The sequence below is a fragment of the Onychomys torridus genome, chromosome 4, assembly GCF_903995425.1.
Source record: "Onychomys torridus chromosome 4, mOncTor1.1, whole genome shotgun sequence".
Lineage (NCBI taxonomy): Eukaryota > Metazoa > Chordata > Mammalia > Rodentia > Cricetidae > Onychomys > Onychomys torridus.
Window position 1 is genome coordinate 64976524 of NC_050446.1, and position 60948 is coordinate 65037471.

A 60948-nucleotide genomic window follows, 5' to 3' on the forward strand; every position below is an offset into this window, starting at 1 on the left:
AGGCTCTCAGGAATCCACAAGGTTGACCCCTCCTTGGTCTCCTGGCAGTGGTCCAGAGGTTGCCTGGACTGGTCTACTCTTGTGACCAGCCTGGCAAATAACTTAGCTGTCATCATAGAGCCTTTATCCAGTGACTGATGGAGGCAGATACAGAGATCCATGACCAGGCACCAGGCTGAGCTTCGGGAATTCAATTGATGAGAGAGAGGAGAGATACTGCAGGCGAGGGACGTCGAGATCATGATGGGAGGACGTGCAGAGATGACTGGCCACACTAGTGGAAGCCCATGAACTGTGGACCTGTGGCTGTGGAGCCCCCATGGGACTGGACTAGGCCCTTTGGACACAGAAAACAGTTGTTTGGCTTGAACTGATTGGGGGGAGCCCAGGCAGGGGGAACGGGATCTGTCCCTGGTCTATGCGCAGGCTTATGGAATCTGGTGCCTGTGGTGTGACACCTTGCACAGCCTCGGTGCAGTGGGAAGGGGCTTGGACCTGCCTAGGCTCAGTGTGCTGGGCTCTGCTGACTCCCCATTGGAGAACTCAATTTGGGAGAAGTAGGGATGCACAGTGGCTTCGGAAAGAGAGCTGGAAGGTGGGAGGAGGAAATTAGGGGTATCTGTGGATTGTATGTGGAGTGAGTAGAAAATTTCTTAATAAAGTAAAATGAAAAAAAAAAGAATAAAACCAAAAACTAAAAATAACTAAATAAAAACACAAGAAGACCTTAAAAGGAAAATGAAACAGAGCTAAGAAATAAGTTGAAACTTTTTCATCATTGTTAGCTATTTGGGAAATGCAAAGCAAAACAACTTTATTGATATGAAATTATTTGATTTATAATGGCAAAGGTCAACAAAGGAAATGAAAACAAATGGTGGGGATAGGTTAAAATCACATTGTTGGTGATATTGCAGACTGGTACAGCCAGTATACAAATCAGTGTCGAGAATCCTCTAAACTCTAAAATTAAATCTATCCTATGATCAGCTCTTCCAGACCTTGTTATATGCCCCAAAGCTTCAACATCGTATCCTCATGTACTTGCTCAGCCTTGTTCATTGCTGCTCAATACACAATAGCTAAGAAACAGAAAACAACTAAACAGCCAAAATAGATAATGAAAATGTGGTACATATACACTATGGAATACTATTCAGCTAAAAAGAAAAACAATACCATGGATCCTGCACATAATGAGATAGAACTACAGAAGACCATCCTGAATGAAGTAGGCCAGACCCAGAAAGAAAAATATCATTGGAAGCTTCTAGCTTAAAATCATTAGATTAGAATACATATCCCAGAATACATGCAGAAAGGAGGAAAGCAAAATGGACCACTGGTGTTGTGGTGGTGGGACTATAGTGAGGAGAATAATAGGATACAAATAAACTGATGGAGAGATGAGGAAAGGGGGCTCAAATTAAGGCTGACAGAAGGATATAAATATAGGAGAAGGATCAAGAGGGATAAATAACAAGAAAGATGTCTGAAAAAATAACAAATGATCATAATATAAACTATTTATGTAGAAGATATAATACACGTAAGTTTGTATAGAAAAACACATACAAAGTTTAAATGAAACCTGAGCTGACAATGCTCTTTCCAAGAGCAAAAGAATAAAGAAAAACAAACAAAAAACAAACAAACAAACAAACAAACAAAAAACCCAGCAGGTATGAGAAGTCCTCCTTTGTTATGTTGGTTAGAATTGTCCAAAAAGCTCCCCAAACATGCAGTATGTTCTTTATGCCCTTGTTTGCAACTCATAGGTAGAAGATGAGTCCCTATTGCTGAAACAAGGATCAAGGACCCCTAAATGAAACTGACATAAATACCTCACCCCTGAGGACTAGTTTTAATGGTATCATACAGCGTCCAAAAGAGGGAAGCAACCAACAGTCCAACTTAGCTACAAAGCCTATGAACCATAATGGCCAGCATGACACCATAACTCTTAGGATGCAGTAGTGGAATTTTTGTAGTAACCTACTAATTACTAATTGCACTTAATACCTCTTCAACAAGTGATATATAATGTCTGGTATCAGAAATCTAGCCAAATACCCAGGGATACTGAGGTCATTTACCTAAGAGGAGAACTTCAAACACTATTTTACAAAAATCAGAATAACACCTAACTATATTTTAATATTGTTCACTATACCTACAGATAAGAGGATTCATGACTCCCCACAGGTGAAGTATCTCTGCAACATATAGAGATCACTACAGAAAACCAAAGCCAATCATAGCAAAGAGTTTTGAAGCCCAGTCCCAATGGATACATCTGTGAAAAAATTCCCCACACCTAGGGTTCAGAGAACAATGTAATAAAGGGGCTAGAAAGATTTTAAGAGCCAGAGGATCTGGTAATTTGCTGTGAGACTGTGAATCCTAGTAATGTCAGAACTTACACCCATAAAATTACACAAACCTCATCACCAAAATATGAGCTAAAGAAGGACTAAACAATACATATGCCAAATTAGTAGGAGGAAAGACCATGAGGCATCAACGCAACATGATGAACTACAAGAAGTAAGAAATTCTGAAAGTAGGAGATGTAGCCTTTCCCAGGGACAATCTTACCACCTGGTTATCTAATAAAAAATATTGAGACCTAAAAACATATATACAAGTAACATTATCCAAACTAAGCATGCTATATTTAGGAATATTTATGTATAGACATATGTTTATATATTTGTAACAATAATTAATTTTAAAAGAGATACCATGAATTTGAAAGAGAACAAGAGGGGGTATATTGGGGTTTGGTGGGGTAGAAAAGTAAGCAGAAATGATATAATTGTAATCTTAAAAATAAAAAAAAATACCTGGAAAACACAGAAAATACCAAAACAAAACATAACACAAATCTTAAATGAATCCCCAGGGGTGTCTTGGTCCTGGAGGACATGGAATGGAGGGGAGGGGCTGGGGGAAAGGTGGAGGTGGGGCGGGAGGGGGGAAGACAGGGGAACCCATGGCTGATGTATAAAATTAAAACACATAATAAAAAAAATTTAAAAAAAAACAAAACAACAAAAAAATAAAAAATAAAAAATAAAAAACAAAGACAGCAATTGGGGTGAAAGCTGAGAAATCAGAGGAATAGAGTAAACCAGCCACAAGTTCTTACTGGGAGGAAATCCTCAGCCCAAGAGAGATCTCCTTCCTGTATACCCATGCCTGTATATCTTTCTGTGCCCTGCTATCCTACTTCCTCTCTCTGCCCAGCTCTATCACTTCCTATCTGTTTGTACAGACCTCCAGACCTCCATGGTTAACTACTGCTGTGATTAAAGGCATGTGCCACCATGCCTAGCTCTGTTCCCATTGTGGCCTTGAGCTCACAAAGATCTGGATGAATCTCTGCCTCCTAAATTATAGGATTAAAGACATATGCTACACTGCCTGATATCTATGTTTAATATAGTGGCTGGCTTTGTCCTCTGATCATCAAGCAAGCTTTATTTATTAGAGCACAAATAAAATATCACCACAACAAAATCCCCCAAAACAGTTGGGTTCCATTTTGTATTGACAAATTACAAGGTTCATAGGTGTCCTACCTTGGGATGTGGTTGAAATACCTAGTGGCACTCAATTGAAGAAAACTGGTTTTCTGTTTCCAGTAGGAATCAATTGGAAGTAGTTTTTTGGTTAGGAGCGGGACTTTGTGTCCATTTTCCATTTTTAGTGCAGGATTTCTCTCTGCTTTGAACCTGTGTGTGTCACAGCCTCTATGAGTACTTGTATATCAGTAAAGTATAAGAGAAACTCATCAGGTTCTGACCTCTAAATGAGTATGAATAAAAATGGGTAAATGGCATCCAGTTTTTATTTTACACCTGAAAACTGTAACTTCTTTTCTTTCAGCAGAGCAACTTGAGTTAAGGAAATAAAAAATAATACTTGAATGTATTGTATTATGAAACAAGTATAATGAGTGTGTTTTAGTTAATATGTTCAGTATTTTATTTCACAGCTTTATTTCAATCTTTGTATTCACAACTTCCAAAAGCAATTATTAATACACTGATATAGAATTTTTATCTCTTAAGCTAATTCATAGTTCATGGGGACATATAAATTACTTAACCAAGAATAATACCTATGGGTAGGGCAAGAACCTTAGAAAGATGCACCTGCTATAAGAACAACATGAAAATCATAGGAATTGACTGAGAGAGTATCCTAGTACATCCAAACTTGTGTTACACATTGGTTTTGACGAGATCCATATACATTGTTTTATAATGTTTTTAAAAAACTTTTAATTTTTCATACATACACTTTTCAATGGAAATTAATTTAATCTCATACACATTTTTATATCTCGGCTCTGGCATATAAAACTAAGGACAAACCATCACAGTATTAGCATTTAGTATTGAATACATTTTAAGATGAGTTCATTCATGTATGGTAGAAAATTTTAGTTAGTTCTTGAATTTCTTGACAAATAAGATGGCTAGGCCAGCTGGAATTTCCCTTGGGTTACTAAATTCCCTTGGAATGTTAGAACTTTCAGTGAAAGAGAGAAAGTATGTCACATTCAATTAATTTTCTCAAGATTCTGCATGAAACCTGAGTGTATGAAGTGCTGAGCATGGTGGTGCAATCCTTTATCCTAGTACTTGGGAGGCAGAGAGGGTTGGATCTCTGTGAGTTCATGGTCAGCCTTGACTAAGCAGTGAGTTTCAGGACTTCCAAGTCTATGTAGAAAGATCCTGTCTCAAGAAAACAAAACAAAAATAAAAGAAGAAAATATAAAGTGACATAAAACTATGTAAATTGCATTGATATATATTGACCATATGAAATGTAATTTTCACCTGAATAGACAGAGTTACAAATATCAAAATCAGAAAGAGGAAAAGTCTTCTTCAAGGATAAGTCTATAATATGTTACCAAAGTCTAAGAACTAAGCCCCAAATACACACACACACACACACACACACACACACACACACACACACACACACACACAGAGAGAGAGAGAGAGCTATTTAACACTAAATAAACTCAAATTTTTGTATTTATAAATATATGTGTTATATGTATATGTGTTTATAAGTGTGTGTGTGTGTGTGTGTAAAAAACAATAATTAGAGAACAAAAGAACATGCATTTGAGAAACACAGAAGGAGTTCAAAGGAGCAGAGAATCAATGAAATGATATAAATTCATATGCATTAATGAAACCCCCCAAAATCACCCAAACAAATTATACCAGAAAAAAGTGAATAATGACATCATAAATTAGATTGAAATAGAGATCAGTATTGTGAAAACAAATTTCAAATCTGCTTCTTCTAGATTCTCTTCTTTGTTTTGGTAGTTTTTATGTCCCTTAAGTTCATAGACAGTGGCACTATTAGGAGGTGTGGCATTATTGAAGTAAGTGAAGCTTTGTTGGAGGAAGCTTGCCACTGTGGGGGTGGGCTTTGAGTTATCCTATGCACAAAATAATGCCCAGCATCTCAATTCACTTCCTGTAGCCTTCAGGACTTAGATTCTTCAGTCTCAGGTCCTTCATCAACACCATGTCTGCCTACATGCAGCCATGTCCTGTCATGATAATAATGGACTAAACCTCTAAAACTGTCAGCCACTCTAAAAAAATGTTTCCCTTTATAAGAGTTACCATGGTCTTGGTATGTCTAAAAAGCAATAGAAACCATAAATAAGACATCTGTAAATCACAGGATATATGTGCTCAGTACATGAACATCTTAGGTAATAATCAGTATTTGTCTTTGGTTTATGTGAAAACATGGGGTTTTCCAAGGGAATTAGGTCACAGAGCTCATACAAGAGGGGTAGTCACTTCAGTCCTTAGAAATTCTGTCTAGTCCTTTTAGAAATTCAAGACATAACTCAATACTTTCTCCATGCATGAATAAACACAATTTTAAAATGTGCTCAAATAATCCAATAATACTTAGACTTCAGGCTTTACCTATGCTCCTTTACATTTCTAGGTTCTGAGGTCTCACAATGGCATAAGACTCATTTTCTCTTGGAGCATTTACATGTGTTTCTTCTCCTTACTTCAAATACACATTTATTTAGTAAGACAATTTTACCTCTGCTTATAAAAGTCACTGATTTTTGAGAGTATAAAATTAAACTGGTTTTAATTTTCACATGTTAATGCTAATTAATCAATTCATAGTGATAGTGTGAACTCAAAAGAGTTTCCTCATTACATTGCTAATGCATCCTATAAAATAATGATGCCATCTTTTACAAAATAATGACTAATGAATAAAATAATTTTCTTAGTAATTAGTGACTTCTTGAATTAATTAACAGATTAATTTTGTAAGTGTAATTATTGATTCTTGTGTGTGTGTGCCTCTGTACCTATATGAATAGGGTATATATGTATATACAAATGAGCGATAGATGGTGCAGATGGTGCATATACCTGTCCACATGCATGCTGAGGCAGAGGAAGGCACTGGCTCTATCCATTTATTGTTCTCTGCCTTATTTCCTTAAGACAAGCTCTCCAATGAGCCTTGACCTCATTCAAGAACCTTTGAGCTCTACAATACCTCCCTTCATCAGTATTTTGTTAAAAGTGTGCTATCATGCCTGATGTTTGACATGGATGCTGAGAATCAGTAATAATATATTAGTTTACACAACAAATGCTATTACCCACTGGTTTCCCACCCAGCATTGCAAGTATAATATTTTAGTGATCATAAGAAACCATTTTCAATCTCTTCCACATTCTCCTGATGGCATTTTTTATTTCCTTATTCCTGAAAGTGTAAACCATAGGGTTCAGAAGTGGGGTCATGATGGTGGCAAACACCAGTGCATTTTTTTCAGAAGAGAAAGCAGATGTAGGTCTTGCATATATTAATATGCATGACACAAAGAACAAAAGCACAACAGTAATATGGGATCCACAGGTGGAGAGAGCTTTAAGTCGCCCTTCAGAACTGTGGGATCTCAGAGAGAACAAGATGACACCATAGGAGATAAGCAATATAGAGAAGATTATGATGCAGATAGACCCACTGTTAGCGAATACCATAATGACAAATATATGTGTGTCAGTACAGGCAAGCTTCAGTAATGGGAACAAGTCACACATGTAATGATCAATGACATTAGGTCCACAGAAGGGTAGCTGCAAAGTGAAGGTAATTTGTATGATAGAATGCAAGAAACCTCCAGCCCAGGATACTGTCACCAAAATGCCGCAGAGCCTCCGGGTCATAATGGAAGAGTAATGTAAGGGCTTGCAAATGGCCACATAGCGGTCATAGGCCATGGCTGACAGGACAATCACCTCTATCCCAGTGAAGAAGTGGACAGCAAACAGTTGCATCATGCAACATTCAAAGGAAATGGTCTTCCTCTCATAGAAGAAGTCCACAATCATCTTAGGTGTGACAGTAGAAGAAGTACATGCATCCAGTAAGGACAGGAATATCAAGAAGTAGTACATGGGGGAGGCAAGCAGTGTGGGACTATAGATGATTGTCACCACAATCATCATGTTGCCCCAAATAGTTGCAAGGTAGATCAATAAAAATACAACAAACAGTATTTTCTCAACTTTTGAGTTCTGTGAAAGCCCAAGAAGTATGAACTCAGTGACAAAACTCTGGTTTTGCATTATTCTCAAGAAGATACTGAAGTAAAATCTGTTCACTTAAATCTGAAATTATGAGAAAGAATACATCAGTCAAGTTTATATAATCAACATGTACAAGTTGCTGCTTCTTTGATTGTTTTGCTACTAAATAAAAGGATGTCATAACTTTTTAAATGTATAGTTGCATAACATAAAGCATTGAAATTGAGATAAATTGTTAAATACTTTGAATAACACATTAAAATACTAGAGATTAAAGCATCTACTTGGGTGAAATGAGAGCAATAGCCTACCTTTGAAGGGTCAGTTTTCATGAGCCCTTGTGGGATTCTTGAAGTGAAGCATTGAAATGCATTATGAACTATTCTAGATATAAATGAAGCCCAGAATGTTAGTCACGATTGACTGATCAAAGCACTCACTGCCTCATCTACTAACAGAAGAGGCAAGATATATTTTAGGGCACATCTCAAAATCAATGTTTCAGCTTAAATGTGTGTAAAAGTGTGAAATTATTGGAACTTCCAATTACTTAATCCATTCTTTTGAAAAAAGAAAATTCTTTGGCAAAGTATGCAGCAATCCTTTTTTGTGCATTTGTTGAAAGGTTGGAAATTTCACCAAATTCATCATTTTAAAACCTAACCAGAACTTTACAAAAGTTAACCTGTTGTCATAACAGCTAAGTGAAATACTACAAAAAAGCAGTTGCTCCAGACTTAAAGATCTAGTCCTAGTCAACAGTATGTTACAGTGGTTTGTGCACTTTAATTTTGCAAACATTATCGTTAAATATTTTATGATCAAACAAAGAAAAGATGCTCAACCTGGGACTTAGGAGACATAAGCTTTAACAGACTTGATGTCTCCACAGAATCAAGAGAGTGAAGATTGAGATTTTTCTCCTTTGTAAGAACTTCAGAAAAGGGATGTTCTTTCTAATCTCTTTCACTCTATAAGGGTTAAAGCATAGTCTTCCTTTGTCCTTATGCAAATAGGACATCTTGACAATGGCAACCTAGTAAATAGTGAAGAATCAGAAGGCCAAGTACCAATCACCTATAAATGAAAACTGGTGACAACACAGAGCTAAAAAACAGCATCTCACCCTCAAATGTAATTTATAGTCTTCCATCTTAATGATTTGCCAAGATACATGCTTTGATATTCATAAGAATTTAGTATCAAACATGTTATAACATCTTACCTGCTCATTTCAAGGTATTAAATGGTCAAATTTGAAAAATATCAAAGTGTTACTCATTGTCGCATTACTTTAGAATGCTAGGTATAACTAATTTACAGGAAAACTCAACTTTGTCACCCATAGAAAGTAATTCTAAACCCAAAAGTTGTCTATCTTTCCTGTAATATATTCTCATGGGTGAATATACACATGCATATTCATATTCCTGTGTATGCTTTTGTATGCATGCATGTCACCACACCAAACTAAACCCATAGTTTCTATCAACACATCCTTCAAACTATGCATCAAAAAAAAAAAGATTTGAATAGAGAATGTTGAATATTTAAACATTGTCTGCATACATATTTTGATGAAAATTGAATCATAAAAAAAAATGTCAGATTAAAATCACATTTTAGAAGCTGGAGAGATGAATGGTTAAGAGCACTTATTGTTGTTCCAGGGGACTTGAATTCAGTTCCCAGAAGCTAAATCAAGACTTATAACCCTCTGTAACTTCAATCATAGACTCAATTAATTCTTCTACCTGTTGTGGACTTCTACAGAAAAGTGGCATATATCAAACAGACCAACCTGAATATCCATATATAAAAATAAAATAAAATCATGTTTTAAAGATTATACTATTTTTTATAAAATTGATCCACTCAAATAATAATTTGGAAAAATAAATCAGCAAAAACTTTAGAGGCACACATAAGTTTATATTGTTTTTCTTAAAATTCTCATCTTTGAATTATATTCTAAAATAAAGTCAAATGAAAAAATTTACATTAGAGTATAATACAGTTTCAAAAATATTGAAAACAGAAAAATATCTAAATCAAAACAAGGTACCTACATATTTAAGAATGTTACAAACTGAAATAACACTATAATAGTATAGACAATAATTTAATAAAGCACTAGTGATATGAAAACCTCAACCTTTTTAAGAGTAAAGTAAGTGACAAAATTGACAAAATGTAAGTGTTTAATCTTGAATATTTAAATGTATTTAATATTAAAGAAGGAAACATAAAATATATTTTATTTATATTATGAATATTGTTTTTATGAATCAAATATTTAAGTTAAACATCAAAATTCAAATCCACATAATCTATTTTCCTTTAAATTTCTGTGAAGTTTTCTGAGTTTTACAAAGCTTTCACTAGTGAAAATTAAATCAATAGGTTAACCACACATATGTGGCAGTAATATTTTTTCTTTTTAAAATTAATTATTCTATTTTGAGATTTTATTATAATTATGTCATTTCTCCCTCACTTTCTTCCCTCATAGTATCCCATATACCAATCCTTTCTCAACTTTAAATTAGTGACCTTTCTTTTACTATTTGTTGTTCCATGTATATATGTGTATACATATAAAAATATAGTCCTTAATACAAACTTCTTGATACATGTAATATTATTTGTGCTTTTAAAATAGTATAAACTTTTCACAAACATTAATACCATAAATTCAACCATTTACCACTTTCATTTGCTTTTTGACTTCTTTTTTTAAATAGGTGAGGGTTTTATAGAGTGTGTTATGAGGTGAGATATCCTTAAATCCATGCTATAAATACAGAATATCATCCACTGAAAATTATACTCTAATCTAATAAATCACTCTGCAGCAAAGTTGTTGAAGAATTCAGAGATGAAACTCCTTAGGAAACCTCATTTCTGTTCTCAGTTCCCTGAGGTCCCAGCCTATGCCAGCCTTCCCTTGCTGACATCAGAGGAACAAGTTCTCTCCCCTTGTTGAGACTCTTTTCAGCTTTCTTTATTCAAACATAACTTGTAATTTGGACACAGACCACACCAAAAGGTCTGTTTTTCTAAACTACCCCTTTTCCTCCCTCCCTTCCCTCCCTCCCTCCCTCCCTCCCTCCCTCCCTCCCTCCCTTCCTTCCTTCCTTCTTTCTTTCCTTCCTTCCTTTCTGGCTGCTAGCTAGCCTTCTTTACTTCTTTGCTTCCTCTCATTCAGAGTCTGACCTCAGGAGATTGAAAATATTATCTGTGACTTCTTAGGTCTTATGGAGAGACCTTAATTTTAACAGAACCAAAATTAGCTTCATCATCATATGGCCTTTGTAACTAATTAACTTTTCCCCCTCTAACATGTTATCTTTGGTTAATATTACAGACTTTTAAGAAAAGTTCATAAAATAGGTTGTTTTTGTTCAATAGATGAGAAGCAAATATTATTCAATTTCTTTTACATAAGTTTGTGTTAATAAGCAGCAATGCTTTGCTTTTTGACTTCTAATTCCATATCTCACATAGGAAAAAAAAAACATTTTCTATGCATTTCTTCCTAGGCATTTCACTGTTTTCTTTTCTCTAACAACCATGCACTGTAAGAATCTGGTCATTGTTTCTGGTCTTGCTCAGAGTCTTGCATTGCATAACTCTGGTCACTGAGTCATGTTCTGGAGTAGTGAACTTGAGAAGTGTGACTCCCTGTGTCCTGCTTTCCACATTGCCCATGATTACCTTCCCATTTAGCAACAGAGATTTTGATAGCTTTAATCTATCTGAAGATAATAGAAAGTCTTTGATAACTGTATAGTGTAAAACAACATTCAGAACAATAAGATGATTTAGAAAAATTATCATTCTATGTAGATGCTTTTAAGAAGCTTACAAATGAAAAACTTAATATTGTGGTCACAAAGAATAATCATGAATTTAAAAGTTACTTAAAATTATCCTTTATGATAAAATTCTACAAGTCTAAAATATTATTACATAAGAATATTATCTAGCAGAAAGAGCTTATTAATACGTAGCTAAGCAAACTCCTTTCTGCCACTCTCTGGGAAACACATTCTCCTGAGATTACTAACCATTTTCTAGTACTGCTTTCCAAAACACCTCAGCTTTGCTTGTCTTACTGTTCCTGGTTACAGGAAACTACATTACGGTTCCCTGTGACTCCATGCTGAGTGATTTCTGAAATGGCTCTCTTTCAGCCTAGGTGATTCTATTCATTTTAAAAGAGACCAAGTCACAATCATGAGCACTGATAGATTCAGATCTTCAACTAATTAAATTTTCTGAAAAGTTTGGAAGCACTCTCTACTGCCAACAGAAAGTTAAGGGAACATTCTACTTCTCTATCAATATTTATGTAGTATAGACATCACTCCAACAACTCCTGTGCCATCATTCTTTACAAAACTTCAAACATACTATTTTCTAATCAATGATATCAGAACAGTAAGAACACTTGTCTTACTGAAAATGTTTTAACAAAAACAAACAAACAAACAAACAAACAAAAACCACTTGCTGGTGGACAGATAATTGAAGAACAGTACTTTGACATTTCTCTGTTACTTGCTTTCAACTTCAAGATGACAAGCTGAAAATGTATTTTATCTCATTGGACTTAAAGAAGCAGATATTCGAGGGGAGGGAAGGAAAGAAAGAATGAGAAGGAAAGAAGAAAGGAAGGAAGGAAGAAGTTCTCACTCTGACAACTGAGTTTTGGACTCCTGAGCAATTATTAGTTCATAAGTACTGGCCTCTCAGTTCTGAATATATCATTTTAATCACTGACATATTGATTACCCATAATCATAATATCAACACTAATGATGAGGAGCCTATACAATATGAAACCCCATACATAGCTATGCACTGAGTGTTCCCTGTTTGCTTTAAACATAGTATCCTGACACACAGCATCCACACTTAAAATAATCCATCATAATTTAAAGTCAACTGTGAAAATTCTGTAATGTACCTAAATAGATCACCATGCATCACATCTGTAAAAAATCTGAAGTTAGGTATCACCTATTCTTTATGGAGAAGTCTGCTCAGTGGTGAACAAAATTCTTTTGTATCCAATTACTCCCCACTCCTGAGAAAGAAAACAGTGATTCTGGAAGTTGAGGCAAAGCATGTGAACATTGTTTCTCAGGTCCTGCCATCAGCATAGTCTCATGATGCAAGAAAAACAAAGAAGCCAAAGCTTCTCCTGTGTCATCACAGAATTTATGGAGGTTTCCCTGAGATATCACCAGACTGGGAGGCTGATTTTTATCCCCCTGAGTTTTTAAGATTTCTCTTTGCATTAGTTTGTGATACAACTTTTGTGCTTGAACACTTGCTTGAGTGTTTAAAATATTTTTATTAATTGGGTTAGAAAGAGCTTAATTTTTCCAAAAGGAGTTTCTTTTAAATTTTCCCTAAATGTTAAATTCTGCCACTAGAGAGATTTTCATGTTTTGTTCTTCATATTCAATATTTTTTTAAATAATAATTTTATATGTGTATGGGTGTTATTTTTCTTTTGAGTAATCAGGTTCCGGTTTGATAATGATTTCATGTAACACTGTATTTAGAAGGAGAACAGTGATGTAAAATGAATGGTATAAAATATTTCCTTCATTAATTTAAGCAAAATGCATGGGTACTCACCAAACATAATACCTTTGGGTTCTCTCATAAAGAATCTTTACACTAATCCTTATGAGAAATGTGTATTGTTTTAGAAATAAAGTAGCAAAGATTATTCCTCAAAAAAACACCCACGTTTTTTGAAATACTATGTTTAAGTATATATGCTAATTTTAATGTTATTCACTTAAAGATTCTTGAGATTGTGTGTCTATAGCATTTGTGGCTTGGAGGGCAGTTGTCTGTTTTATTCCATAGCCCAGGGTAAATTTGGATTCACAGTAATATTTCACTCTTAGTTTCCAAAATGCTGTAGTTATAGGCTTAGACCAAATCTATGGCTTATATCATAAGTTAAAAACCAAAAGTAGAGTTTTTAGAGGTAGAAGGACATCATGTATTTTCATAATATGTAATAAGATCTTGACGATCACTTTAACCCAGGAATACAGCCTTGACATTCCTGCTTAGAGAAAAGTTAAAAGTTGTCTCATAGATTATTTTAGATGTAGAACAAGCCAAATTGTCTGTCAAATTGTACAACTCTTAAGCATTGATTCCTACCCCGTTTACCTGTTTAGACAACTTTAAAGAGTTGCTTAATTCTTTACTATCTATTTCTGTATGAAAAACAGTATAAAAAGTGCAAAAAAAATATTTTTAGATTTCATTAGGGAATATAATAGAAGAAATACATATTTACTTAATTATAGCATTTATCCATATCATTAAAATCCTGTAACTTTTTCAGTTCAAAAAATAAAACTAAAAAGAGAGATAGGTGTTAGGGACCAAGATTTCAGGAACCAAACATGAACCATGGAAAGTACTAGCTAAGCCAGATAACAAGTCATAAGCACTCTGCCCTTCCCCAGAGTAGTAACACCAGTTTACCTACAGGAGGCTCCCAAAGATAATAACATTACACAGTCAGGTCCCATGGCAACCAGATGTAAAGAGCATTCCATGGTAAGGTAGTCTAGCAACAGAACAAATGGCCCCTGACCAGAGCAATATCTTGCAGTTGCACACAAGTCTCCCATGTCTTGCACGCCTTCCACATCTGTTCCCCTTCCCTCCTTCCTGCTCCCTCCCCTTCTGTGCTATATAAGCCTTGCAGAGAGAAATAAAAATTGCAACTTGATCAGAATCTTGTCTTTCTGTCAGTCTCTCTTGTCCCCTGTCTCTCATTCACTCCCACAGGTGGGTCGTCCCCATTGAAAACCCGCTGGCTGGGGCAGATAGGGGCCTAGAGAAATGGCTCAGCACTTAAGAGCACTGTGGTTCTTGCAGAGAAACTGTGTTTAATTCACAGCACTCCTATGTTGGCTCAAAACTATGTCTATTCTAGTTCCAGGGGAAGCAATGTCTTCTTCTGACCTGAATGGGCACCAGGCCCACACATGAAGCACATATACATATGTAGGCAAAACATTCATACATATGGAATTTTAAAATTTCTAAACAATAAATATAAATGTTTATCAAGAGAAAGAAAGAAAAAAAGAAAGAAAGAAAGAAAGAAAGAAAAAAAAAGAAAAAAAGAAAGAAGGGAGGAAGGGAGGGAGGGAGGGAGAGAGGGAGGGAGGGAGGGAGGGAGGAAGGAAGGAAGGAAGGAAGGAAGGAAGGAAGGAAGGAAGGAAGGAAGGAAGGAAGGAAGGAATATGGAGCCCAAAACAAGAAGATATAAATAACTGGGCTTGAAATGTCTGTCAACTCTGTGGAAGTTATCTTATATCCCAAAAATTTCTACTAATTTATAATCATGTCTTCCTGTATTAAATTTGTAATAACCAATGAACAGTTTTTTCAAAAGATGAACAGTTGAATTTTTGACAATTCTGAAAATTATATTGCAAAACAACATAGGTCAAAATGTGGAAGCAGGAGCAGGACAATATAGAAAAAAATACTCAGAGATATCATGAGTCAGTAAATATACTTACTTGGGTATTTTTTTCATAAAATATATACATTCTGACCATGGTTTCCATACTTCATTACCTCCCTGGCCCTCATTCCTCCACGCCCATCAAACTCCACACATAACAATATTAAGTAGTCAATTCATAGTTGTAGCTAGAGTTTTCCTGGTCCTGCCTGGCCAACAGTCAAGAAAAATCTCTTTCACCTGCCAGTCCCACAGCCACTCAGACCCAACCAAGTAAACACATAGAGACTTATATTTCTTTTTTAAATTTTTTTTTCTTTATTATTATGTTTTTAATTTTATACATCAGCCATGGGTTCCCCTGTCCTCACTACTCCCGCCCCCACACAAACCTACCCCTAAGCCCCTCCCCTCAATTCCCATGTCCTCCAGGATCAAGGCACCACTGGGGATTCATTTAAACTTGGTGGAGTCAGTACAAGCAGGTCCTGTCACCTCCTTCCAGACTGAGCAAAGTGTCCCTGTGTAAGCCCAAGGTTTCAAACAGCCAGCTCATGCACTAAGGACAGGTCCTGGTCCCACAGATTGGGTGCCTCCCAAACAAATCAAGCTATTCAATTGTCTCACTCATCCAGAGGGCCTTATCCAGCTGAGAGCTCCACAGCCTTTGGTTCATAATTCATGAGCTTCCGTTTGTTTGGCTATTTGTACCTGTGCTTTTTGCAATCTTGGATTCAAAAATTCACGCTCTTGCAGACCCTCCTCTTTCTCGACAGTTGGACACCTGGAGCTCCACCTGGGGCCTGGCTGAGGATCTCTGCATCCACTTCCATCAGTTATTGGATGAGAGTTCCAAGACGACTGTTAGGGTGTTTCGGCATCTGATCACCAGACTAGGTCATATCAGGCTTTCTCTCGACCATTGCCAGCAGACTACAGAAGATATATCATTATGGATTTCTGGGGACCTCTCGAGCACTCTGCCTATTCCTGTTCTCATGTGGTCTTCACTTATCATGATCTGTTATTCCTCATTCTCCCTTTCTGTTCTTGATCCAGCTGGGATCTCCTGCTCCCCTAAGCTTTCTTTTCCTCAAATCTTGCCCTTTGTTACTTCCACTGTCATCCAGGTTGTTCATGTAGATCTCATCCATTTCTCTGTCATTGGGTGATCCTTGGGTCTTTCCTAGGGTCCCGTTTTCTAGGTAGCCTCCCTGGAGTTGTATAGCAGTCTAGTCACCATTGTTTTACATCTCGTATCCTCCTATGAGTGAGTACATACCGTGTTTGTCCTTCTGACTCTGGGTTACCTCATTCAGAATGATTTTTTTCTAGATCCATCCATTTGCCTGCAAACCTCATGATGTCATTGTTTTTCTCTGCTGAGTAGTACTCCATTGTGTATATGTACCATATTTTCTTTATCCATTCTTCAGTTGAAGGGCATCTAGGTTGTTTCCAGGTTCTGGCTATTACAAACAGTGATGATACGAACATAGCTGAGCAAATGCCATTGTGGTATGATTGAGCATTCCTTGGGAATATGCCCAAGAGTGCTATAGCTGGGTCTTGGGGGAGATGGATTCCCAATTTTCTAAGGAAGCACCATATTGATTTCCAAAATGGCTTTACAAGCTTGCATTCCCAACAGCAGTGGAGGAGAGTTGCCCTTGCTCCACATCCTCTCCAGCATAAGATGTCTTCTGTGCTTTTGATCTTAGCCATTCTGACAGGTGTAAGGTGGTATCTCAGAGTCATTTTGATTTGAATTTCCTGGATAATTAGGGATGTTGATCAATTCTTTAAATGTCTTTCAGCCATTTGACCTTCCTCTGTGGAGAATTCTCTGTTTAGTTCTATAGCCCATTTCTCAATTGGACTGTTGGGCATTTTGATGTCTAATTTCTTGAATTCTTTATATATTCTGGATATCAGCCCTCTGTCAGATGTGGGGTTAGTGAAGACATTTTCCAATTCTGTAGGCTGTCGCTTTGTCTTGTTGACCGTGTCCTTTGCTCTACAAAAGCTTCTCAGTTTCAATATGTCCCATTGATTGATTGTTTCTCTCAGTGTCTGTGCTACTGGTGTGATCTCTGGTGCCAATGCATTCAAAAGTTCTTCCTACTTTCTCTACTATCAGGTTCAGAGTAGCTGGATTTATGTTGAGGTCTTTGACCCACTTGGATTTAAGTTTTGTGCATGGTGACAGATATGGATCTATTTGCAGCCTTCTACACATTGACATCCAGTTATGCCAGCACCATTTGTTGAAGATGCATTCTTTTTTCCATTGTACATTTTTGGCTTCTTTGTCAAGAATTATATGTTCATAGGTGTGCGGGATAATGTCAGGGTCTTCAATTTGATTCCATTGGTCCACATGTCTGTTTTTATGCCAGTACCAAGCTGTTTTTACTACAGTAGCTCTATTGTAGAGCTTATGTCGGGGATTGTGATGCCTCCAGAGGTTGTTTTATTGTACAGGATGATTTTGGCTATCCTGGGTTTTTTGTTTTTCCATATGAAGTTGAGTATTATTCTTTCCAGATCTGTGAAGAATTGTGTTGGTAATTTCATGGGAATTGCGTTGAATCTGTAGATTGCTTTTGGTATGATCGCCATTTTTACTATATTAATCCTGCCTATCCATGAGCATGGGAGATCTTTCCATTTTCTGACATCTTCTTCAATTCTTTTTTCAGGGACTTAAAGTTCTTGTCATATAGCTCCTTCACATGCTTTGTTAGAGTAACCCCAAGGTATTTTATATCATTTGTGGCTATTGTAAAGGGTGATGTATCTCTGATTTCCTTCTCACCCTGTTTGTCTACTGTATATAGAAGGTGTACTGTTGTTTTTTAGTTGATCTTGTATCCTGCAATGTTGCTGAAAGTTCTTATTAGCTGTATCAGTCCCTTGGTTGAAATTTTGGGAGCACTCATGTATACTAACATGTCATCTGCAAATATGGAGAGCTTGACTTCTTCCTTTCCAATTTGTATCCTCTTAATCTCTTTATGTTGTCTTATAGCTCTGGCTAGAACTTCAAGTACTGTATTGAATAAGTATGGGGAGAGGGCACAGCCTTGCCTTGTTCCTGATTATAATGAGATTGCTTTGAGTTTCTCTCCATTTCATTTAATGTTGGCTGTTGGCTTGATGTAGATTGCCTTTATTATATTTAGATATGTTCCCTGTATTCCTGATTGCTCCAAGACCTTTTATCATGAAGGAGTGTTGGATTTTGTCAAATGCCTTTTCTATGTCTAGTAAGATGATCATGTGGTTTTTTTGTTTGAGTTTGTTTATATGGTGTATTACATTGATGGACTTCCATATGTTGAACCACCCTTGCATCCCTGGGATGAACCCTACTTGATCATGGTGGATAATTGTTTTGATGTGTTCTTGGAGTCTGTTCGCCAGAATTTTCTTGAGTATTTTTGCATCAATGTTCATGAGGGAGACTGGTCTGTAGTTCTCTTTTTTGTTGCATCTTTGTTTGGTTTAGGAATCAGGGTAATTGTAGCCTCATAGAAGGAGTTTGGTAATATACCTTCTGCTTCTATTGTGTGGAACAATTTAAAGAGTATTGGTATTAAGTCATCTTTGAAGATCTGGTAGAATTCTGCAGTGAAACCATCAGGTCCAGGGCTTTTTTTTTTTTTTTTTTTTTTTTTGGTTGGGAGACTTTTAATGACTGATTCTATTTCCTTAGGGATTGATTATTGGACTATTTAAATGGTTTATCTGGTCTTGATTTAACTTAGGTATGTGGTACCTATCCAGAAAATTATCCATTTCTTTTAGATTTTCCAGTATTGTGGAGTAGAGGTTTTTGAAGTATGACCTGATGATTCTCTGGATTTCCTCATTGTCTGTTGTTATGTCCCCCTTTTCATTTCTGATTTTGTTAATTTTGATGCTCTCTCTCTGTCTTTTGGTTAGTTTGGATAAGGGCTTGTCTATCTTGTTGATCTTCTCAAAGAACCAACTCTTTGTTTCATTAATCCTTTGTATTGTTCTCTTTATTTCTATTTTATTGAATTCAGCTCTCAATTTGATAATTTCTGGGTGTCTGTTCCTCCTGGGAGACTTGGCTTCTTCCTGATCAAGGGCTTTCAGGTGAGCTGTCATGTCATTAGCATGTGATTTCTCTAGCTTCTTTATGTGACCATTCAGTGCTATGAATTTCCCTCTTAGCACTGCTTTCATAGTATCCCATAAGTTTGGGTATATGGTTTATTCATTTTCATTGATCTCTAGGAAGTCTTTAATTTCTTTCTTTCTTTATTTTTTAACCCATTGTTGATTCAGTTGAGCATTATTAAATTTCCATGAGATTGTAGGATTTCTGTAGTTTTTTCTGTTGTTGAAATCTAACTATAAACCATGGTGGTCTGATAGAACACAGGAGGTTATTCCAATTGTTTTGTATCTGTTGAGATTTGCTTTGTGGCCAAGTATTCTGTCAATTTTAGAGAAGGTTCCATGGGGTGCTGAGAAGAAGGTATATTCCTTTTTGTTTGGGTGGAATGTTCTGTAGAATTCGATTAAGTCCATTTGAGCCATAACATCAGTTAAGTCCATTATGTCTCTGTTAAGTTTCAATTTTGCCAATCTGTCCAGAGGTGAAAGTGGTGTGTTGAAGTCTCCCACTATTAATGTGTGGGGTTTTATATGTGATTTAAGCTTTAGTAATGTTTCTTTTACATATGTGGGTGCCCTTGAGTTTGGGGCATAAATGTTCAGAATTGAAACTTCATCTTGGTGGATCTTTCCTGCACTGAGTATGTAATGTTCTTCATCATCTCTTTTGATTGATTTTAGTTTGAAGTCTATTTTGCTGGATATTAGGATGGCTACACCAGCTTGCTTCTTAAGACCATTTGATTAGAAAGTCTTTTCCCAGCCTTTTATTCTTAGGAGGTGTCTGTCTTTGAATTTGAGGTGTGTTTCTTGTATGCAACAGAAAGATGGATCCTGTTTTTGTGTCCATTCTGTTAGTCTGTGTCTTTTTTTAGGTGAATTAAGTCCATTGATATTAAGGGATATTAATGACCAGTAATTGTTCATTCCTGTTGTTATTTTTATTTTTTGGTGGTAGTGTGTGTGTACTTCTCTTCTTTGGGGTTTACTGCTGTGGTGATATCTATTGCCTGTGTTTTCATGGGTGTATCTGCCTTCCTTAGGTTGTAATTTTCCTTCTAGTGCTTTCTGTGAGGCTGGGTTTGAGGATAAGTATTGTTTAAATCTGGTTTTGTCTTGGAAGGTCTTGTTCACTCCATCTATCATGATTGAAAGTTTTGCTGGGTATATTATTCTAGGCTGGCATCCATGGTCTCTTAGTGTCTGTATTATATCTGTCCAGGTCCTTCTGGCTTTCAAAGTCTCCATTAAGAAATCAGGTGTTATTCTGATGGGTTTACCTTTATAAGTCACTTGGCCTTTTTCCTTTGCTGCCCTTAATATTCTTTCTTTATTCTGTACGTTTAGTTGTTTAATTATTATGTGCCGAGGGGACTTTTTTGGGGGGTCTAGTCTGTTTGGTGTTCTATAGGCTTCTTGTATCTTCATAGGCATTTCGTTCTTTAAGTTGGGAAAGTTTTTTTCTACTATCTTGTTAAATATATTTTCTGTGCCTTTGAATTTGTATTCTTCTCCTTCCTCTATCCGTATTATTTGGTTTTTTCATGTTGTCCCAAATTTCTTGGACATTGTGGGTCAGGACTTTGTTGGTTTTAGTGTTTTCTTTGACTGATGAATCTATTTCTTCTACCATATCTTCAACACCAGATATCCTCTCTTCCATCTCTTGCATTCTGTTCCATATACTTGCATCTGAAGTTCCTGATTGTTTACTCAGATTTTCTGTTTCCAACATTTCTTCTGCTAGTGTCTTCTTCACTTTTTCCATTTCCCTTTTCTGGTCTTGGATTGTCTCCCTTGCTATTTCATGATTTTCATTGAGGATTTATTGTTGTCTTCTGCTTTAATTGTCCTTTCCTCTAGTTTGTTATAGTGTTCTTTCCATTTTTTGTTTGTCTGTTCCTCTACTTTATTTTTTATTTCTTCTATATAAGGCTCTAGCCTCTTCATGATGTTACTTATAAGGTTGTTTTCTTCTTATTATTCCATTCCATGATGTTCAAGTCTAGCTGTTGGAGAAGGGCTAGGTTCTGGTGATGCTGTATTGCTCTTTATTTTGTTGTGTGTACTTCTGCCTTGAGGTCTGCCCATCTCCTCTTGTGTTTGTTCTTGGTCTTATCAGTGTACTTTGTCCAGAGAAAGTTGACAGATTTAGCGCGCCTCTCTCTGGTCCAGATGGAAGCTCTGGGCCAGATGGGAGCGCTGGTCCAGATGAGAGTGCTGGCCGGATAGGAGCTGGGGGGCTGGACTCTGAGTCTTGGGATGTCCCTGGGGTCTCCTTATTTTGTCCAGATGGGAGCTCCTATTGTCCAGATGGGAGTTCCTCTGGTCTCTGGTCCAGATGGGAGTTCCAGGGCAGAATGTAAGCTTGGGGCTTGTCTCTGATTCTCAGGAAGTGGCTGGGGTCTACAGCAGATCCATGTGGGATCAGGTTGGGGAGACTGCAGTTTCTGCCTGCAGTCTTGGAAAAGGGGAGCCTTCCCACAGTGTCCACCGATTGGCAGGAAACTGGGGCCAAGTTGGTCAGGTCCTCCCAGAGTGGCCTGTGTCCAGAGGTGGGACCCAGGTGCAGTTGCCTCTCTGGCTATAACCCAGGCACTCACCTTTGATCCAGATGGGAGTTCCGTGGCAGAAGGAAGCTGAGGGCTGGTCTCTGAGTCTCAGGAACTGGCTGTGGTCTTGGGCAAATGTGTGTGGGGCAGGGTGTGGAGACTGCAATGTCTGCCTGCAGTCTTGGAAAAGGGGAGCCTTCCCGCAGGGCCCGCTGATTGGCAGGAAACTGGGGCCAAGTTGGTCAGGTCCTCCTGGAGTGGCCTGTGTTCAGTGGTGGGAACCAGGGGCAGTTGCCTCTCTGACTATAACCTAGGCACTCACCTCTGGTCCCGAGACTTATATTTCTTATAAATTGTATGGCCATGGCAGGCTTCTTGCTAATTGTTCTTATATATTAAATCAACCCATTTCTATCAATCTGTACGTTGCTATGTGGCTTGTGGCTTACACATATCTTAACATGTTGGTACTCATCAGGGGGACTTGCAGCTTCTCTCAGCATCAGCCTTCTACTTCCCAGAATTCTCTTCTCTGCTTGTCACACCTATGCTTCCTGCCTGGCTACTGGCCAATCAGCACTTTATTTATAAGGAGCAATATCCACAGCACATAGTGAACATCAGAAATCCAAACAGTTTTTTTAACCTTTAATGAAAATTGATTCATTTTTTCATATAAAATATCCTGATTAATCTTTTTTCTTCCGGCTACTCCTTTCAGTCCCCACCCCACCCCCGCAGCTCCACTTCTCTCTAGATCCACTCCCCCTTTTTCTCTCATTATAAAGGGCTTCTGGGTTGGGGTTTAGCTCAGTGGTAGAGCGCTCGCCTAGCAAGCGCAAGGCCCTGGATTCAATCCTTCAGCTCAAAAAAAAAAAAGGCTTCTAAGAGATAACAACCAAACATGAAAAAATATAATATAATAAGAGAAAACAAAAACTATCAAAATGAAGTTGGACAAGACAAGTCAATGGAAGGAAAAGAGTACAAGAGAAGGCACAAGAGTCAGAGACACACTTGTTCACATTTAGGAGCCCCATAGGAACACTAATTTGGAAGGCATAATATATATTCAGAAGACTGATGAAGATGCATGCAGGAAGTATGAATGCTGCTTCAATCTTAGTGAGTTAATATGAGCTTTTCTCACAGTGATTTAGAGGGTGTTGTTTTCTTGATATGTCTACCTCCTCTTACTATTATACTCATTCTGCCTCATCTTCTACAGGCTTCTCAGAGCTCTGACAGGAAGGATTTGATAGAGACATCATGTTTGGGCATGAGTGTTCCTAGCTCTCTCACTCTATAAAATCTGGTTGTAGGTTTCTGTATTTGTTCCCATCTGCTACAGGACAAGACAAACTAATGATGATGGCTAAACAGGGCACTGATCTATAAGTATAGCAGAATGTCATTGTAAGTCCCTTTATCACTCTTTTTGTAGACTAGTATTATTTGTTTTGACCCCCAAGTCCTTGGGCTATTTAGTCTCAAGTTCTTGGTCACTCAAATAATGTTGGGTATGTGTTGTATCCCATGGTCTGGGCCTTAAGTCAAATCAGTTACTGGTTCGCTTTTCCCACAAGCTCAGTGCCACTGTTGTCCCAGTGTATCTTGCAGACAGACACCATTGTAGATCAAAGCATTTGTGGCTAGCTTGGTGTTTATGTTTCTCTTTCAGTAGTGTGCAGAGTACCTACTGGTACCAAAGGCTCTAGAACTTAAGAGTGAAGAACTTAAGAGAAGAAGCTTGTCTTCTCTGTGTCCATTGAGTTTTGTAGATGTTGTCTTCAGCAATGAGTCTTTCTGTCAGTTTGCCGAGAGCAACTTATTGTATTGGCAATAGACTAGGTTGTCTACAAATTCCCATGGGACCCCTTTGTCCAACTACTCAATAAGATATAACCTAATATCAGTGCTGGAAGCATTATTTGGTGACAAGTGATGTCCAGCCCGTACTCTCTCTCCTGCATTATTTGGCAATTGTATTTAGACCACTTTCATATATGTATATAATTTAGGAAGTGTAGAGAGCTGCATGCAGCCGCACCTTAAAGATGGTGCTGGCTTCTGCCCTCCACCCTCCCGACAGCGAGTGCTGGAAGTGGTAAACAAATCCTTATTTGGCTGGGGCTGGAATAGAGTATTGCTTGCATTTGCATGGACCAATGGACAGCGCCCACGTGGCTGCTCAGGGTTGGCAGCCCATGCCTACTTAAGGGCTGGGAGAGGCTCCCCCTGGAGGGAGACATCACTTGTAACAAGGTCCTAAATAAACTGCTTAAAGAAGAGCTCTGGTGTTTTGTCATCCTTGCTAGTCGAGGCGGATGCGACAAGGAAGCTTCTACTCTATTATGTTTCAAGACTACCCTACAATTACCACTTAATTTGAGCTGGATTATCCTGAATTCCCTCATTTTCCCACTTATCCTCCAATTCTAGTTCCCTCAATCCATCCATCTATTCTATTATCCTTTCCTAGTGAGATCTATATCTGTACCCCCAGGTTCTTTACTCTTTATCTACCCTCTGTGGTTCTATAGACTATATCTTGGTTATCATTAACTCAACAGCAAATAACCACATATAGGAATATATATATATATATATATACTGTGTTTGTTTCCCTGGATCTGGGATAGCTTACTCAGTATGATTTTGTTTTATAGACCAGGCTGGCCATGAACTCAGAGATCTGCCTGCCTCCAAAGTGCTAGGATTGAAGGTGTGTGCCACCACTACCTGGATAACAGTCAGAAATTTTAGATAAACAATATTTATCAACAAATTAATGGGTAAATAAAATGTGGTGCATATACCCAATAGAATATTACTCAGCAATAGAAAAGAATCACGTCATGATTTTTGCTGACAAATGGATATAACTAAAACAAAATCATACTGAGGGACAAGAAGTGTGCATGACATCCCAGAAGTATAAGACTATACGTAAGTGTGTGTGTGTGTGTGTGTGTGTGTGTGTGTCCCTAATAATTGCATTGTAGACCCATAAAGTATCAAAAATTATATTTTCTCAACTTCTGAGGTCTGTGAAAGTCCCACAGTAGGAATTTGGTGACAAAGCTCTGGTTTTGTGTGATTCTCTAGACAACTGAAAAAGGAAAGTTTATTTTATAGAATCTTCTTCCTTTGTTCAGGTGTGAATGAGGCGTCTCAATAAAGGCACCAGTAAATGAGGAATAATCAGAACATGAGGGAACAAATCCTACATGTGAAAACTATGCAGATGAAGAACAGAAAAAATTAAGGGAGAAGAAGGAATTTAACAAATTTTCTCATGAAAATCTGAAAGAATAAAAAAAGATGAGAAATATGTTTGAATATAATTTAGTCTTGAGACATAAGTATTCATCAATCATTTTTACAATTCAACCTTGATTGAGAAAATAGTGTTCTACAACAAGCACGGTTTGAAATTTATATAAATTTAGTATAATACATATTCACAAATAGCTTATGTGCTCACATCTTACTATTATAATAAAGAGAGTTAAATTTAACTGCATTAGAATGTCATTCATGGCATTGCCATTATATTTCTATGAGTAATCAATTTTCTTGCAAAATCAATTGCCTTCCCACATAAATACCTTCAATAAACTTTCAGCATATTTATAGTGAAAACTTTTTCATCATCCCTAGCAATTCTTTTCATTTCATTTTACCCCAGATATAAAGGCAAAGATCAACAACAAGAAAAAATAAACTGAAAACAAATGCTGGGAGAAGGGAGCTGATAAAAATCTAATTGTTGGTGAGATTGCAAACTGGTACAGCCAGTATGCAAAAAAAGTGTAGAGAATTCTCAAAACTCTAAAAATATATCTATACTATGATCCAGATCTATCACACCTTGTTATATGTCCAAAGGCCTCCACATCACACTACAGATAATTGCTCAGTTGTGTTCATTATGTTTTATACAAATAACTAGGAAATAGAAACAATCTGAAAGCCCAAACACATAATGAAAATTTGTTACATATATACTATGGAAAACTATTCAGCTATAAAGAAAAACAAAAGTATGGACTTTGTAGGTAATTAGGACTACAAAAGATGATATTGAATGAGGTAGACCAGGCCCAGAAAGACAAATGTCATTGGAGGCTTCAAGTTTCAAATGATAAGATTTGATTACATATCCTGGGATACCCACAGAAAGAAGAAAAGCAAAAAGGGACCACTGGTGTTGTGGTGGTGGACTGTAGTGAAGGGAATAATAGGATACAGATGAATTTTTGGACAAATAGGAAAAGAGAGGCTTAAATTAAGGATGTCAGAAGGATATGAAATAAATATTTGAGGAGAATGGAGAAGGTTAAATAATACTTAGGATGTCTGAAAAAAATCACAAGGCATTATACTATTAATTATTTAACTAAAAATGTGTTCCCCAAAATATTATGCACTACAATAAACTTATCTTGTGTCAAAGAACAGAATAGCCACTAGATACAGAGGCTAGAAAATGGTGGCACTCACACCCTTAATCCAAGCATTCCAGAGGCAGAAATCCCTCTGGACCTCTGTGAGTTCAAGGCCAAATTGGAAACAGCCAGGCATGGTGACACATGCCTTTAATCCCAAGAAGTGAGCCTTTAATTCCAGGGAGTGAAGGCAGAAAGCAGAAAGATATATAAGGTGTGAAGACCAGAAACTAGAAGCTTTTGGCTGGTTAAGCTTTTAGGCTTTGGAGCAGCACAGTTCAGCAGAGAGGCATCCAGTCTGAGGAAACAGGATTAGCTGAAGAACTGGCAAAATGAGGTAGCTGTGGCGTGTTCTGCTTCTCTGATCTTCAAGCATTCACCCCAATAACTGGCCTCATGTTTGATTTTATTAATAAGTACCTTTAAAATTCATGCTACAATAAGTAAGTATGTATATAAATACACATATGCAGTTTAAATGAAATTTTTCTCGCCTGAACTGACAATGCTGTCTCTGAAAGCCAAAGACCAACTAACAAAAACCCCAACAGCAGGCATGAGAAAGTCCTCATTTATTTTATTACTTAGAGTTGTCCAAAAACTCCCAAAACATGTGGTATATTCTTTATGCACTTGTTTGCATCTCAGAGGTGGAAGGTCAGTCCCTATTGGTGAAGACACTATGCACTTCAGACAGGGCTCAGAGACCCCTGAATGGAGGTGACATAAATCTCTTCTACCTGAGACTAGTTTTAATGTACCAGAAGGCACCATGAAAGCTGCCCAAAGAGGGAAGCAACCAATAATCCTACACAGCTATAAAGCCTATAAACTAAAATGACCAGCATCAGAAATAACACTAAGGGTACAGTAGTTGTGTGCATAACTTTGCAGTAACCTCTATTTTTCAAAAAATAACATAACCTCTAAATATTTGTCTTTATATCCACAGATAAGAGTATCCATGACACAAGGGATGCTTCTCTTTTTAACATATAGATATCATTTTAGAAAATCAAAGCCAATCACAATGAAGCATTGTGGAACCCAGTCTCAGTGGATATACATATAAAACATTTTCCCACACCTAGGCCTCAGTGAAAAAATGTAATAAAGGGGCCAAAAAGATTGTAAGACTGTGAATCCTAGCAATCTCAGAGCTTACATACATAAAATCATACCAACATGACCTCAAAAACATGAGCTAAACAAAGACAAAATAATAGATATGGCAAAATGGATGGGGAAAGATTATACATCCTCAACCCTACATGAAGCTATTGAATGCTGAGCACAGTCTTTCCCAGGAAATATCTCATCAACTCACAATGCCAAATATTGAGCCCTGAAAACATATATAAAAGTAACCTTGTATAAATTGATCATGTTATATTTATATTTATGTATGTATATGCAAGTAACAAAAATTAATGAGAAAAAAAGAGGCCATGGACTTGAAAGAGAGCAAAAAGGAGGATATTGGATGTGGGAGTCCATGTAACTCCATCTTGTGATCTTGACTTAGGGTCAGAAAGTTCAAACTTGTTTTTACCCCTCCAGGCCTTGATAACATGATGTTTTGCGAAAGGCTATGGTCACCAGTTATCCTGAGAATTAAGGAGGTCTTTATGCTTGTCTGTTCCTTGAACCATGGTGTCCTGAAGATAAGGAGATCTTTTACCTCCTTGCTTTTTGTACATAAAGGCCATGAGAAGAAAACTCAGGGTTGTAGTATTTACTAACAGTGATACCAAATCTGTCCAATGTCTCTGTCTTTTCTTTTATGTCTCTGTTTTTTCTGTCTGTCTTTTCTTAATCCTCACTCCCCTATTCAGGTGCTATTTGACAGGTCAGCAGGTCCCAACAACTGGACTGTTTGGAGTGTAGAAAAGAAAGGGAGAAATGATGTAATTATAATCTCAAAAGTCTCAAAGTATGGTTTGTATTTGTTTTGAACCTGTGTGTGTCATAGTCTCTGAGTTTTTATGTGTATCAGTAAAGTGTAAGAAAAGCTCACCAGGTTCTGATCTTTAAACTAGTAGCAATAAAAATGTGTAAATGGAATCCTGTTTTGTTTTGTTTTTTTTATTTTTTATTTCACAACTAAAATTCTAACTTCTTTTCTCCTGCCATAGCAGTCCTAGAGTCTACAACTGTGAAACTAGAGTTAAGGAAATATAAAATAATGGTTGAATGCAATGAATAATGGAACAAAATAGTTTTGTTTAGTGTGTTCAATATTTTCTTTTATAGTTTTAATTAAATCTTTGTATTCACAACTTCCAAAAGCAATGAATCCACTGGTATCAGATCTTCATCTTGTAAGCTAATTCATAGCTCATAGGGACATATGCACTACTTAACCAAGAACACTTATGGTTAGGGCAAAGACATTAAGAAGATGTATCTGCTATGAGAAGGTCAAGAAAAGCATGGAAATTAATTGGGATAGTGTCCTAGCATATTCAAACTATTGTTACACTTTGGTTTTGGTGAGATCCACACACATGGTTTATATAGTGTTTTTTAAATAAGTTGTTATTCTTCATACAGATACTTCCTAATAGAAATCAATACAATCCTACACACATTTTTATATCTTAGCTCTGGCATATAAAATTAAGGAGAGACCATCACAGTATTAGCATTTAGTACTGAATACATTTTTAAGGTGGGCTCATTCATAAAGAGTAGAAAGTTTCAGTTGGTTCTTCAATTTCATGACAAATACAAAGTCTACACCAGCTGGAATTTCCCATGTATAACAAAATTCCCTTGGAATGTTAGAGCTTTTGGTTTAAAGAGAGAAATTACATGCCATTCAATCAATTTATGAAGATTCCACATGAAACCTGAGGATAAGAAAACACAAAGTGCTGGACATTATGGTGCAATCCTTTAATCCCAGCACTTGGAAGTCAAAGACAGTCAGATCTCTGTGAGTTCGAGGCCAGACTGGTTTACACAGTGAGTTTCAGGACTGTCAAAGAACCTGTCTCAAAATAATGAAAATAAAAGCAGAAAATATAGAGTGACAAAATTATATAAAAATTGCATTGATTATTGATATTTAGACAATTATAGAATGTTATTTTATGCATGAATACTTAAACTTAAGAATATTAAAAACAGGACCAGTAGAGTCACTGTCTCAAAAACAAATAAAAGAAGAAAATATAAAATGGCATAAAATATATAAATTTCATTGATTATTTATATCAATTGCTAATTATTGAATGTAATTTTTCAAGGGAATACACAAAGTTAAGAATATTAAAATCTCGAGAACCAGTCTTCTCCAAGGATTAGTCTATGATACATTACCTAACTCTAAGAAGTCAGCCCCAAACATATATTTCTATCTAGGCATCACTGAAGGAATTCAACAGTATGTACTTATGTATTTGTGATATATACATGCATGTGTTTTGCATGTGTGTGAAACAATAATAATTAAAGAATGAAAGGCCGTGTATTTGAGAAGAGGAGGGAAACATGGAAGAATTTAATGGGAGCAGAAAGGAAGGAAATGATGCAAAAATGTACTCAACTACAAAATAACATATTATGGAAAATGAATTTAAAATCTGCTTCCTCTGAATTCTTTTCTCTGTAAATAATGAGGACATGTGCTCAGTATATAAACATTTCAGGTAGTACTCAATACTTATCTTTGGTTTATGCTGTACCATGGATTTTCTTATGGAAGCAGATTATAGAACTCATTTAAAGACGGTAGTCACACTAACCAAGGAAATACTGATTGTCTAGTTCTTTTAGAAATTCAAGACCTAACTCAAAATTTCCTTTAGGCACTAATAGACCCTTGTTTAAAATGTGTTGACATGATCAAGCAACACTCAGAACTCAGGCTTTACCTACCCTCCAGTGCATTCCTAGATCCTAAAGTTTCACATTGTCACAATGTTGTAGAGGGACACATTTTCTCTCAGAGTGTTTTTATATCATACTTCTCATTATTTCAAATTCACATTAATTTAATAAACCAGTTTTACGCCTTTAATAGTTTTAAAAAATCAATGAAATTTTGAAAGTATAAAATTAAACTGGCTGTGATTTTCACATGTTAATGATAATTAATCAACTTATAGTGAAAATGATAACTCAAAAACACAGTTTTCCCATCACATTGTTAGTGCATCCTATAGAAAATGATGCCATATTTTTCAAAATAATGGCTAATTACTAAAATGCTTTTCCTAGTAAATGGTGACTTCTTGGTTTTTTTTAGATTAGTTTCCTAATATAATTATTGAATCTTGTGTTTGAGTGTGTGTGTGTGTGTGTGTGTGTGTGTGTGTGTGTGTGTGTGTGTGTGTGTATTAGTGTGAATAGTGTGTACATGTGTATAGAAATGAAGGGTAGATGATATAGGTATCTGTCCACATGCATGTTGAGTAAAAGAAAGTCACTGACTCTGTCTATTTATTGCTTTCTGCCTTATTTCCTTAAGACAAAATCTCCACTAAACCTTGACCTCACTGGTTTTCATAAGAGTGTTTAGGCTCTACAATACTGCACTTTACCAGTATTTTGTTAAAAATGTCCAGCCTTGACTGATTTCTGATATGGGTGCTGGGAAACAGAAATAATTGCTTACATTTCCACAAGGGCTCTTACCCACTGGTCTATCTTTTCCAGCATTGGAAGTGCAATATTTTAATAATCATAAGAAACCATTGTCAATCTCTTCCACATTCTCCTGATGGCATTTTTTATTTCCTTATTCCTGAAAGTGTAAACCATAGGGTTAAGAAGTGGGGTCATGATGGTGGCAAACACAAACGCATTTTTCTCAGAAGAGAAAGCAGTTGTTGGTCTTGCATATATTAAAAAACACGGGACAAAGAACAAAAGCACAACAGTAATGTGGGATCCACAGGTGGAGAGAGCTTTAAGTCGCCCCTCAGAGCTGTGCGATCTCAGAGAGTACAATATGACACCATAGGAGACAAGCAAAATAGAGAAGATAATGATGCTGATTGACCCACTGTTAGCAAACACCAAGATTACAAATATGTGTGTGTCAGTACAGGCAAGCTTCAGTAATGGGAATAAGTCACACATGTAATGATCAATGACATTGGGTCCACATAAAGGCAATTGCAAAGTGAAAATAATTTGTACAGTAGAATGTAAAAACCCTCCTACCCAGGATATCACCACCAAAATGCCACAGAGCCTCCGGGTCATAATGGAAGAGTAATGTAAGGGCTTGCAAATGGCCACATAGCGGTCATAGGCCATGGCTGACAGGACAATCACCTCTATCCCAGTGAAGAAGTGGACAGCAAACAGTTGCATCATGCAACATTCAAAGGAAATGGTCTTCCTCTCATAGAAGAAGTCTACAATCATCTTAGGTGTGACAGTAGAAGAAGTACATGCATCCAGTAAGGACAGGAATATCAAGAAGAAGTACATGGGGGAGGCAAGCAGCGTGGGACTATAGATGATGGTCACCACAATCATCATGTTGCCCCAAATAGTTGCAAGGTAGATCAATAAAAATACAACAAACAATATTTTCTCAACCTTTGAGTTCTGTGAAAGCCCAAGAAGTATGAACTCAGTGACAAAACTCTGGTTTTGCATTATTCTCAAGAAGATACTGAAGTAAAAGCTGTTTACTTAAATCTGAAATTATGAGAAAAGAATACATCATTTAAGTTTATATAATCAACATGTACAAGTTGCTGCTTCCTTAATTGTTTTGCCAATAAGAAAATAACGTTACTTTTCTTAAGTGTAGTTGTATAACATGTAGAATTGAAGTTAAGTTAAATTATTGAATACATTAAACAACCACATTAAAATATTGGAGATTAAAGCATCTACTTGGGTGAGATGAGAGCAATAGCCTATCTTAGAGGGGTCAGCTTTCATCAACCCATATGGAATTCTGCAAGTGAAATACTGAAATGCATTTTAAACTATTCTACATATAAATGAAGCTCAGAACGTTAGTCTCCATTGACTGATCAGAGCACTCACTGCCTCATCTACCAAAACAAGAGGCAAAATGTATTTTGGGAACACTTCAAAGTCATAGGTTCAGCCTACACATGGGTAAAAGTATGTATTATTAGAACTTCCAGTGACTCAGTCTACTTTTTATAAAACAGAAAATTATTTGGGAAAGTATGCAGCACTCCTCTTTGTGCGTATGGTGAAAGGTGGAAATTTCACTAAAATCATCATTTTACAACCTAACAAGAACTTTACAAAATTTACCCTGTTTTCATAAGGCATAAGTGAAATATGATTTTACAAAAAAAGCAATTGTTCCAGACTTACTGTCCTAGTCATACTCAGCAGTATGTTACAGTGGTTTGTGTATCTTAATTTTGGAAAAGTTATAATTAAAGCTTTTCTGATCTAGCAAAGAAAAGTTGTTCAACCTGGAATTTTAAAGACACAAGATCTATCATACATGTTGTCTCCACTGAATCAACAGTGTCAAGAGTGAGATATTTCCATTTGTAGGAACTTCAGGAAAAGGATGCTCCTTCTAATTTCTTTCACTCCTCTCTAAATGTTAAATCATAGCCTTTCTTTGTCCTTAAGCAAATGAGATATCTTACTAAAGCAACAGAGTCAATGATGAAGAATCAGGAGGGCAATGACCAATTAGCCATGATTGAAAATTGATGACAATATACAGCTGAAAAATAGAAACTCACCCTCAAATGTAATTCATAGTCTTCCAACTTAATCACTTGCCAAAACTGATTCTTTGAGAATCAAAATACATTCTTTGAGATTCATAAGAATTCACTGTGAAACATATCCACACCATCTTACCTGCTCATCTCCAGGTATTATATGGTCAAATTTGAAAAATGTCCAAATATTACTCATGGTAGCATTTCTTTACAGTGCTAGGTGTAATTAATTCACAAAAAACTCAATTGTCACCCACAGAAATTAATTCCACAAATCCTGTTTGTAAATATTCCAATATCTGATTTATTTTCCTTAGGTAGTCACAACCCAAAAGGTATCTAAATATTTCCTGCAAAATATTCTCATGTGTGAATATATATATATATATATATATATATTCATTAACATATTCATGAGTATGAGTATGTATTTGAATATATGCATGTCTAAAGTTACAAATATAAGTTTGTATAAGAAAAATGAGTTTGTTCTGAGAAGAAAAATGTAATGTTTCAATGACTAACATCTGAAGAAAGTAGACCTTTCTTCACATGTTTATAAATCTATCATGTGACTATTTATTTATTTTACAATAATCATTTACATGATGCCTTCAGGTCAGTTCTTCACTAGCATGTGTAATATAACTCCATCTACTCACATTATATAGCCAAGAAAGCAGTGGCCTGAAACAAACCCTACCACATCACTGGATCAGGAAGTAATCATTTATGATACGTTAATATGATCACTATTTACTTTACCAGTTGTCTTTCAGAGCTAAGGTAAGATGGACAAAGAAATTTAATAAGAAGTCAGGAAGGCGTGGTTGCTGACATGCATGGAATGTCAGAGTGAAACAGCATTTCACACCATGAAAGTTCAAAGGGAAATAAACACTTGTCTCTCTGCTGCTTTCCCAAAATGCCTCAGCTTTGCTTCTCTTACTGTTTCTGGCATAAAGGAAGAACTTTACTGTTTCCTCTTGTTGTCTTGTTAATGGACTTCTAAAACTTCTTTTGCTGTCTACATAATTCTGCTCATTTTAAGAGAGACCAAGCCACAACCATGAGCACTGAAGAGGTTCAGATCTTCAACTAATTGAATTTTCTGAATAGTTGAGAGGCACTGTCTACCACCTACAGAAAGTTAAGGGGACATTCTTAATCCAGCAGCCATCACAGTGACTTAAGGCACTCTTCCTGATTCTATGTTCTCAGTACCACACCTAGTTTCCAGTTATGGAAAAAATACATTTTACATTCTCTACAAATAGCTATGTAGTATAGACAACACCCCCAACTAACCCAGTTTCTGTGCTATCATTCTTTATTTCAAACACATTATTTTATAGTCAATGATATCAAAACAGTAAGAACACTTGTGTTACTGAAAATGTTTTTGTTTTTGTTTTTGTTTTTTCCAAAAAACAAATAAACTGCTAGTGAAGAGATAATAGAAAAACAGCACTTATGACATTTCTTTGTACTTGCTTTCAACTTCAAGATGACAAGTTGAAAATATGTTCAATCTCATTAGACTTAAAGAAGCAGATGTTTAAGGAGAGGGAAGGAAGGAAGGGAAGTAAGAAGTAAGGAAGGAAGGAAGGAAGGAAGGAAGGAAGGAAGGAAGGAAGGAAGGAAGGAAGAAGGAAGGAAGGAAGAAGAGAGTGAGAAGAAAAGAAGAAAGAAATGAAGGAAAAAGTTCTCACTCTGACAACTGAGTTTTGGGAACCTGAGCAATTATTAGTTGACAAGCACTGGCCAATTGAACTCTGAATATATCATTTTAATCACTGATGTATTGATTACCCATAATAATATTATCAATAGTAATGATGAGGAGTCTGAACACCAGAGTGTTTGAAACCTCATACCCATAGCTATGCATTGAATGCCCCCTGTTTTATTTAACAGTCTCTTGACATACAACATCCACACTTAAAGCACTCCATCATAATTTAAAGTCAAATATGAAAATGCTGTAATGTACCTTAAATAGATCACCACTATGCATCACTTCTGTGAAAAGTCTGAAGCTTGGTATAACCTATTCTTTATGGAGAAGTCCCTTATGGGGTGAACAAAATTCTGTTTGTATCCAACTCCCCTGTACGTCTGAGAAGAAAAACAATGATTTTGGAAGCTGATGCAAAGCATGTGAACATTGCTTCTCGGGTCCTGTCATGAGCATGGTCTGAGAATGCAAGAAAAACAAGCCAAGGCTTTCTCCTGTGTTGTCACTGGGTTTATAGAGGTGTCCCTGAGATGTCACCCGTCTGGGAGACTGATTCTTATTCCCTTGGGTTTTTAAGATTTCTTTCTGCATGAATTTATGATGCAATTTTTTGTGCTTGAACACTTGATTTAGTGTTTAAATCACTTTTTATTAATGTGGTTAAAAAGAGCTTAATTTTTCCACAAGGAGGTTCTTTTAAATTTTCCCTAAATGTTGAATTCTGGCACTAGCGAGACTTTTGTATTTTTTATCTTTCATATTCAATATTTTTAAAATAAGAATTTATATGTCCATGGATGCTATTTTTGTTTTGAATGATCAGGTTCCTGTCTTATAATGATTTCATGAACACTGTATTTAGAAGTAGAACAGTGCTGTAAAATGATGGAATATAATATTTCTCTCCTAAGTTTAATCAAAATTCATGGGTACTCACCAAACATAATAGCTAGTTCTTTCATAAGGAATCCTTACACTAATCCCTATCAGAAATGTGTATTGCCTGAGAAATAAACTAACAAAGACTATTCCTCAAAGAACAGCTTTTTATGAAAAACTATATTTGAAGGTATATGTTAATTTGAATCTTATTTACCCTAAGAATCATGAGCTTCTGTGTCTACAGTACTTGGGAGGTGGTGCATAAATGTTGTCTGTTTCCTTTCTTAACCTAGGGAGAACTTAAAATTATAGTTATTTTTCTCTTTTAGCTTCCCAGATGGTGGAGTAATAGGCCTGGACCCAAATCCATGGCTTGTGTCATAGGTGAAAAACCAAAAATAGAGTGTCTAGAGGTGGAAAGACATTGTGCATTCTCAAAATGTATAAAAATGTCTTGAAGATCACTTTAACATAGTGGATACAGCCTTAACATTGCTGCTTGAGGGAAAAGTTAAAAGTTGTCTCATAGATCATTTCAGAGGTGGAACAACCCAAATAGTCTGTCAAAATGGGCAGTTCTTAAGCATTGATTCCTGCCCTTTTTTAAAGAATATATTTACACATGATGTTAAAAAGGAGAAAGTAAGTGACTCATGAGAAGATTGTGAATAATGGTACTCAAGCAGCATCAGTATGACAGTCTATGTGTTTAAGAGGAATTGGGTATTCCCATGGGACCCCCTTGACCAACAATTCAAGAAGTTGTATTCCAGTCCTGGTTCTAGAAGTTTCGTTTGATGATAAAAGATGTGCAGTTGGTACTGTGTCTTCCCCATTATTGGGCAATTTCATTTAGATTGCCTTCATATGTGGATATATTTTAGGAAGCTTCTACTGTATTAGGTTTCCAGACTAACCCTTGTATGACCCTTAATTTTAGCTGTCTCTCCCCATGATCCCTCCCCTTCCATACTTGATCCTCAAATTCCAGTTATCACTATCTATCCATAATTATCCATTCTATTTACTTTTCCTAATGAAATATATATCTGTTCCATATATATTCCCTCACTCTAGGCTTACCCTCTGTGGTTCTACCTGACTGTAGCTTGGTTATCATTGACTTAATGGCTAGTATCCACATGTAGGTGAATAAATAAATATCATTTTTTTTTCTGGGTCTGGGATGCCTAACTCAGAACAACTATTTTAGGGCCATCCCTTTGCCTGCAGATTTCATGATGTCACTATTTTTAATGTCTGAGCAATATTTCATTGGGTAAATATACCATATATTCTTTATCCATGTATCTATTGATGGATAGCTAGTCTGTTTCAAGTTTCTCACTATTATGAATAGAGCAGTAATGAACATGGGTAAGCAAGTGTCTTTATAGTAGGATGAAGCATCCTTTGGTATATGCCCAGGAGTGGTGCAGCAGGATCTTGAGGCAGGTGGATTCCTATATTCCTGTGGAACTACCACACTGATTTCCATAGGCTGAAAAATTTGCATTCCCATCAAAATGGTTGTTAATGCACACCCTTGGTAGCATGAGATGTCATTTTTTATTGATCTTCTCATTCTGACAGATGTAAGAAGAAAATATCAAAGTAGGTTGATTTTCTTGCACTGATGGCTAGATGCTAAACATTTCTTTAAGGGTTCGACAGTCCTCTGAGTTACCTCTATTTTTAATTTTCTGTTTAGATCTGTATCCCATTTTTAAATTGGGTTATTTGTTTTCTTGATATCTACTTTCTTGCATTCTTTATATATTTTGGATATTAGCCTTCTGAATGTATAGTTGGTAAAAAACATTTTCCTATACTGTATACTGCAGCTTTGCACAAATTACAGTGTCCATTGCCCTGCAGAAGCTTCTCAGTTTCATGAGGTCCCATTTATTAGTTCTTAATCTTAAGTCCTGTGCCAACAGTGTTCTGTTTAGAAACTATATTTTTCTGTGCCAATGAACTCAAGGTCATCACTCTCTTTCTCTTCTGTCAGGTTCAGTATGACTGATTTTATGTTTAAGTCTTTGATTCATTTGGACTTGAGTATTCTGCAGGGTGATAAGTATGGATCTATTTACATTCTTATACATGCAGAAGTCAAGTTTGACGAGCATCATTTGTTGAAGATGCTGTCTTTTTTTCCAGTATATGTTTCTGGCCTTTTATATAAAACCAAGTATCTATAGGAGTGTGAATTTACATCTGGGTCTTCATTGTGATTCCACCAACTTCCAATATAAATAACTTCTCTGTAGAACAATGTGCTCTCTTTCTAAATAGTAAGTAAAGCATAAAGTACTTATCAAAACAAATATTGACTTTTTATTCTTGATAGTAAGTTTTCAAAATGTGATTTTCCTTGTTTGTGTATATGTGTTTGCATTTTGGAATTAGCTCTCATGCAAATGCACAAGTCAGCAAAACCCAGATAAGGAAACTGACTGTAGCCATCTATTTTCCTGGACCTTATTTTCTTGAGACAAGGTGTTTGAATGAATTTTGAGTTTGCTGATTTGTGAACTCCTGGGGATTTTCCATATTTCAGCAGAGGTGGATTAAAGGTATGCTGCCATGCCTGTCATTGACCTGAATTCTGGCTCCGCAAACTAAATTCCTCATACTTGTATATCCCTCATACTTGTCCTCTTACCCAGTGAGACATCTCACCAATTCTGTAAGTGTAGCACTTTGATATATATCATTATCAATATCTTCCCTATTTTCCTAACGGCATTCTTCATTTCCTTATTCCTGAAAGTGTAAACAATAGGGTTGAGAAATGATTTCAGGACAACAGCATATACAACCACACTTTCTCAAAGGTTACTGAGAATATAGGTAGTCCATATATTACAGAAGGAACAAAGAACAGAAGTATAAAAGGACTGTAAGAACCACAAGTAGAGATAACATTGTATTGCCCTTCAGAACCATGGGCTCTCAGAGAGAACAGGATGACACTGTGGGAGGCTAACAACAAGTAGAAGGTTAAAATGCAGATAAAGCCACTATTGGCACTGACAAAAATACATGTGTTAGTGTAAGCAAGCTTCAGTAATTGGAACAGTCAAACATGTAACAATAACTGGTCTGGGTCAACAGAAGAGCAGTTGCAAATTAATCTGTATGACAGAATGCAAGAAGCCCACTGCCTAAGTCACTCCTACAAGGAAGCCACAGAGCCTTTGGCTCATGATGGAAGAGTAGTGCTTGGGTTCTCAAATGGCCACATAGCAGTCTTATGCCATGGCTGTTGGGGCAATTTTCTCTAACATAGTAAAGAAATGTGCAACAAATAATTATGTTGTGCAGTACTCAAATGAGATGGTCTTCCATTTACACAAGAATTCTACTAGCATTTTGGGTGTGAAACAGAAGAGATGCATTCATCCTGAAGGAAAAAAAAATACATGGGACAGCCCAGCCGTGCAAGACTATAAATGATCATGTGTGTGTGTGTGTGTGTGTGTGTGTGTGTGTGTGTGTCTGTCTGTCTGCCTGTACCTGTGTTTGTGTGTGTTCTCCCTAATAGTTGCATCATAAACCAATAAAAATGCCAAAACTTGTAGACAAGTTTTTCTTTGGACTTCTAGCTCATAAAAAAAAATGCTATGGAGACTTATTATTAATTATGAAAGCTCAGTATACAGCTTAGGCATGTCCCACTAGCTCTTATAACTTAACTCATTTACATTCATCTATGTGCTGCCAAGTGACTTGTACCTTTTACCTCTCATCCTTCATGTCTTGCTTTCTCTACATCCAGCTCACATCTCTGCCTTTCTTATTCCCAGCATTCTCTCTGCCCAAAAAAATACTGCTTAGCATTGTCATTATAGTTTTATGAGTAGTCCACTTTACTGTACCTCCAGCTGCCTTCCCCACAGACTTTCCATTAATCTGTGTATTTATTCAGTTCCTGAATTCATTTTCAGTAGGTAGTCACAGCTTTAATATTTGTAACTCCTGTGTGTATCTACATAAGTGGGATGTATCAGTAAAATATACTTTTCTTCCTTTTTTTGTTTTTGTTTTGTTTTGTTTTGTTTTCAAGACAGGGTTTCTCTGTGTAGTTTTGGTGCCTGTCCCAGATATCACTCTGTAGACCAGGCTGGCATTGAACTCACAGAGATACACCTGGCTCTGTCTCTCGAGTGCTGGGATTAAAGGCATGTGCCACCACCACCACGGCCAATAAAATGTACTTTTATGTATGAATTTCTGCCCATGCATGCACAAGAAAACACACACAGGTGTGCACATATACACAGGTTTTTACAAATCTGTGAGTAAAACTGTAATTTACTTTAACTGTGGAAAAATGTGTTGATTTTAATGACTGATATTTACACCAGGCAGACACATTTTACATATAAGTATGTCAATGAAGTTGCTTAAATTTATTTTTAAACAACCATTTCTATTGTGGCCTAAAGTCTATTGCTCAGTAGTATTCATAATATAATCTTTGTATTCACTCACAAGGTACAGTCAAGGAAACAGTGGTAAAAACTAAAACCCACAAGGTCATTGGATGGAATGGCAATCATTTAGGAGACCAAGATTATTCTATAATTTACTAGTTGTCATTTAGTGCCAAGGCAGGATAGAAGGAATTCCAGCAAGATCACAGGGCATAAGATACATATATGAAAATGTTACAATAAAACTCATCATTTTGTATAATGACTATGTGGGAGGCAAGACTACTTTATACTCTTAAAACCTTGTAGTCAGATCCAAACCTTCCCCTTAAGATTAGATTATTCAAGTTCCTAAAACTCTAGGAGCCTAGGGCTTTTGCTATGTAAATGAATTTAATAAGGAAGCATATCCAAGGTTCTTTTCTAAACATCACATAAAATTAAAAACGGAAGCAGAGACTTAGGAATAGATGATGATTTTTATTAGGAAATTCACCTACTCAATGACACAGAGCAGAGAAGATAGTTATAGTTGTGATGACATATTGTGCACCCCAATAAAGCTTACCTGGGTATCAGAGGGCAGATTCAGGTACTAAACTAGACATAGAGGTCAGGCTGTGGTGGCATACATCTTTAATCCTATCACTTGGCAGGCAGAGATCCATCTGGATCTTTATGAGTTCAGTACCACACTTGGCTACATAAGAGAAACAAGACCAGGCAGTAGTGACACACACCTTTGATCCCAGGAAATAATATGACACAGAAAGGTATGTGAGGCATGAGGAAACAGGAACTCAACTCTCTTGAGGCTGAGGGTTTCATAGAGGTAAGCTAGTGTCTGGCTGTTATGCTTCTCTGATCTTTCTGGGTTTTTTATTAAAAGACCATCTAACATTTGAACAACATTTAGTTGTGCAGCACACATTCATAACTTTTTTCTTCATATTTATTTACAAGGTAAATTATTGTATCTTCAGTTGCAGTGAGATGTATCTGTTTCAAGGAATAATATTTTCTAAAGTTCTTAGTATTCAATGGCCAATTATTATGGTTGATTCTTACAGTTTTTCTTGTTTCAGATAGCTGTCTTTCATAAAGAAAACAAAACTGACTGGGAGGTGCTAAGAAATGAAGGCCCTGTATGAAATAAAAAGTAAAGTCTTGTCTTTATCTTTCATGCTCTAATTAGATGCTCATTTTTTATACTTACAAGTAAAGCGACACGGTATTTTCAGTATAATGATTTCCAAACCTCTGATTAAAATACACACAGTGGTAAGTAGAGGGTAGCCAAGGTTTATGATTACAAGAATGAATATTCTAACTCATTTAGAATACCATTGACCTAAACACAATGTGTAGTCTAGATTGAGTCCTGCAAAAAAAAAAGTGTAACAGTTGAAAATTAAGCTACATATGAATAAAATGTATTTTGTAGCTAAGAATAATATATCCACATTCATTTCCTAATCCTGACAGTTTCACTCTAGCAAAGCAGTATGGTTATCAAGAGAATCTACAACATGTACTATCTTATTTGCTTTAATCTAAAATTAGTTCAAATAAAATATTAAATAGAAAAAATATATAGCAGAATATCTTTAGGAACCATTTCATTCACTTTTTAAAAAATAATTACCACTCATGTTTGGTTTTATCCTAGGGCTCTGGGCTGTCCAGCCTCTGGGTCCTGGCCCTCCAGGCCATGTTAGGTATAAGCTCCCTCTCATTGTATGGGTCTCAAACTGGACCAGTAATTGGTTGGCTACTCCTATAATTTCTATCTTCTTTGCAGACCGAGCAAATTGAAGGTCAAAGGTTATGTAACTAGGTTGAGGTCCCAATCCCTCCACTGGAAGTCTTGCCTGGTTATTGGATATAGCTAGTTCAGGCTCCATATTCCCCATTTCTAGGAGTCTTATTTAGGGTCATAGATTCCTGAGAGTTTCCAATGCACTAGGTTTCTAGCTTGTACCAGAGACACCCCCCTGGTTCCAGTTGTTTCTTCTAGTATTCTCTCCCTGCATCTTCCTCTAACCCAGTCCCTCCTTTTCCCATGACCATCCCCCACCCAGATCCTTCTCCATCTGCTTGTGATGTCTATGCTGTTTCTCCTTCACAGAGAGATTCATGTGTTGTAGATGAATTTCTAAACGGTCTTACTAAATAAAAAAAAAAAAAAAAACACAGAGCCAGATATATGGGTGAAGGCCTTAGAGATATCAGGGATATAGGGAAACCCACCAGCCAACCTCACCTCAACAACTCTGCAGCTTCCAAGATGCACATGCGCGACTTCCTGTTTACCCACACCTATATGCCTCACTGTTCTGCATTCTGATTTGCTCTCTCCATTCAACTACATTACTTCCTCTTCCTAAGCAGCTCTGTCACTTCCTGTCTGCCTGTATAGACCTACAGACCGACATGGTTAACTAGTTTTGGAATTTAAGGATGTGTGCCACCATACCTGACTCTATTTCCAGAGTGGCCTTGAGCACACAGAGATCCTGCTTGCCAAGTTATTAAGGGCTCATGCTACCATTGCCTGAATTCTTTGTTTACTTAAAATGGCTTGCTATTTCCTCTGATGTCCAGACAAGCTTTATTTATTAAAGCACAAATAAAGTATCACCACATTTCAGCACAAATAAATTATCACCACAATGTATCAAACCCTGAGCCCTGCCTTGTTACTTAGCGTCTTTGGATCTGTGGAATTTCGCATCATTTTAAAATGTTCCTCCTGCCTCTAGCTCCAATTGGCAAGAGTTCCTTTTGCTCCTGCTCAGAGATGCCTCATAGCAAGGACTCTGGTCTCTGAGCCATCTTCTGAAGCAGGGACCTTGGCAAATGTGTCTGTCTTTCTGTGCCCCAGGGTCCATCTTGACCACTGTTTCCTTCATATTTTTCTCAAAATGTTGAATTTTTCTACTAAGGAGGCTTTGATATTTTTTATGTGCAATATTCTTTTCTCTTCAAAAAAAAAAAAGTTTGTTTATGATCACCAAATATTCGCTCTTTTCTTTTGAAGTATTCTTGGGTTTCTGTTAGAAAATGCTTTAACACAGCATCATGTTTAGGGACAGAACTCTGTTATACAGTGGATAGGAAACAGCTTCTTTGCAGAATTTAAGCAAAATGCTTTGTACCTGTCAAACATAAGAGCTGAATTCAGTCATAATGAATCCTCCTGTCAGTCTATAATGAAAGTGTATGTCTTGTTTTGAAAATACTATATCAATAGCTGTTTGTTAAAGAAAATAGTGTATGAAAGATATATGAAAAGCAATATAGTATTATATAACATATAATTGTTCTTATGGTATGTAAGAGCTATTAGGCAGAGGTAGGTGGATCTCTGAGTTCAAGGACAGTTTGGTCTATAGAGCAAGTTACAGAACAGCCAGAGCTATTACACAGAAAAGCCCTGTCTCAAGAAAAAAAATATTTCATGAAAAATATATGAAAAGCAATATAGCCAGGTTTTGGTGGTGCATGCCTGTAATCCCAGCACTTGGTAGACAGAGGCAGGAGGATCTCTGTGAGTTTGATGCCAACCTGAGCTACAGAGTGAGTTCCAGGAAAGGTGCAAAGCTACACAGAGAAACCCTGTCTTGAAAAACCAAAAGACAAAAAAAAAAAGAAGAAAAGAAAAGCAATACAGTATTATATGATATACAGTGGTTGTTATGATCTGTCTCCTCTTCCACATATCCCTAAATCTTGAGGGGCAAGTTATGATAAAGACAGCCCATTTAAAGCTGAGTGCTCCAAAGCTTCTTACTCACTGCCTATTACCCAGCTGTGAGTCTCTATGTTAATTACCAATGAATTTAAGAAGTGATTTAGATTAGATATTAAGATGCTTGCCTTAAAATGACAACTAGTAAAGCAAAATAAAATTAAAAGGCTGTGAATTTGAATGAGAGAAGAGAGGTATATTAAGGAGTTTAGAGGAAGGAAAAGGAGGGTAGAAATTTTATAATCAAATTATAATCTCAAAAACTTTTAAACAATCTGATCTTAGAAGAGCTTGCCAAATCTTTGGAGGGCTTGACAATTAGATGAGCTGATACAGAATAGTAGAAAAATATGTAAACATAAATAATAACCAACCAGCCAAACAAACAACAAAAAAAGCCAAGCAATACAAAAACATCTGTGATATAGTCCTATGACTGCTCTTCTTTCTGCAGATCCTAAGTTCTGATAGCCTTTCCAGTCACTGGGATCAATGTGACATAAAAACTTTTTTTTCTTTTTTTTTTTTGGGGGGGGGGGGGTTGGAGACAGGGTTTCTCTGTGTAGCTTTGCTCCTTTCCTGGAACTCACTTGGTAGACCAGGCTGGCGTTGAACTCACAGAGATCTGCCTGCCTCTGCCTCTTGAGTGCTGGGATTAAAGGCATGTGCCACCACCACCCAGCCATAAAAACTTTTGGAATTAAGTTCTCCTAGTTTTACTTATTTTATTAAAATTTTGTCATGCAATTTATTTTGTCATAATCTTTCTCTTTGCTGAACTCCTCCCAGATCCTCCCCACCTCCCTCCCCAGCTAACATCCAATCCTTTCCCTCTCATCTTTCTCTCTCAAGATAAAAGGAAAACCAAAACAAACAAAAACAAAAATTAACATCAAAGTTACCAAATAAAACAAAAAGCATATGAAAATATGTATATGGAGTCCGATTTTGTGTTGACTATACTCCAGAACATGGGCATTCCCTGACATGTGGTTGATATGCTTAGCATTGTGCCATTAAAGACAAATGAGTTTCCCTCTCCCAGAAGCTACCAATTACAAATGGCTTCTTAGTTAGGAGTGGGCCTTGTGCCCATTTCCTCTTCTCTGTGCTTGGATTTCATCTGGTTTGAACTTGTTCTGGCATGTTTTTGCTGTGTATCATCTGAGTTCATATGTAAATCTGAACTGTTGTGTCTGAAAACTAAATTTGATTTCCATAAATTCATCTACCAGTCCTTGTTTTTAAGATCTGTCTTCTATAACACATAGCTGTCCAAGCCTTGGGTGGTAGAGGTATGGGAAAGTTCTAATAAAGACAGCCCATTAGGGCTGGATGTTCCAAAGCTTGTCAATGCCTGCACAGTGTCCAGCTATAAGTCTTTCTGTTAAGTACTATCTACTTCAAGAAGCTTTTCAAATTTAGGGTTGATTGATTGGTTGTTAGGGGTTATATTACTGCTATATCCATTAGCAAAATAATAGTATTAATTTTCCTGTAGGAGTCATGAACTATTTAGTCTTAGGTTTTTTACCCCACTAAAAGTATTTTGTATTGGATATTGGTTCCATCTCAGGAAATAAACCTTAAATTTAAAAACAGTAAAAAGTGGTTAATTACTCCCATAACATAACCTTCATGCTTCTATTACACCAGTGGGCAAATTTTCCAGGCAAGGTGCCATTTATTTGAAATTTTATAGAAAAGATAATGACCTACTAATTTTCTGATACTGTCTTCCCTTTCTCCTTAGACCACAATCATTTGTTACCTGAATTATAAAGTCCTTTGAATTTGTCAGCATACCAGCCCTCCATATACTGCTACCATCAGATAGGGTAGATTCTTCAATGAGGAATATAAAATTATGTAAAACCAAGAATTAAAATTTTAATTAAAGAAAATAGGTTTAGTCAGTAAGAAAATTCAAATCAAAACTTTCCTGACATTCCATCTCACAACTTATAGAATGTCATCAAGAAGACAAGAAGCACAAAACACTGTCAAATAAATGGAGGGTGAAAGGTATAAAAAATATCAAATAGGAGTCTTTTCTATCAAAACCTATAAAATTTATTTTTAGGACAAAGAATGAAAATATTTTTGTCTTCCTCAATTTATAAGACTTTTATGTAAATGTTTTAATCTTCCCCATCCAATAAAAACTTTGTTTATACCGAGCTGTATTCTAGGAATTTGATGGCCTGAAGTAGTAATCACTTTGTCCTTCTTCCTTCATTTTTGACACACCGTTTCTTTCTTTATGACCACACGCTTATTTCCAATAGAGGGAAGAATGACTTATTCAATGCTAGTGAGAACATGTTCAGCCATTATGAAAACCAATATGAGAGTTCCTAAAAAATTTAAGACTACAGCTTATGACATCTAACCACAACCTGACTGAATGTCTATCCAGTAATTAAAAGTAAACTTCCAATGGAGATGTATTTATACTCATATTTGCCATTCATTATATAGCTAAATTATAGAATCAGATCAGATGAGTGCCAACATATCAACTAATACAAATGTGATCTATATAGACAAATGTAATTTTATGTATCCATAAAAGGAATAAAATTATATTGTTTGTAAGAGAATGGATGCAGCAAGAGACCAATGTGTGAAGTTAAAGTAAGCCACCTCACTGCTCAAAAACCTATTGGATATTTTATCTGAGATGTGAGAGAGAAATAAAAAAGACAAGAGAGTAAAGGGAAACCACTGTAAATGAAAAAGAAAAACATGAGGTGGAATTTAGAATCAGTGAGGAAAGGAACATGATCAAACACATTACATTTGTGCATGGAAATATTGTAGAATATTAAGTTGTACAGCTAATAAACCCTGAAAAGACGAAGGAAAGGACACAAGGGTGTCCATGATTTGCTATGCACTTCTGAGTCTGTGAAAATACGTATGCCTTGTCTAGACAATGGTTTAAAACTTAATACTTTGTCAACTTTACCATGAGACAACAATGAATGCAAGAATTTCTGTCCTTTAGCAGGTCTTAGAAATTTTGTGCAGTAATAGGTACAACTCACACCAAAAAGAACGACAACATTGTGCCCATAGAAAAGCAACCACAAAATTTAAAAAAAAGTGTGTATGATGAAATGCAAAAATCCCCCAGAATGGTTACCCATAGCAGAGTTCCCAGTTCATGATGGAAGATAAATGGAAGGGTTCAAAAATAGCCACATGCTGGTCATAGGCCATGGCTGGGAAAACATGAAGTACTAAGAAAAGAAATGATTTAGTATCTTTTTGAGAACACTCAATTAATATGTGGTTTTTTTGTTTGTTTGTTTTTGTTTTTTGTTTTTTTGTTTTTTTGTTTGTTTGTTTTGTTTTTTGTTTTTCAAGACAAGGTCTATCTGTGTAGCTTTGTGCCTTTCCTGGAACTCACTTGGTAGCCCGGGCTGACCTAGAACTCAAAGAGATCCACCTGGCTCTGCCTCCCAAGTGCTGGGATTAAAGGTGTGCACCACCACCACCTGGCAATATGTGTTTTAATATTGGCATGCTAGGGAAATTTTAACTATAACTACAATGCAACCTGAAATAATGAATTCATTTAGGGAATTATAGGCACAATTTATCTTTTTTTCCCTTTCTATTGTTCTTGAGGTAGGGTGTTCCTGTTTCAGAGATTGGCCTAGAAGTATTCATATAAACAGATGGGTCACAAACTCATGGGGAATCCTCTGCCTCTGCCTCCCAAGGGCCGGGATTACAAGAAACAGATATGTCTAACATGAATCATTTCTTTATTGATAACTTCAAATAAAGTTGTTTTTACTTTGAGTATAAAAGTCAATAAGATTAAAGCCAATGTATAAATTCAAATACAATCCTCTTTTGAGAACTTTTTTTTTTCTCTTTTCTACTCTATGGTGCCTCAATGTTTTACTGCATCTTAGGGGCCAGAAGGAGTCAGCTCACTACATCTGCAGTTGATCTTAGCTGTTTTAGTTCTGTGGATTCTCTAGAATTCTTTTGGGTTGTTTTTCTAAGAATGACTATTCACAGTTATGGAATCCTCCCATCTCATTTCCCAGAGCTGATTGCTGTGGAGAATACATGCAATAGCAGGAATGGTCCAACCAAGAATTCTCTCTCAAGATATTAGGAAATAATTCAAATTCTACAGCAAGTGGCAGAGGACTCCCATGAAATATTAGAGTCACAAGAGACAGGAAACCTACAGTACTTTTGTGAAGATTTTCTTTCTGTCCTTCCCTAAACTCTTGCTGTTACAGAGATCACTCTCATAAATTGAAATTTCTTTTTACTGAAAATAGGTTTAATAAGTTTTCATCCAAATGTATATGACATTTTGAATTTCCTACAAATTTTTTAAAAGCGTGTACTTAATAGCCAACACTGTAGCTGGTATTTTAAATTACATTCTTTTTTATTAATAGATTAAGTAAGTAGAAAATTCAATTCTCATTCACCTACACACATGAATTTTGGGTTTCCAACTCAGTGGACATGCCTGATATAAAAAGGAAAACAACAGTCTCCAACCACCAAAACAATGCTAGTTCTGGAGAATTGCATTAACTCTATATAGGTAATAAACATATTGTAGTTTTGTGTCAATAATTTTGACTTCCTTACTATTAATATTAATTTTGGTAAAATACAACATTTTTATTATTCATCTGAATGCACTATTAATTTCTTCCACATTTTTCTTATGGCATTCTTCATGTCCTTATTCCTAAAAGTATAAATCATAGGATTGAGCAAGGGGGATAGCATGGTGTAAAATAATGCCACCATTTTGTCAAAGGAGAAGGCAGTGGGAGGCCTTGCATATGTAAATATACATGGAACAAAGAACAAGACCACCACAGCAATGTGGGACCCACAAGTAGACAGAGCTTTCCATTGCCCTTCAGAACTGTGGTATCTCATAGACAGCAAGATAAAACCATAGGAAACAAGCAACAAGGAGAAGATTATGATGCAGATAAACCCACTGTTAGCAACCACCAAAAGGCCAAAGATGTGAGTGTCAGTGCAGGCAAGCTCCAACAATGGGTACAAGTCACATATGAAGTGATCAATGACATTGGGTCCACAAAAGGGAAGCTGCAAAGTGAAGATAATTTGTATGATGGAATGTAAGAACCCCCCTGCCCAGGCCACCCCCACCAGAGTGCCACAGAGCCTCCTGGTCATAATCGAAGAGTAGTGTAATGGCTTACAAATGGCCACATAGCGGTCATAGGCCATGGCTGTCAGAACAATCACCTCAGCCCCACCAAAGAAGTGTTCAGCAAAAAGTTGTATCATGCATCCTTCAAAGGAGATGGTTTTTCTTTCATATAGAGAATCCACAATCATTTTGGGTGTCATGGCAGAAGAGAAGCTTGCATCCAGTAAAGACAGAAAAGCCAGAAAGAAATACATGGGGGACCCCAGCAGTGTAGGGCTATAGACAACGGTCACCACAATTGTCATGTTGCCCCCAATTGTTGCAATGTAAATACATAAACATATGATAAATATTAGTTTTTGAACATTTGGATTCTGTGATAGTCCCAGGAAGACAAATTCAGTTACAAAACTCTGGTTTTGCATGGCTTCCAAGGAAAAAATGAATGCCCAACAGAGAGCATATAATTTGGCAATGATGATAAACATTTGCTTCAATCCCATTTATAATTTTGGGATCATCAGTGATTTGTTATAGCTAGATCCAAAATAACATTGAGTGCTTGATTTCATTGAGAATAGAAAAAAGAGAAAATTTTATAGGGTGATAGTTGAAGATCAGTCAGATTGTGGCAGAGATAAATTGCAGAATACTTAAAATCTAGAGCTCTACACACATGGAAATAGAAACAACTGCATGTATGGAATAAGATTGACAATATTTTATATGTAATTCTGTTTGACATTTTATTTAAGATCTGAATTGAATTTGTGGAAAACCTCTGGCCTTTTGCACATGTTATAAGGATATGAGGACTGCATAGTCACGTTTTCCACTGTCAGGTAGCACGTAAAAATGACTAGATAACGGAAAAATGTACCTTTAAAGAGAAGAAATATCCTGCATTTTAGGAGACGAACATCATGACTACTTCTTCAATGTTTAAAAAAAATCTATACTGTATATGGCCTTTAATGCATTTTTATTAAATTTATTTTAAAAAGTCAAGTGTATTACATGTCATTATGAGTTTGATATGGAATTCATTTTTTATGGAATAGAAAGACATATATAAATGCCCAGATACAGGCTTAAGCATTAAATACAGTTTTTTTTTTAATCATTATCTGAAATTGGGACAGAAGTTCATAAAAACAAATAATGCCACTCCTGAGTCTTGTTCTCATGGTTGATAATACAAAGCAAGCATTCCACAGGCCACTAGCTATTGTTTTCCCAGCTTTATTATATATATATATATATATATATATATATATATATATATATATATATATATATATATATATAATAAAGCTTTAGGAGATTAAGTTGATATCAGGGGGAATGCCTAATGTTATTCAAATATTGGACAGAATTTCTGTCCAAGCTTAAGCCTAGTCCATTAAATGAACAGGGAAAGGGGTAACAATTTTTCTTTTATCCAGAACTTCAGAGCAGAGGAAGCATTACAATGTCTCTTTCTATGTGTAAATGTTAAGATTTCTCAATAGTTGATTCAGTTTTGAATGGGACATATTAATAAAACACAGAAAATAATAAAGAATTAGAAATTAATGGTCCAATTGCCAATATATGAAAGTTGCCAAGAACTATGTAATTGTGGAAGACAGAGTGAATTGAATTTTAGTGAGGGCTTTATTAATATTTTCCCAAAGATTTATAAATCTTGTTTGGTCTAGCCATGTATAGTTTCTAATGACACATATATCTGAAGCATAAATGACTTTCTTAAGAGGAAGAAATATCCAGTTAAAATACATGTGCTCATCTCCTATGACTATGATATGTCAAACGAAAGTGTGACAATGCTCTCTATGGTAACCTTGACATTTTTAAACTTATTAAGTAATCTAGTAAAATGCCTTACCACAGAAAGATTTTTCCATTTATTTCTTCTTGTATACAGAGATGAAAAGAATGATTGAGTTCTTGCACATATTACTTACATGTATCAGTCAAGAAACATATGTTTGTGAAGAATGTACATGTTCATACCTGTTTGTTAAAAATAGGCAAAAAAGAATAATATTATATACTGTGGAAGTTGAAAAGAATCTTTTTTTAAATAAATTCTACTTTCAGTTAATAGAAATCAATTTAACTATGAATAAAACTAACAAAGATGCAAAATGTAAGTTAGTTTCTGTCCTTGATTCTCTAATTCATTTCTCCTGAATGCATGCACAATGAATTCCAAAATCATTTATAAATTATCATCAAGTAATAGGAGTATAAAACAAGCTTCAAATGATCATGGAGTCAGCCAATATCTATGTATCATTGAGGACAGTATACCAATAGATGACTCTGGGCTAGCCCAGGCTAGGGCTAAAAAAGGAAAGAGATTGGGGAGAAATGAATCAGAAAATCATCTCCTGACTCTTGCAGACATGCTCAATAGAGGACTTGCTATTTGTTCTGTCGCTTTGAGCAGATTCTTGAAGTTCTAAAAACTCCCAAAGCTTCATGTGACATTTCTATGCTTGAACTTGATGACAAATTCTCTCAACTAGTTCTTAAGAGAACAGGAAAACACAGTATCATGAATGCAGTCAGAATATGAGGAGAAGACAGTGTTGAGACACCTCACAATCAAAACGAGGGCATTATACTCCTAATTTCAGTTGTACTATCACCACTGATTATCGATAAATATTTTCCCAATCTTCATATATGTTTTAAAATGTTAAAATTTTATTTTGGCCAGTCACAGAGTAATCACTAACAATAATCTAAACATCTGTCATTCACTGACAGATAAATGTATGACATTGCCTTCAGAACTCCTCCTCTAGATAGCTTCATTGTATCAAGAAAATCAAATTGATAGGGACAGTGAAAGAAAGGCAAAACTTACATTAATTGAATAATTCTTATCACCTACACCCTTATCAATTTTCCTCAATTAAGCTTTTTCAAAATAAAAGTTAACATAAAAAAATGTTTAATTTCTACTATCAAATACCCAGGTATGCCAGCTTGCTCCTGCAGCAGCCATATCACCACTGAACAACGTAAGGTACTTCTACATCTTCTGAAAAAAAAAAATGGAGACAGTAACACAGATCAAGTTCAGAGACCTATACAAGTCCACCAGACAGTTACTGTAACCACATTTTGCAAAACATATATCAATGATGATAAAAAAACATTGATGTCAGCGTGATTTTCAGCAGTATTTACATTAAAAGTACAAATTTAATTAGCATGAAAATAGAACATGTCCTTTAAAAATTATGCCATCTTCAAATGTAACTCTTAAATGGCAACAAAAGTGGTTCATTCACTTAATTATTTCATAAAGTGTATGAATAACAATTATGAATGTGTAAACATGTTTGAAACATTCATATCAATAACCTCTGCCGTAAAAAATTACTATAAAGTTGAAATGAGATAAGGAAACAATATAATGGAAAATGGTCCACTAGAGATACTAATAAAAGGGAGAGTTGCTTAATTAAGCATAGAGAGATGTTTATATAAACCAAACATTTATTCCTCACCCATGTAGGTAAGAATGTTCCTTTACATGACAATCTGGGAACTACATCCCTTCAGATTTCAGTACTTTCTCTCGGCTTTCACGGATGCTCTGATGACTGCCCCAAATGTTCCTGTTGTCATAATCTTGCTGTTTCTAGAATGAGATGGGGTGTATTTCTGTGTTTCCACTGAGTTCATTCCAAAGGGTACCTGAAGCCTCTCCTGGTATCTTCTAATTCATGTGATTTATAGGAGACACTAAGCCATGGCCAGCACCAAAATAGTGCAGGCCTCCAGATGTTCAGTTTTCCTGAGCATTCTAAGTCAGGAACCTAGTGGTTATGGAGAGTATATGGATACATTTAACTAGGAAAACTCCACTCTGATTTATGTCATTCTTCTTACCTTAGTGTCCACTCTTATGGAGTTGGCTGCTGTGTGATTGTGGATATGGGAAAATTCATGTTGAACATCAGTAAGTAGAAAGAGGACAGCATTCCATGCTTCTACATCAGGATTCTGGAGACATTCTCTGAAAATTTACTGTTTAATCTTAAAAATAAGGAAGTGTTAAAGGATGAATATATGTCTGAAAATAATTCAACTGATGAAGTAAAATGTGCTTGCTGCATTTTAACTGATTTGTATTTAATTCATAGATAAAATTTAAATGTAGTATTAATTTCATTAAACATATAAGAATGGCTGCCTTGCACTTCCTTCAAAATTCTGATTATTTTTAAATGTCTTCAATTTGTTTATTATGCATCAAGTCCTGTCTTGCAGGTTTCATATATATTATTTTACCTACTTCTCTCACCACGGACAATAGAAGCCACAGTCTAAACACTACAGCCTAATTATATATCCCCTCATAGGATGAAATAAAAGAATTATAAATCTCACTTATGTCAAGCAATTACTTATCAGTTCTAGTGATGACACGCTCCTGTTTTATATGGTGTAGGTTTCCTCAGTGTCTGGTCAAACTATAATGTTCCTTCTAATTTTTTCTTCTCATTTCTTACAGAGTGGAAGGCCATCTTCGGCAATCTACTGCCCCTTATGTGCTGTCTACAGCAGGTTATCAAAGAGAAACCAAAGAAGCAAAAGTTTCCCTTTTGATTTACAACTGGAATTTAAAGAGTTTTCCATGGGATTTGAGACTATTTAGCCACACCCTCCCCCCCCCCAACTTGGAAACTTTCCATTATTGTGATTTTCCAAGACATAATTTTTACTTCCTTACTTGTTTATAAATTTCTACATCCCCAAAGAATTAGAGGATTTTTTTTCCTTTTCTTTGTACTTCTGCATTTCAATTTGAAGATAATTCCAAATATAAGAGTTGAGTTCTGAGACAAGATTGTACCCATACACACACACATACACACACACACACACACACACACACACACACACACACACACAAACCATGAATATTCTGACACAGTAGAATGTTTATTATCAAATAATATAACATTTATGTACATACAGAAATATTTATTAGTTGGTCAAAATGCTATGTTTTTACCCCAGAAATGAATTTGGAGATCCTTTGACTTTAAAACTAAATGCAAAATTTTGGCAATTAATTCTTTTCTTTTATTCTAGAGGTGAGACCATAAGGCTAGCTAGTGTTTTATTAGTGGAACATAGCACTGAGCCTGAAGCATGATCTTTAGCTCACTGGAAATTTCAGAAAAGACCATAGAAAGAAATCTGTCTGATTTGTTCTATTCTAAATATCACATTCTACTTAGTTTTCATACCTCACAGAGAAAAGTAGAATTGAAGTGACTCATATAAAAAAATTAACCCTGGAGCATGACCTCTTCAATAGTCTGTAGAATCAGACTGAAGCGGTGGTTTGGTTTTGTTGTGTTTCTTTTTTTCTATTAGTTAAAAGTTCACAGAGTATGTGGCCTGACCACACAGCTAATGCATTTTGTAGCCTTGCTGGTCACTTTGAAACATCTAGAATTTCTGCTTCTATGACTGTGGTGGGTATTGTGTTACCTGAAACATTGTGTGTTCCCCGAAATAAACATATCTGGGGTCAGAGAACAGACAACCACTAGAACAAAGCCAAAAATGGTGGCTAGAAAATGGGAAGAGTAAGCCATAGCAGAAGTTGGGAGGTGGTGGTACATGCCTTTAATCCCAGCACTTGGGAGGCAGAGCTAGCTGGATCACTGAGTTCAAGGCCGCTTTAGAAACAGCTAAGCATGGTGATCCACGCCTTTAATCCCAGAAATCCAACCTTTAATCCCAGGGGGTAGGGGCAGAAAGGAAAAGGTATACAAGGCTTGAGGACCAGGAACTGAAGGGGTAAAACATGTAGTTAGTTAAGCATTTGGTTGGTTAAGCATTCAGGCTTTGGAGCAACACAGTTCAGCTGAGATTCATGTGGAGGAGGACTCAGAAGCTTCCAGCCTGAGGAAACAGGATCACCTGAGGAACTAGCAAGATGAGATAGCCATGGCTTGTTCTGCTTCTCTGATCTTCCAGCATTCACCCCAATAACTTGCCTCAGGTTTGATTTTATTAACAAGTACCTTTAAGATTCCTGCTACATATGACTTCCTTTGCTTAGTATTTTATTGTCTATTTCAGTGAAAGGAGAAGAGTTAGTTTACAGTGAAATGTCTTCTGATATGAAATAGGGCAGATAATGTTTAAAAAATTACCACATTGGTCTGGTTAGAAACCTATCTTGTAAGAACTTGAAGGAGATAATTCCAGATACCCCTCCCTCAAAACCACCTAATATTTTGCATAGATTTCTAAAGGTTTGGGATGAGCCTCATAGGTGTCCCATGGAAGGACTCACAGATTAAAGGACGTGTACTACTACTCCTCACAGCAGGTGTGGTGCTCTAAGTGCTGACACTACAGTCAAAGTACTAAAAAGTAAAATTTCACATGGTCCAACAGATCAGACCAATTCCAAAAGTCAGCAGGGTACTTTGTATCCCAAAACTTTAAACACATGCTTTATCACATAAAATCACCATGTTGATACCATGGTCATCACTGTTCCAGTATAATTTTATAAAGTATCTAATTACATAACCAAAATAGAAGCCATTGTGCCAGGCTACACTCCTCAGATATGATCTTGGCTATAGGAACTGACACAACTTCCTATGGGTGGAGCCAGAGACTGTGGTTGCAATCAGTAGACTCCAGAGGAAGATTCTTAGATGAGAGATAAACTCAATGGGAAACAGTCATGGGATGAGGAACATGCAATAGAACTCAGTTATAATACTCCAGAAGACACTACCTAGTTCCTCACACTTAAGAAAAACTTAGAAAATTTCAACATGAGTTCTCCAAGTAGTGTATGGAGTCAAGGAAAACAGTCCTTCATGCTGAGGTAAAAGGGCAAAACTCTCTGACATATTGGTTTTTCTTATCAGTTAAAACACAGTAAGTTTGTCACAAAGATGGTTTGAAGAACATGAAATCCCTATAGCATTATGAGGCATGTCTGACCAGGAAGAGGACCTAAAAGGTACCATACTTGGTGAGGAAGCCATTGAGGGAGTAACTTCTAACAGAGAAGTTCAGAGAGATAGCCAGACAGCCAGATTATACATGTCAGAGCTTGATTAAATGCTAAGATGTTAGCTTTTGACATTGCATGTCAATGATATGTGTTGAGATCTGACTTATGAGATTAAAAGAGATATCTGAGTCACCCGCTGAGGTTCAACTGTTAGAGTTGAGATCTCAGTGAAATGGAAACCAAGGATACATAGTGGGTACTGCTAAGTGTGTTCTTTGCAGGATGGTGTTAGGCAGAGATTCTACTTCCACTTAAAGTGGCTGTATATTCTTAGTCAACTTCAACTTCATGTCCTGAATCCTACTGAATTTTTCTTGTCCTAATAGGTAATCATATAATTGATAAGCAAAACAATATTTACTTCAGGGATCAACATTGTTAGAAAAAGTAAAGTTAGGCAAAGTTATAAAACACTGATGAGAAGACATTTCTGGAATTGAAAAGGTTACATGGCCCATATGAATGTCCAGAGAAGTTCTGAATTGTATAACTGAAAGAGTCTAGGCCTACTTCTTCCTGTAAAACAATATGAAGAAGATTATAAATATGGTAGATTGGGGGTCACATTATGTTCCTTCAACGATTGTTTTTTAGTTTTATAATTGAACCAGAAAAAATGTTCTACATAAAGTTCTTACACAGACCAAAGTTTTCATATTAATAAGCTCACATTCTTCTTTGAGATAAGACAGGATGACAATCTCTAAATCTGAGTATTTTATGCTAAATAATTGGTATAAGATCTGAAATACCATTCTCCATTGTTTATACAAAAGGGCGATTTTTGATCCTCAGCTTTTAAAGCCATCAAATTCATGTTGGATTTTGGTTTTAGCTGTATATTAAGAAGGTATCTTGGAGGGGCTGGGGATTTAGCTCAGTGGTAGAGAGCTTGCCTAGCAAGCTCCAGGCCCTGGGTTCGGTCCTCAGATCAAAAAAAAAAAAAAAAAAAGAAGGTATCTTTGACAGTTCTGTTATTACTTAAGGTTTTAAAACAAATCTCTGCTCAGGGCCTCGCCCGTTCCCATGCTGTCTCTCCTTAGTGCTCAGCACTGATCCCTCTTCACTTCATTTGTTTATAAACAACTTTTCCTGTTTTGTTCAGAGTGCTCTTTCCACTGGACTTCTTGTGGGTGATCTGGTCATTTGAATCTCAGTTTAAAAGTTCCTAAGGAAAGACCAGCTGATTCATAGATGTAATCAATTATGCACTGTTTTAATTAAATTACCCAAAAAACATTTATTTAAGACAGTTTTGTTTTTATTTTTATATAAATTATTTGCTTCATTCACTAAAACATAAGGTCCCAAATGTAAGGAAAATATATCTTATCTACTATTTTCAAAAGATTTTCCAGAAACTCAAGAAATTCTTATAAAATGAAAGAAGAAAAGTTGTAGTTGTTGATTAGAGCTGATGATTTTTATACCTATATACTGGCTAAACATACACACACATACACACACATTATTATCTAAAATGAAAATCATTATTTAAATGGTTTATTTGAATATTGTTTGTACTTGATCCTATACTTAATGTTATTGCATATTTGTTTTTTTATTAAGAGATTTTCTATTCATTTTACATACCAACCATAGATTCCTCTGTCCTCCCTCCTCCTGCCCCCCAGCCTTTCCCCCCATCCCACCCCACATTCCCACCTCCTCCAAGGCAAGGTCTCCCATGGGGAGTCAGCAGAGCATGGTACATTCAGCTGAGGCAGATTGAAGGCCCTCCTCCTTGCACCAAGACTGGGCAAAGTGTCTCAACATAGGCACTAGGCTCCAAAAAGCCAGCTCATGTACTAGGGACAGGTCCTGATCCCACTGCCTGGGGGGTCACTAAACAGTTCAAGCTAAACAACTCTCTCACTTATCCGGAGGGCCTAGTCTAGTACCATGGGGGCTCCTCAGCATATTTGTTTTTATGGCAACAGAATATTAACTCATACCAGAACCTTAGGCTTCCCAAACACCTAATTAAGGGAAGCAGTTTAAAATACCATAGTATATTTCTGGAATTTTCATAGTGAAAATACTTAAGAAAACAAATGTCATTGGTTTGGGAAACCAAAATTATGAATGTAATAACAAAATCACATCCCCTGTAGTCACTCAAATAAACTGGACATGTCTATACAGTTGTTCTAGTCCTGTGGGAAACACAAGATTTCAAGACAAAGCAATATAATTTTAAAACATCTGCCATCAACCAGAAGTGCCCCTGAGTTTATTTCACTAAAGAATGACAAGAGAACCTGGGGAAGTGCCTCAAAAGGTAAAGTGCTTGATACATAAGGAGACAGACCACAGTTCAGGTCCCAGAATCTACATAAAAACTGGGTAGGCTTGGCAGCATCATGGCACCCCAAGAGAAACTGGCCATAGTCTCCAAAACCATGACTTTTGGATTCAGTTAAAGACTCTTTCTCAAGGAAGGTGGAGATCCATTTGGGAAGGCACCTCATGCCTCAACACGCATGCACATATGTTCATGTTCATATTCACTGCACATAAACATATATTTGCACACGTGAAAATGCAAAAATGCATGCACATATACATACCATATAAACCCGTACAAACACACACACACACACACACACACACACACACACGCCAAAAAAGAAAGAAAGAAAGAATTACAAAAGTTAGACCAGAAATTCAGTGAATGGTGGCCACTGTATTAAAATAGCACCCTAATACATAGAAACGGCCTCAAAACAGGACATTTGGAAACATGCAATCTGAGGTAATTCTACATCCTAAAATGCTTATATGTGTTCATTCTGTTCCCTTATTATTTGTAAACATTTAATACCTTAAATCTCTTTGAGACTTATTCTCACCCAGCAGTATTTATTAAGCATATATTGAGAGGCCAGGAGTGGCCAGTTAACTAGGGTGACAGCATGAAAGGAGAAATAGAATTCCTGCTGATAAAGAGAATAAGACACTACCTGTGGTAGGGAACACACAGCCTCGAGGCAGGGGGAGGGGCTTGGACCTGCCCCTACTTGAATGTACCAGGCTCTGCTGACTCCCCAGGGGAGGCCTTACCTTCTTGGAGGAGCCTAGTGGAGAGTGGGTTGGGAGAGGAGGCTGGAGGGGCCAGAGGAGGGAAGATGGGGATCTGTGATTGGTATGTAAAAGGAATTAAAAAAATCTAAATAAAAAAAAAGAAGTAGGCAGGGAAATAGAACATGAAACCTAAGTAATATTTCTAAAGTAAATACTGATCATGAATCTTAAAAATACCATCTGAATATAGAGTTAGGGAATCAATGAAGTAAATGACGAGAGGAAATCAGGAAATACTTGCCTGTCTTTTAAAGTGGGAGTTTACATGGAAATGGAAAACTATAATTAATAACTAGAAAGCCAGTAAAGCAAATCCTCTGAAAAATTATTTCAGCCAGGAGTAGGTATAACAAAGAAAACTCTCTAGTCTGTGAAAGGTTCACACTATGGGTTGGTGTTGTGTTTTTGTTTTTGTTTTTTACAGGTGTTTGCAAAATCATGTGCAGGAGAAAATGTACCACAAAATATCCTGGTGTGGTGAGCTGGAGACATGGGCAGAGACAGATTAAGCACTGAGATACCTCAAACCTGCTTTTTAAATTCAGAAGGTGCCTCTTCTGCTATGTGTCTATGGTCTGGAATTAATGCAGAAGGTTCCTCTCTAAGATATTTGTAAGAAATATTTGCTCCTTGGCATATCAATGACACTCAAGGTCTGCTTTTCTTCCACATTTTTCTCAAAGCGTTTTTCACTTCTGCATTTCTCAAGGTGTATATCAAAGGATTTAACATTGGTTCAACAATGGTTGAGGACACAGCCATGGCATTGTCTATGGGGTAAGTGACTACAGGTCTCATGTACAAGAAGATACAAGGTACAAAGAACAGCACAACCACTGTGAAATGAGAAGTACATGTAGAGAGGGCTTTGCGCCTTCCTTCAGAGCTGCAAGATTTCAGGGAGAACAGGATGACCACATATGAGGTCATGAGAATAAGGAAAATGATCACACACATTACCCCACTGTTGAAAATGACTAAGAGACCCAGGATCTGTGTGTCCATGCAGGCCAGTTGCAACAATGGAAACAAGTCACAGATCACATGATCAATGACATTGGGACCACAGAAAGGTATTTGATACATGAAAAGAAGCTGAATGGTTGCATGTGCAAATCCTCCTACCCAGGCCCCTCCCACCATCAGGCAGCACACTTGAGGGCTAATGATGGTCATATAGTGCAGAGGTTTACAGATTGCAACATAGCGGTCAAAGGCCATCACCATGAGTAGGATGATCTCTACTCCACCAAAGAAGTGCTCAGCAAAGAGCTGGGCCATGCAGCCTTCTAGAGAAATAGTAATGTTTTCAGACAGAGAGTCTACAATCAGCTTTGGGGCAATGACAGAAGAATAGGTGACATCTAAAAGGGACAAGGAAATGAGGAAAAAGTACATGGGGGACCTCAGATTCGGACTCACAGTTATAGTTACCACAATCAATAGGTTTCCCAGCAGTGTGGCCATGTACATGATAAGAAACAAAGCAGAGAATATTGTCCTCAGCTCTGGAATCCTTGTAATGCTCAGAAGAATAAATTCAGTCACATTGTTTGGATTCTCCATTTGATGTGAGCTGGTGAAATCACAGAATTCAGCACTGGAGAATCTGAAAAAAAAATAGTATTTCTAATTAGTAACTATCGGATGCACTAGACATTTGTTGCACCCTCTTTCCCATTCTACTAAGCTTGTATTTTTTTTCCTCCAACTGACTATACATACTATCATGTGTGTTTTCATCTCAAAGCACTAATTTTAGATGCTAATAATAATGTCTATTGGAGGCTTCTGCCCTAATCCCACAACTCTGTA

At 36.5% G+C, this 60948-nt stretch overlaps 4 protein-coding genes across 4 annotated transcripts; all 4 read right to left on the reverse strand.

Moving 5' to 3' along the window:
• Nucleotides 1-6722: 6722 nt before the first annotated feature.
• LOC118582621 (olfactory receptor 4C15-like) lies at nt 6723-7688 on the reverse strand. Its single transcript, XM_036185629.1, has one exon. It carries the CDS (start codon nt 7656-7658, stop codon nt 6723-6725), a length of 936 nt encoding a protein of 311 aa, XP_036041522.1. The 5' UTR covers nt 7659-7688.
• Nucleotides 7689-30973: 23285 nt separating this feature from the next.
• Nucleotides 30974-31939, reverse strand: LOC118582684 (olfactory receptor 4C15-like). Its single transcript, XM_036185729.1, has one exon. It carries the CDS (start codon nt 31907-31909, stop codon nt 30974-30976), a length of 936 nt encoding a protein of 311 aa, XP_036041622.1. The 5' UTR covers nt 31910-31939.
• A 16521-nt stretch (nt 31940-48460) lies between these two features.
• Nucleotides 48461-49399, reverse strand: LOC118582482 (olfactory receptor 4C15-like). Its single transcript, XM_036185397.1, has one exon. It carries the CDS (start codon nt 49391-49393, stop codon nt 48461-48463), a length of 933 nt encoding a protein of 310 aa, XP_036041290.1. The 5' UTR covers nt 49394-49399.
• A 10382-nt stretch (nt 49400-59781) lies between these two features.
• Nucleotides 59782-60699, reverse strand: LOC118583167 (olfactory receptor 4C6-like). The gene has a single exon (XM_036186542.1). The coding sequence runs from the start codon at nt 60697-60699 to the stop codon at nt 59782-59784; it is 918 nt and encodes a 305-aa protein (XP_036042435.1).
• Nucleotides 60700-60948: the final 249 nt, after the last annotated feature.

Bases quoted from the DNA above. Each gene is read 5' to 3' on its own strand.
- LOC118582621 (XM_036185629.1), bottom strand. From the start codon at position 7,658: ATGCAAAACCAGAGTTTTGTCACTGAGTTCATACTTCTTGGGCTTTCA.
- LOC118582684 (XM_036185729.1), bottom strand. From the start codon at position 31,909: ATGCAAAACCAGAGTTTTGTCACTGAGTTCATACTTCTTGGGCTTTCA.
- LOC118582482 (XM_036185397.1), bottom strand. From the start codon at position 49,393: ATGCAAAACCAGAGTTTTGTAACTGAATTTGTCTTCCTGGGACTATCA.
- LOC118583167 (XM_036186542.1), bottom strand. From the start codon at position 60,699: ATGGAGAATCCAAACAATGTGACTGAATTTATTCTTCTGAGCATTACA.